Source organism: Sardina pilchardus, chromosome 10 (assembly GCF_963854185.1).
Source record: "Sardina pilchardus chromosome 10, fSarPil1.1, whole genome shotgun sequence".
In the NCBI taxonomy this organism is placed as follows: Eukaryota; Metazoa; Chordata; class Actinopteri; order Clupeiformes; family Clupeidae; genus Sardina; species Sardina pilchardus.
Window position 1 is genome coordinate 3,947,252 of NC_085003.1, and position 56,163 is coordinate 4,003,414.

General features: G+C 39.1%; 1 protein-coding gene across 1 annotated transcript; it reads right to left on the reverse strand.

Annotated features, from left to right (window-relative positions):
* Positions 1-894: 894 nt before the first annotated feature.
* On the reverse strand, positions 895-42,885 carry ferry3 (FERRY endosomal RAB5 effector complex subunit 3). The gene is made up of 14 exons (XM_062547152.1): positions 42,729-42,885; positions 42,002-42,259; positions 41,120-41,265; positions 39,527-39,708; positions 37,808-37,907; positions 37,587-37,708; positions 34,476-34,582; positions 24,382-24,579; positions 23,217-23,345; positions 18,750-18,821; positions 13,796-13,998; positions 3,372-3,429; positions 2,141-2,208; positions 895-1,891 (listed from the first exon to the last, which is right to left on the reverse strand). Exons 2-14 carry the CDS (start codon positions 42,177-42,179, stop codon positions 1,799-1,801), a joined length of 1,656 nt encoding a protein of 551 aa, XP_062403136.1. The 5' UTR covers positions 42,180-42,259; positions 42,729-42,885; the 3' UTR covers positions 895-1,798.
* Positions 42,886-56,163: the final 13,278 nt, after the last annotated feature.

Consider the following 56,163-nt stretch of genomic DNA (forward strand, 5'->3'; position numbering starts at 1 on the left):
ACACCTGACCCTTCACGGGCTCCGTAAGATACTGAGGGAGAACACTGTGAAATGTACATATAACCCCGGTTTCGATGGCCTTTGAACCCACTGTGTTAACTGAGGTTAAGGGCTAAAAACCACCAACCAACGATCCGGTGGTCTCCAACTTTTTCATATCTCTTGATAGAAAATTTGAGACTTGAAACTCATACATGTTGTTCATCTCTTCAAAGCGGCTTTTTGAGTCATGGATGGTCTCAAAAAAACGCTTTGAAGAGATGAACAACATATATGAGTTTTAAGTCTCTATAAATTTTCTATCAAGAGATATGAAAAAGTTGGAGACCACCGGATCGGACGGCAACTCGAACGGCAACTCTCGCTGCAGCCTAGCCAAGTTAACTTCCCACTTCTCAAACTGACTATTATTCAAACTTCATGACTACATTCGTTTTAAAAATGAATGGGCTTATTTAAGATGTGGGATAGGCTATGATAATGCATTCCTCCAGTTACTCTCACTGGTAACTTTGTTAACTTATCCAATGTCTAGTTCACGACTGTAAACAAATCAGTCATCCGCGCTGCAGCCTAGCCAAGTTAACTTCCCACTTCTCAAACTGACTATTATTCAAACTTCATGACTAGTTGTTTTAAAAAATGAATGGGCTTATTTAAGATGTGGGATTACACCGTCTCCCTTTGCCCTGTATACAATCTTAATGCACCACATACATACAATTCCGGTAGCTTATTTGGCTAGCAAAGTCTGGCAACACTGGCTAGGACGCCATCACACATGCTACACAACCTCTTGTGTAGGCCATGGTTCTTGGACTGGACTATTGCAATGCAATATTGGCTACCTACCTGCAAGTGTAGTAAGGCCATTACAGATTAAAAATGCAGCAGTGTGTTCTGAACTTTAATCAGTCAAAGACGACATTAGTTATTAGTTCATCCATTTGTTACTTTTAGTATCCAGAATTAAATTCAAACAGAGAATTTCTCATTAGGAGACACAGCACTCAAATACTACTCCATAGAAGTGTATGAGGTTAGTTTGTAACACAAATATGGTAGTAGTCTGTACATACAGTTAGGCACATACGTATTTGAAGAACCCATGCTAAAGTTGACTACATTTGCATTGACTAAGTTTGATTGGTATTGAGCTCAATGAGCATCAAACCAGCTAATAGGTTAACTGAAAAAAACACCATGCCAATCCCTAGGTTTGGTGAAGGGTATGTGATAATCTGAGGCTATTTTACAAATCTGCCTGCCTCTATGGGAATTTAACATATGGGTGTGAATACTTACGACCCTGGTATTTTAAGGAAGAACATTTATTTATTTACGATACATTATTCATTCACAAATTTTTTTTTTTTACTTAAGGGATTAAGATAAATTTTCTAAACATGATTCCTCTTTTTAGTCAAATTTAACATGGGTTCAAATATTTAAGAGCCTAACTGCATGTTTGGACTAGAAAATCTCTTGCAAGTCCACACTACTAGACACTTTTATTTAAATCGCAGTGAAAAGGGAATAGGGGCATTCAAATCTGTGAATTTGAAAACTTTAATGAGATAAAAAAAAAAAAAATGACAGGAGGCATTACAATTTTGGTTTGATAGGCTAATTTTTCAGCCAGTTGATTTAATCTTTATTTTATATGCTGATAGCAGTTTTATTTGCACCTGACATGGCTGTTTGTTACTTTCCCCAAACTCCAAGTAGGCTTTGAGTAACCTACAAAGTGGTATTGGCTGATAGCCAATGTAGCCAATGTCCAACGCATTTGTTTCAATCAGCGCTTGGAAGTGAGCGTCAAGGTAGAGGAGACACGGAAGATCTGAGGAAGCATATTACTGAGCTGATAGAACATCTCTTCTGAGATACTCTGTGAATGAAGCACAAAGAGAATACATCAGTGGATTTCATACGGAATACATGTAAACAAAATCTACTAATGTCAAATATAGTGTCAGAGGTATTTAGAGGCTTTGTAAAGCTTCTGAAATGATTTCAGTATAGTGCACAGATGTAATACTTCAATCAATGTCACTGCTTAAAAGTTTCAGACAAGGGTTACCAAACTCTATGAATCAGATTGGGCTCTCATTTTGTACATTTAGAAAAAAGATTTTACCTGTGGAACAAGAAACTGGACGGTCCTTGAAATGCCACCATCCCATGAGGCCATCTCCATCATAAAGCCTAACATGTGAAAGAGAGATTCTTGTCATTTTAAAGTAATTCATGATATTATTATTATTAGTGGATAATAATCTGCTTTTCTGTTACCCAAACTCTGCAGAGCCCATTATCCCATCTATACCACAGTTGCCACACTTACATTTAGTATATACAAATATTAAATTTAAAATAATTTCAAAATATTAAACTGGAATTTCAACCTTTCAAACATTAAAAACATTACATTGGTGTTCAGTCTGCATTTTTCTAATTTATGTCTAAACTTTTTTTTTCTTACCATTTGTACACACACACACACACACAGAGAGACAGTACAGTGCATATTTTTTTTTGTTCATAGCTCTCAGAGTCAACATTTTTAAAAAAACTTAAAAATCTAAAGTGGTAGCAAACTGCCTCAGAGTGTCTGAAAGGCCTCAGACCCGGAAGTGTTAATAAATCTGAACAAATTAAGAAGTGCCCCTGAGTAGACTTAACAGAAGAATATTGCCCACTGAGGTTCATGAAACATCATTTTCCCCCCACTGTTATGTCTGGCGTTTAAGTGTTTGTGCTTCAGCAGGGTGATGTGTGTAGATAGTGTCCATGGATTAGATGGGAGGTAAGCACCAATAGCTCTTTTTGCAGTCTGTATAGCCCTCTGGAGATTTTCTAAGCAAACTTGGAACTATGTTCTCATTCAGGAAAAGCACTGCGTCATGGGTGGAGTGATTTGCATGCAACACCTGAAAACTGCAATTGTAGAGCTTCGTCTGAATGAGAATATAGTTCCAAGCAAGTATAAGCTTAGAAAATAGTTGTGTTGCATTTTACATTGAAATTTGTACTTATAGTCACAACATGTAAATAGAATGCTTGATTGTCACTTTTGGAAGCTATATTGTAACTGCACACCAGATTGTTGCTATGGTATGCTGCTAATATGACAACTCTCCCACACTGTCTCCAAGCTAACTGTAACATTAAGTTATATGAGAAGTTGAGTGGAGTGAGTAAAGAGTTGATTAAGTGATAAAAAGTGATTTTTGAACACCATTCGTAAATATAGCCCTCTGTCTTCCTGAGTATCGTGTTAATTTTTACGTTCCCAACTGGACAAAGATTCTTTCTACATGCAACAATTTGCACTGCACGGTTTCTCTAATTTCCCTGGTCAGTCTCACCTTTAACACACTTAAACACCAGTTCGGCCCGCTTCAGACACCAGGGTATCGTCATCTCCTGAAAATGAAATTGAAAAGTAATTTTGTAGGGATGCCTTCTCTCATTTTTTCTCTCAAGTCAGTTTTAACTACATTCAATCCCCGGCATCCACTGTTGTGCCCTTGAGCAAGACACTTCCCATTTCTTTGTCTTACCCCTACCCCTTCATCTTACCCTAAGTGGCAACTGGCAAGACATAAAGGTTGGAAATGAGACACCACTAGACAGACATAAGGAGAGCTGGGATGATTGAAACACTTGAAGTAAACATCATTTTCAGAGAGATCATACCACATAGAAAGCTAATATTTTGTAACTAGCAACCTACATCTCTCTTCTGTCAAATAGACTACCATTGCATTTTCAGCTCTCAATAAAACCATTCAGAAATTATATCAACAAAAGTGAAACATGCCTATGTCGGTTTGTACCTCCTAGTCGGGATGAATGATGGGGGATGAATTAGACATGCAGTTTGCTATATAATCATCCCGCAACTTTGATATTTTACAACATCCAAATGATCGTCGCCAGCAGTGCGTTTATGCCCTATACATTAGATCAGGGGTCTCCAACCTTTTTGGGGATGAGGGCTACCGGAAGAACTCGAAATCATATGGAGGGCTACCCATTTGAAGCGAACAGCCCCTCACAACCTTTTATGCAAGGGTTACCCTCCTAAATAGTGGGTGATTTACAATGTCAGATTATTATGTGCTGTAGGCCCATACACCTTTATATATTTTAAACAACTGTATTTTCATCTGATTCTTCAATATTTTAATATCAATATGCAACATCTTGTTCAGTTTGTTAATTTCAAAGTTTGCATGGGGAACCTAATATTTATTTTTTAACAACAACAAAAAAAATTTTTTGTGCAACTAATCATTTAGGTTAGCTACATTTTTAAGGCATTACTCACCATTAAGAATTTTGAGGCTGTTTAAGTTCTGATTTCAGTGGACAACTGTTTTTTTTTTTTTTTTTTTTACATTTCAATAGCAATCACCAACACCACCTTCCCTAACTTATAAAGACGCTTTTTATAGTTATTGCACGTCTCCATGATCTGACAACATGTTGCGCCCGGTAGGTTAATTGGATCATGCCACACGATTTCCAGCGCTACACGGAGGAGAAAAGGCCCGTGCGCTACAGTAAAGCAAACGTTTTTCAGTCCTTCAACAATCATGCACGAACGAATGGGACAAACACGGAATGGGCACAGAACTTTCGCGAAGACATGCTTCCATTTGCTACACCAGACGAGCGAGCTTGATTTTTCTGCATGTGTGCGAGCAGCATGTATGCGCTCCACTTCCGTTGTTGATTGAATGGGAACGGTATTCTGAGCCAATTAGGCTAAAAGTTAACCAGCTAGGCCTACAACTTAAGGTATCACCACCAATATCAAGTTAATGTTAATGTAGTTAAGGCTACAGATTGTTGTCTACATACATTCTTAAAATGGTTCTTGTCTATAGTTAAATGATTAAAAACGTCATAACGGAGGATGTTTTTAGAGCGTGATCTGCAGACGACTTGTGGGCTATTTTTAGAAGGTGCGCTGCGGGCGCCTCATATGCGTCTCGCGGGCTACCTGGTGCCCGCGGGCACCACGTTGGAGACCCCTGCATTAGATGGTAAAAGCGGTTAAAAAGGTCACAGAATTTTGCTGCTGCTGGACTTCCACTGCTGGTTAAATTTCTGGCATGGTATGCTGACAATTCATTGGGTATCAGACATGGTAATATATCAAATGGTGTGCAGAGTAGAGTCCGACAGTTTCACGTTATGGCTTCATAGAAATGCATTGGGAGCCGTGATTTTCCCCCCGCTTTATAAGATAATAGTGATGTAAATTGAAAAAGGACAACCAAACGAAATGTGTTGGATTAGCGCAACACCGATACACAGAATGATGGCTTTCAATCTTGATTATATATTTTTTGTAATTATATTAAATTAGATTAAAGTCTCTCCTCTCAGCTATCCCCTATTTTAAGCAAAGGGTTAGCCTACTCTGTAGCAAACCGTAATGAAACAGCTCCACCACATCTGTGGATTAAGACACACAGTCAACTTAATGTAAGTAAGATAAACAAGGATATAAGTAAGATAAACAAGGATGTTCTCAGCACTGTCAGCATCGTGTGTATAATATGATTGTCATTTTAGAGGAGACTCGTAGATGACTAACGTTAACATAGTTAGCTAACCGCCGCTAACGTTTTGCAATGTAGACTATGTTTCCGTTTATTTGCAGTACCAGTTCCTTACATGACCTAACCCGGTGTCTTTGTATTATGCAGGCAAGTCTATCTAGCACAGCTAGCTAATAAATCAGTGAGTCCCATTCGCCCCGTCTTAAGTTTGTCACGCAACAAACCTAGATATTAATTTGTATTCATGTGTCTCCATGTCGTACTGGTGTTGTTCAACAGATTCTAAATGAAATACAGTTCCGTGACTCTGTAAAAAAGCCTCATGGGTTGTAACTTTTACAGACGGGCATACGGCCTCCATTGAACTCCGGTCTGAACTCCGGTTAGAGACTGACGGACTTCGCAACAATAACTAAGGGGGGCGGGGCTTAGCCAAAGGTGAATTGTGCTTCCCAGATCTGCCTGTATTTCAGACAATAAATTAATATTTTTGAATGTTGTCTCCTGCCACCTTCTTCCCTCAACACCACCTAATCCAGAGGCGCACCTCCCTCAATGTGGGGTGGCCACCTCGGTCCTTCATAGAGAGAAAAGTCCAATGATGCTACCATGTACAAGACAATCCCCTTTTAAAGGTGTATCGGACGGGGCATTTTTCAGTGAATGTTGCAGTCGTCTGCACTCTGCAGACTGCAAACTAGATGATAGCAGCAGTGGAGGATTGAGGAGAGACTTGAAGGTAGAGAAAAAATGTCTACTGTCAGTGTCATTCTCAACTTCTGTCTGAAGGAATGCCTTTTTAGCAAGTGCCACCAGGCTAAAGGAAAATCTTTCTTTCAACATTAAGGAAAGATGCTGTGTTGAAACTGGCTTGTGGTTGTTGTATTCCTCTCCTTCGGTTAACAATACTGCCTGCCCAGCAACACATCTTTGGAATGGTCTCTTTCTTCCATAATCACGATGAGCTTCCATAGAAATTTCAGAACATCAGGTCCTTTATAGACCCAATAAGATGTTCCATTCAGGCCAGAGGAGGCACAATGCACAACCTCCTGCACCTCTTTCCACTTCGACGGGGCCTTGTCCAATGGTGAATGTATCTCTCCAATTGAAGGAATGTCTGAGGGTAACGCAACATCCACATGTCGAAATGTTGCAGATACTCCTCTAAGTCACTTCTTTCAACCATAAATAAAGACTTTAAAGGGATATTGTGTAGGATTGAGAACATTTCATTGAGAAATTCTCCCATCCAGCGGTTATGGATTATATTGCAGCATGTAGAAACTACGGAAGCCATCGCACAACAAAAACATAATGCCTAATTCACACCAAAGATCTGCGACGAGACGAAACTGTTGCGGAGGTGTGAATTAAATGCAAATTTCTTTTACTGTCTATGATTAAACGTTGCACATCGTTACCAGCATTTGCACACCGTTGAAAAGCAATCATTAGGTAGTGGTTGCAAGGTTTTAGAACAGCTCATCACGTCGCGAATCTACCAAGACAATGGCCCTACTTCCAGTCTCCTTGTCAAAACAGACATTTTTCGTTTGACTAGGAGACTTTTGACTTTTCGCTTGTGTGTGATGCCAATAAAACTCACTTTTGGACATGTAATACATTATTTCACTTTGCATGTTACCCGAGCTAGCTAGCACAGTAGCAAGCTAGCACACTAGGCCTACATAGAAAGTTAATGGCAAGGGCTAGGTTTGCTAGCTAGGTATAGGACTGTGGTTAAACGTGTATTGTTGCAAACTAACCTGAAATAACATAAAACAGAAACTTCTCTGTCATTGCTTGTGTGTGATACAAATAAAACACACTTTCGGACACAACAAACCATTTCATTTTAGCCTGTTAACCGACCTGGCTAGCTAATGTTTGCACCGTAATGGGAAGTGATGTTCGCTGGCAAGCGGTTTTGTACACATAAACTTACAAGCTGTTTGCAGCTCCTCGAGTCACGGTAAAATGTCATGTTTGGTGCATACCTAATTTAGATACACCATTATGATGTGGGTGCTTGCGTTTCTTTACGAATCTGCAGTCAAGTGACACAGAGCTATATCGAACCGAGTAGAGTCTGACTAGTTTGGGAGTGGAAAAGGGGCTTTGCACTAAACTAAAGGGCATTGCTGAGACAGTGACAGATCACGATCAAAGTTATTTAGAGTGCTGTTATCCGATATCTTATTATTATTACAGTGCATGAAAATGCACTGTACTGTTATTACAGTGCATGAAAATGCACTGTACTGTTCTTCCTAGGCTTCAACTTCTTATTATTATAGTGCATGAAAATGCACTACACTGTTATTCCAAGTCGTCTTCTTATTATTACAGTGCATGAAAATGCACTGTACTGTTCTTCCTAGACTTCTTTTTTTTCCCCAAGTAGGTTTTTTTTATTGGAGACTTGTTTCACAGATTACAATCAACAAGGTCACATTGGTGTTCTCCAGTTTTTACATTATAACACAAGAACAAGTGTATCAGTTATAGTAACAATACATTGAATACATAATGTAATTCAGCACACTTAAACCCCTGAGCACATCCCACCCACCCAAATCCCACCCACCCAGGTGAGGAAGGAAAATAAAACAAAAGAAATAAAAAACTAAAACAAACAAACAAAACAAAAACAAAGAGGGGAGTCGTCTGCTTATATATCAATAGAAAAAGGGTCAGGGAGAGGGGAGGAACATTAAGTAAATTAAGTTTACTTTGCCTGCTGCCAGAAGCGGCAACGCACCTGCAGTTAAATTGTCTGAGCAGTCACAGCCACACAAGTTAAAATTACGATATACACGGTAGAGGACTGTATCGTACGATAGACATTTTTCTGTCGTACAACGATATATACCGTAGTATCGCACAGCACTACCCCGAACCGTGACATGCCATCCGCACGGTTCGGAGCATTTTTCAAAAAACGTGCCACCCCTACTGATTTGACATGGAACTACACTCTCATCTGGCGTATTAATCAAGGCAAGTTGCAAACGTACCATGAGCGCAGTGATATCACGCACTACTTCCTGCTCGTTGCCTATGGGGACTATTTTCAGATATCACTGCACCCATAGTACGTTTGCAACTTCCCTTGATTATTACACCAGATTACGCCAAAAATAAATTGACATTGTTTTATTTTTGTTTTTTATTCCATTGTTATTGTTATTGTAATTGATTGAATGGCTTTATTGTTGAACTACTATTCTCCTATTTAGTCATTGTTTTATTTTCATTGGATTGCTTATATTGACACTATTTATTGTTAAGTAGCTATTCTCTTTAGTCAACGCTATAGTATGATCAACTGCTAAATTTAATTACTTTGTTGTTTTGTTTACGTTGCTTTGGACAAAAGCGTCTGCTAAGCACCACCACCATAACCATAACCATAATGGGTCCGAACGAGTGCGGTGTGAAAAGCGTTACAATTTTTTAACTTGTTTGACAGGCAACAGACGGTTCCTATCAGACGGAAGTTAGCGTTGCTATGGTACTGATAATTTATCTATTATAATATCATATTAACATGCTTTTAAACGATAAAGTGTATAACGGAAGTCATCGAAAAGGAACGTGCATGATCCATAGTGGTGCACAAGCCCATATTGTGAAAAATAAACAATTAGTTAAAAAATAAAATAACACTATTGTACATTTTACTCCCAAACTTGAAATGCCGACACTTTCAATGGTCTAGTATGACATCAAATGGGGGAGCATTGCGTATTACAGAGCTGATTTCAAGTGCAAGTGTGAAGTCGGTGTTAGGATGGAAATCTGAGATTTAAAGCAGAATTTAGATTTTCCCGAACATAACAGAAGCTGTTTATTAGATTTCAAAACAGCTTGTGTGTGTGTGTGTGTGTGTGTGTGTGTGTGTGTGTGTGTGTGTGTGTGTGTGTTTGTGTGTGCGCGCATCAGGGTGGGAATTTCGTCATTTTAGGGGCAAGGCCATTTGGCCTTCACCTTCTTTTTCTTTTTAGGGGCACCAAGGCCACATGATAGGGCACAAAGGCCACTGAATAAATTTCGATGGTTTTACATTTCAGGGTTATCTCGACACAAATACATAGACCCGCTAGCCGCTGTAGGCTTTGAGAAACACTAACGCAGCCTCAAACTTCTTTAAGTTGAGGCCCAATCATGGCAGACTTTGGGGTCATAGGGCCCACACATACCTCACCCCACCCCCCATCAAATCATCATTATGATTATCATATCACAATTATGCTATATTGTTAGACATGCACTTTCACTTCAAAGCAGTCAATGTTTGTGCCAAAATTGTTTACAAAAAGTCCCCTGCACATCAGGGGTCTGCTTCTTTTGCATGTTTGCATGAGAGATACTTCTGAAAACAAACAGCAAATATGGGTGCTATTGTTTTGGGATGTTTCCCTCATGCAAGCATCATAAGCCGTTTTCATACAGGTTTCTGCACATTCTGCGATAATTACCTGCCGCATTTCTGACGATACCGGACATTCAGACATGACGCATAGGGTATGCTATTTGCTGAAAGTAGAAGTCTGTGAACATTGCGAAAATACACCGCTGTCTGAAAACGGCTACACTCACTGGTAGGCAAATGGAGAAATAAAATGATATGGTTTATAATGAAATTTCATTTGAATGCCTGAATGTAAGAAAACACAATAGGCCTAGTACCAACTTTTGTCTATGGTAAACGGCCGTGCAGATAGGCATATTCTGGAGATCTTTAAATGAAAGACTAAGGCTACAATCTTCTGACCATGTTATATTCAAATTTGACTACCGGTAAACAATACTCAATGCTAAACAATGTTTGCCCTGTTTGTATGGAAGTTGCCACGTTGCTCTATTAAATGTTGTTAAATAATTAAATAGCCTTCCGACAGGTTGAAGCAAAGCTTTCCCAGTCAGCACAAATAGAGACAAATACGTCTCCAAGACGCCTGGAAAAGATCTGAACAGCTTAATTACATCGCGTTCCATTTCGAACGTCTTATTTTGATCTTACAAACAGCGGCGGCATCTCACTGAGAATGCGTGTCGTAGTTCTAGATCTTTATCATATTTAATACCTTTATCCACGATATTCCGCAGTCAACAATGGGGGTCGCCATGACACCGAAACGGTTTTCTATTTCCGGCGAAGCTGCATTGTATCTGTTTTAACGTGACTGTTTACGGTGCTTAACATATCATAACGCATATAAAAGTAAACTTTTCTATTTTATATCGGTTATATATGATGTCGTGTATACATGCTGAGGGCAGAATTGTCAACATTTCGAAAGAAATCTAAGTTGAGGCATAATCTAGTTAGCTATGGAGAACGCACATGTTAACCGAATGAACGGAAGTTGAAAACAGTATCGTAACCATCGCAACGATACATATTTCCGGGTTAAGGAATAAGGTGGATAAGATCTTTGTAAGACGTTAGGGAGATGGATGTCCTATTATGACGTATTGATGAGCATCTGGGATACGGCTGCTAAACGCTGTTTGAAGATCTTAGCAAGACGTATCAGATACGTCTGCCAGATGAGCAAACGCTCTCTAGAAAAGGGGTCTTCAACCTTTTTCAGCTCAAGGACCCCTTGGCTGTGAGAGGGACTAAGCACGGACCCCCACACCTCAAATCCTGTCTATCATTTGGACAGTCAGTCATGAGTGCCTAGCCTACTATACATGCACGCACGTGCACATTCTAAACAGAAGTTATTATTAACAAGGGGGTAACTAGGCCTAGCCTACTGCTTTATACAACTCGTTTCTGATATTTCTTAACATAGTGTTGCATAAATTCGCCCTATAATAGAATGAATGTCACAAGGGTTTACTAAGGTGGATATGTTCAGCTAAATACAGGCAAAGCTTCATTAGCTCAAACTGATAGACAGAAAGCCTGTTACTCTTGTGTAAATACTACTGTCTTACAGAAGGAAACAAAAACACATGAGATTATCGTTATCATTTTATTGTGATGGTAGCCTATGAAATCGCGGAGAACGTCGGATGAATCAATTCGCGCATGACACCTTGACGCGCAAAGACAAAAAAAAAAAAAAAGCAAAACATCACACAGAACAAATAATCAGAACAAATAATCAAATCAGTCCCGACATTGAGCAAACGAATCAAACAGTCGGAACGTAATTTATATCACGGAATGAAAAGAACGAGTTTGCTTATGGTCCGATGCTGCTGAAAACGAAGGTATTTTTAAACTAAAACGCACGGGAGAAAAAGTGTTCTTTAAGCGCGATGATCCAACTCAATTTAGTAGGCTAGGCATATTTGAGTTGGATCAAGTATGTACGAGTCTTTTCTTGTGTTTCTGCGTTTACTGGCTATTCATGGAAGCCGTGTTGGCATCCTCTATCCGAACCTACATGGCTCTTCCCCGGGGAGTTAAACAACCGATCCATCATTCTTATTTGATTGCTAATGTGTTTTGGCATAGGTTGTCAAAAAGTTACACAGGGAGGATCACATGAATGTGTTATTTCAAGCGAATTTCTTTTTATATAAAACCAATTTTATTTTTTGGAGGAGAAAAAAAAATGCTTCAGACAAAATATTTTCGCGGATCCCCTGCAGTACCTCCGCGGACCCCCGGTTGAAGACCCCTGCTCTAGAATACATCTTACAGCCGTCCAGCAGACCTTTCGAACACATCTGCAAGACGCCTTGCAGACGTTCTTGTGCTTACTGGGTTGACACTAACGTTATCGAGTAGTTTCAATTTCTGTCACACAAACGCGCACACGCATGCATTCAATGAAAGCTCATCATACCACCACTTAATTGTATGGCTCTATGTTTAATCACATCGAATTAGCTAGCATTTCCTCCTGATTGCAGAAATGTTTGCTTTCTTTTTCTGTCGGTCCACGATTGCGTGATCAATTCTGCAGAAAATTATCAGGTGAAGCACCGGACCTAATTTCACTCTAATAGCAAAGAGCGTTCCGTATCAGTTCAATACGGAACAAGACTTTTATGTGTCAAATACGGGACGATTCCCGTACACTGATACAAACAATATGTTGGCCCTATGTGACGTGTGAAAGGAAGGATATAGAGCAGTGCTGTCAAAAATATTGCGTTATTAACGCGTTAACTCAAAACATTTTAACAGCGTTATTTTTGTTATCGCAAGATTAACGCAGTTTTTCCATAAACTGCTGTGGCCACGTTAGAAAAACTACAGGACCTGGCTGTAAACCAGAGGCAAAACAGTAAGCGCGCCCCACAATGCCATTGAACATAGACAGATGTCTATGATTGTTTAGATGTCCAGCGGAAGACATTAAAATGGACGCTGCTAACAAACTAATGAATGGAAAGTTTAGTTTGAAAACATTGCCAGGGTCAGTTGATAAGAGCAAAGTTATCTGCATGTAGGCTACTGTCAATGTGAAGTGTGTGTTTGTGTGCGACATCCCTCTGGCTCTTCTCTCCCCTTCCTGCTACTGTAACGTTAGGCTAACGTTATCTGTCTTGTGCCTGCGTGCCTACGCGTGTGTGTGTGTGTGGGCGCGCGTACATGCACATTTGGTGTGTGTGTGTGTGTGTGTGTGTGTGTGTGTGTGTGTGTGTGTGTGTGTGTGTGTGTGTGTGAGTGAGTGTGTGTGCATTCGTGCACATTCAGTATGTGTGTGTGAGAGAAGAACTATGTTTGAATTAGGCTTGAATTAGGCTACAACAATGAAGAGCTTTTTTATGTTATTGCAGTATCTGAACTTCTAGGAGGAGAGAAGTTTGGGTAACACTTTACTTGACAGGTTCATTCAGAACACATTCATAACAGCTGTCATGAACTGCACATGAAGCATTCATGACTGATTCATGAAACGTGACTCAACATTCATACCAACACTTTCATGAATGTGGAAGACAAAACGACGAAAACTTGTCAAAATAAAAGTCCAATCGCGATTAATTTTTTTTAATCGATTGACAGCACTAATATAGAGTTGGGGTGAAAACTCCAAAGGAAGATGGCTCTATACTAAGGAAATGGCTCTAAGCTTTGCACAATGGCAAAATACTAGACCACACGATTATGAATTTCCTTTTGTTAATGTACCAGGCTATATGCCTATGAAACTTTATAACCTGTTCATAACCTTGCTTTTCCATGGACAATCAAAAAAACTAGTGACCTCATGTGACCATACAAAGCAAAGTCTCACCTCTGACATATCATGGACCAGTAGAAGGGGAATTGTGATGGTGGTGATGTCATGGGTACAGCAGACCTTGAGAATATTCCGCAGTCCCATAATGGCGGGATCACGGGCTGTGATGTTCCCAGAGCGCACGTTGTCATCCACACACAAGTGGAACACACCATGCACCTCAGACAGGTTGGAATGTCGAGTGATGTAGAATTCACCTGTGGGAAAAGGTCAAGTCAGCTCTCATTTATTTCTACAGCACAGTTAAAGCAACAGAGGCTGACCCAATGTGCTTTAGAGTTCAGACTAATACACAGATTTCCCGTTTACAAAACTAGATGCGTGCACAATCGAGGGGCAGAAGACGCCGGATGGCCAGTCATAACGTTATAAAGTTAACCTAATAACCAGCTGCTGTAAGCTACAATCGGCATTATTTGTATGCCACTGTTGTCTAAATGATGATAACATCTCATTTCTGAGTTTATTTCAGAGTTTGTTGTTCGTTTTCATTATTTATATAATTAAGCAATAAGCCCCGAGAGGCCGTGGGTTATACTGTATAATCGAACAGCTAAGGGGCGTTGTTAGGCATGACGCGAAGCGGAGTGCCTAAAACCCCCTTAGCTGTTCGATTATACAGTATAACCCACGGACTCGAGTGGCTTATTGCTTTTCTAAAATGGTTACTACGTCGATCTAGCAAGATTTCATTAAACGAAGGCACAGCAACGACAATGTAATGATGTATTGATAGATAATCTTTCTTCCGCCAAGAAATATATTCCCCCCATATGAATGGTTGCCATGCAACAAGAAGACGCAGCCACTCTAAGTTTTGTGCTAGTTTTGTGGTAGCGCATTACTATAGAACGAAATGCGGTCAAGGTGTGAGTTTATCGTGATATTTACAACGGCATCGAACGCGATTCAGCCAATCACAATCAAGGACCGGAACTATCCGTTTTAGAACATCGTCTTTTTGGCGGTTTTGGTGGTTTCTGGGAAATAAATGCATTACTTTACATTCCTGAACATTCTCTAACCATCGTCATTTCGAATAGTGCTGTTTTCGGCACTAAAATTCATTTTAATCTTTTCACGGAGAGCAGCTGCTTAATGCTGTTCACGGTGCCTTCTGCCCCTTGCGTGCGCGTGCATGTTTTCGAGAAATCTATGTATAATTTTGCAATACAAGCAAATATGAATAAAATTAATAAGGAGTAGATGTTAATGACACAACTGAAAGAAAACCACAACATAAAATAAAAGTGGATAGGGAAGTAAAGGAATATATTAATACCTTCAATGAAATATACTACTACATACAACTCTAATATGGAAGACACACTAAGCAACACACTAACACTCAAATAAATGTTCACAGGAAATGGAGATAATTAATTAAAGGTTGGGTACGGAATTCGCAAAACGGCAGGCAGATTTTGAATATATACAGCTGAAGTCCCTCCCTCCATGGACGCACATTCATGCACGAGCGAGAATTCAGATGCGCGAGAGTGAGCAGGCTAAATGAAATGCCAGTCTGGCGTCCACAGCACTATGAGCTAGTCTCCATACAATCAATCGCTCATCAACTTCTCCAATTACATTCTCTATTCACCTCCAAAGGATTGTAGGTAATAGTTCCACAAATCAGACAAGGTTGATTTTATAGCCTACATTATGGTAAAAGCACCAATTAGGCTACCAGCCCTTTCGTTCGGAAATTCTAAAACAATGATGCATTTTAATAACCTGACTTTCGCCAGATCCTGTAGTTCGCTGTCTGCTTCACACAAGGATCTGGGACTTCTCGATAGGAGATGTATTTCTGAAGGCAGGTCCTTGTAAAACATCCTCGCATGTGATTTGATAAACCACTTGCCTGTTATCTTGAATGACGTGCTAGGCTTCTTCAAGCTCTTGCCAAACCCGGTCGGAAGAAGAGTAAAAACATCCTTGCCACCAATAAATGTCTTCAAAACTATTCTCTGTTAATCTTTTAAAGAATGAATACTCGATAGATTCGACAAAACGGTTGAAATAGCAGAATCAATGTCAGCACAAGACTCCTCGCTGCGTGCCGCCATTGTTATTTGAATCAAACACTCGCTTCGGTGCTCCTGATTGGTTGCTCATTTTTTGATCACTGGCACAGGGGTTTGGATTGCCCTCGCGTCCAGACCCTTGTGTGGAGCTCAGCGAAACGCCTTTGGTGGAGCATGGCGGAACTACAAGGGTCTGGCGAGAGTCAAGCTAGCATTTTAATACACCAAAATAACATTTGATATAACTTACATTTTTCAGTAGCCATAGGTGTGTATATTTGAACAGAATCTGGTTTGGTTCTTACCAGGGCGTTTATGTCCTGAAATATCCGAGTTTAGTGCTGGCCCGTTGGTTCGCCTATTCCACTGTAGCTCCAAGCGGTTAAGTTTCGGTTTCATGTTTACAACACTCTTCGAGTCACGGTAAAATGTAATTTTTGCTACATAGCTTATTTATTGCGTGGGTGATTGAGTTTCCGTAGGTATCCGCTGCCTTAGTTTGTATAGAAATGAAGTGACACATACAATAAGAGGGGAACATATGGGACGTGCAGCAGGCATAGGCAGCAGCCCTAGTTGGTTTCGTTTCAGCACTGACTCGCGGTCACCAGCTTTCGTGCTATGTGTGCACGAAAGGGTCGCGCGCGCGCGCGGGGGGGGGGGGGGGGAGGAGGAAGAGGAGTAAGACCGTTAGATTGACGAGCGAGCTGTGCAATGATGGTATAGGGTAAAGAATACTATTGGCTGGAGTTTTTCGAGCCCTGCCCGTTCCGCAGATGATGACGTGTTTAATTTCCATTTCAGTGCTTCCAACTCAGTGGCTTTAAGTGGGTTAGGAATAGGATTTCAAGTGATTTTGCAAAAATGGCCAAAAAAGCTAATTCCATACCCTACCTTTAAAGGTATTTTTCAGTACATTGCTTAGGTGTGAGACAGACGTTGGAGGGCCAAATATACATTTATGTCTTCTTTTATATACACAGTACAGTTGTGCTCATAAGTTTATGAACCCATACTAAAGTTAAAAAGAGGAATAAAATCTTTTGGAAATTGATCTTAAATTGTCAAAGACGGCCAGCAAAATCATCGGCGCCCCACTCCCCTCCCTAGGAGAGATCTACGAGCAGCGATGTGCCCGTAGGGCCACCAGCATCATTAAGGACCCATACCACCCCTCTCACCATCTTTTCACCCTCCTGCCATCTGGGAAAAGATACAGGGGCCTCCCCTCCAGAACAAGCAGAATGCTCAACAGCTTCTTCCCACAAGCACTGAAGATAGCGAACAGCTTATGCCCTCTTCCATTGCCACCCTAAGAACTATGGACTGTCCTTGCACACTGCACTTTATGGCATAGAACTGTACCTGCACTTTAGCCAGCAACAGCAGCCTCCTCTCTGTGATGTTGTAGTGTGTCTGATGTTGTAGTGTCTTAAATGTTCTTTTAAGATATTTTTTAATTCATTTTTAACCCTATTTTATGTGTATAGACTCTGAGGTTCTTTTATGTGTGTACTGACCAAATGCTAAGGGGGACGGTATCTCATTTTCTGTGTGTACAGGTGTGCATGAGAGAATGACAATAAATTTAATCTTGAATCTTGAATCTTGATCTTAATGCCTTAAATAAAAAAATAATCTTTGTGAATGAATAATGGACCGTAAATAAATATATGTTCTCCCTTAAAGGTGCACTATGAGATCCTGAATGATGTTACTTCTGTTGATATTCCACGTAAACAAACAAAACACTACTTTCCAATGCATACTTCCCAACCCGTATGCGCATGCTCACTAACCCCCAACCCCTCCCCTAAACATATTGTTGGTGTTTGGCTGAAATATGGTTTGTTATGTTTTGGTACACAGCTTGTGCCCTAGTGATTGTTTGACGTTTTACAGCCCCTGTGTTGTCTCCAGAGACCTGGATGTTTTCACAATGTATTCAGGGAGCAGGCAGCAAGCTGATCAAAGGGAGATGGCTATGATTTGAGACAATATTGCTCTAAAAACCATCCAAGATCTCATAGTGCACCTTTAAAATACAGGGGGGCAAGTATAAGCACTCCTATGATAAATTCCCATAGAGGCAGGCAGATTTTTATTTTCAAAGGCCAGTTATTTCATGGATCCAGGCCAGGATACTATGCATCCTGATAAAGTTCCCTTGGCCTTGAAAATTAAAATAGATTATTTTTAAAATGTCTTTTTCTTTTTTTAGTCAACTTTAGCATGGGTTAATAAACGTATGAGCACAGCTCTAGATAGATAGATAGATGTCATGGGAGCTCAACACTAATATTAAGATCAGCAAAGCCCACCAGCGACTTTCTGCGGCAGCTCAAAAAGTTTAGAGTCAGCCGAGTTGCCATGACCCACTTCTATAGGTCAACTATTGAAAGCGTGCTCACTTTTTCCATGCTTCAGTCACACAACCGCTCAGGACAAAACTAGGCTGGAAAGAGTAGTACGCAGGTTTACCAAGCCTAAGATAGATATTGATCCTCTCGGAAATTCATCTTGCACCATATGATGGACAGACAACAAACAACAACAGGACCACTAAACCCTCCCATAACCCCACACAAAAACAATACAACACAACACCAAGTACCTTGACATTATATAAAAAAGTAAAGTGCAATATCATCAGTGGAATTTTAATATAATACCAGATTGCAGAGAGAATCAAATCATTTTCCCTTCCTAATTTATTCAACAATGTAATACTGGATTCGGTCATGGTCAGAGAATTTAACTGTGAACTCAATGAAATGATTATATCTTTTGTGAACTGGCATGCTAATTATGCTCTCAAAAAATCCAAAGTTGCAAAACAGGCATGTGTCAAAGAATATAGAGGCTGCTGCTTAACAAACACGGCACAACAAAACAGATAACCAGACCGACAGACATACCTGGTAAGATATTTGCAGGATTTCTGTCAACATTCTTGTTCTTATCCTCAGCTCCACTTGTTCTTGGCAGTTCTGTTGTGCACACAGAGATGTGTCAAACACACTATCCAATATTAAAGACCTGACCTAAAAAATATGTTGTTCGATGATGATATTGAGAATAGTTGCACAATAGTTCACTAGTTGTTAGTAACCCCAATTGTTGGCATCAAATTCAAAATTATGTTTTAATATATTATACTGTATATTTTCATAAAATAACATATTTCTCATTCAACATTTGAACATGTTGTGTTTTTCTCTGCATGCAGACGGCAAAGACAGAGCTGTATTTTCTAGCTGGTCACCATTATTTTCATTTTTTATTTCCGAGAGTCAACCCAAGCTATGTTTATAAGCCAATAGGTACAGTATGCTTCCAATTGGTGGTGTTAATTAAACATGAATGAGGCCACATTTATGAATGTGAAATAATTATTTTGTAAACAACCAACTGAAAACGTTACACACTGTACCTGGGTCATTCTCTAATTCAGGGTACATTCCATGTCAGCAAAAAAGCAAAATAGCGCTGTCCTTTCTCAGTGGAACATTAAATGTCTCAATATAGTATATTAATTCAGTGTTACATATCTGTTATCTGCAGAGCTTAAACATTAACTGTTTTTGAGTTTTTTAAATAAAAAACAGGTTTTTACTTGAGAGTTGGTCAACTATGTTACGGACAAACAGGGTGTTACAAAAAACATTAAATTCAGTCTTGCACTTGAAATGAAATGCAATTTAGAAGGCTCTTGAGTCTATTTCTGCTACACATACAATAGTTATTTTAAATTATTTTTAGAACCAACCTTTTTTTAAAGATGAATATGCAATGCATGTATAACCGTCCTTATGGACGAGGATATTTTTCATTATAAATCTCCATTTAAGCTATCTTTCATCATTCAAAAATATGTTATAGTAAAGTCCAACCTATTCAAATAAGTAGAATGCTTAAAAATGTAAGAAACATCAATATTGGCTGTTTTAACTTTAAAAATCAAAGTGTAACCTAGGTGACAATGAAAATCACACGGTTGACATTATAACTTAGTTGACTGGACATACAGTATTCTTAACCATGGACAACATTTTATTCATGAGACAGAATTTAATTACCAAAGTTCCTTTTGGTGAAAACCTCTTATTTTAAATGCTAAATTATTAAACAATATACATAATTCCACAGAGAATACATTGAAATGCACACTAACAAAACTTTAATTTCACAAAGACTTGTGACATAAAATCATCCTTTTTGTATTCAAAAATCTGAAATGAGTTAAGTAAAATAATATATCTATATAAAATGTGTGTATATTTAAAGGTCCAGTCGATATAAATGACATAGAAACAATTAATTATCACAATATTCCATAGATCACTGATGTAACTTAGTTGACAGATAGTTGAGCTCCGGTGTAACTTAGTTGAAAAATAGAGCTGACCGTAACTTAGTTGACCGTAACTTAGTTGACAATTTCCATATTTCTTCCCCATAACAGAAATGGTGGACCTAGCCTAGCTAACCACATGTCATTTTTTAGAGCAGGTTAATGGAAGAATTCAACACAAAATGGAATTATAATGAATAAAACTTTTTAAGTCATGATAATGTACATAACATAGTTGATGGTTAATAATACGGGCGTTGACAATATGCTTTTCTACATCAAATATTCAAAAAACTGAGAGGAGACACGCCATGGTGTGTTTGAAATGACCACCGCAGAGGAAAATGACATCACATGGTGCTGGTCACATGGTCTTGGGACAAACCATTTTTGAGTTACCGGGGGAGGTTTTGTTTGTAACATAGTTGACCAACATTTTGTGGACATAAATAAATTATATTATTTTAAGTATTTAAATACATAATTTACATTTTAAACTATTATTTTCCTTTAATATTAAGACTTTTGAAAAAGATTGCACAAATAATGTATTTATTTCAATGGTTTTAATGGATGTTTTTGGACCCTCAACGTTCTCACATTGAAATCGGACATGGACAAAACTGTACATTTAGGGCTATAATGACACATTTTAAGCAAAATGAAGAATATATCTCACATATTGTCTATGTGATGTTATTTCATGAAGCAAGTATACAAACAAAATGTTATTTGTTTGAAGAAATTTGATTGTATAAGTATATTTAACATCAGTGGACATGCAGTGTACCCTAAATTATAGAATCACCCACCTACGTATGTGAAAAACAGTGCTTTTAGGTGGGAAAACCCGCCAAATTGATAGCATGTCAATGTCAGACACACACCTGTAAACAAATCAAAAAGGGAGACGCAACACACGTAGGTGGTAACGAACGCAGGGATGTCAAACAAAACTTCTTCAGTGTGCTAGAAAAACTGCAATGTGAAACCATTAGCTAACCGGATCAGAAATGTGTTCAATGTAACTAAAAATTAATGTTGGTTCGGACCTTGGTTAGAACTTTTAGGTATGAAAATGGAGATGGATCTAGGAGATGGAGACAAATTATCAAGAGTGATTTATTTTTGTGGAGAGAATGTGCAGGACTGAGCCGCAGTCATATTAAATAATAGTCCGTATACACACAAAAAGTTATCTACAAAAAAAAAATGGAACTGCAAAAAGTCCCTCCAGTGCAACGTCCCTTAATGCAGCTCCAGATTGTAGATTTAGTCTTGTCATGTGTAATAAGCGCTTGACACATTAACAAATGGCATTAGAAAGATAAGAAATGTGTAACCTAGCTTTCATAAAGTCTGCAAGTTTTTTTTTATTGAAAAATGCTTTGCCTCGTTTCCCCCCACTGTTCTAGCCATTGGCTGTATATTGTGTGTTCCATTTGAACATGGTGACGGCTTGTGACAAATAGAACACAGCGTTAGTTAAGGCAGATCACAGAGTCTCTCTAGCTTCCCTGGATGGCCCAGCTGACTGTCAATCTAACAGCTCAGCTGATCGGCAGCTGAGTGCCAGCCAACCAGGCCTTGCTTTCATTGGCGGAGATCATTCAGACCGCTGATTTAAACTGCCTTTGCCAATCTGCTGCCAGTGGCTTTTTTTGCAATTCTGACAACCACCTCCTCCCATTAACCCCCTTACACTTCTGACTTATCAATGTCTTGTCATTGATGTTTGTTCTGTTCTGAACCCCATGGGGTTTATTGTTGCTCTCCCTACCTTGGGCTTTCCATATTTGAACATGAAAGGGCAGGGGCCCCCCAGAACAGAGCATACCAGCAAAACGCATTTCATGCAATTGTAAATAATTTTCTTGACTGAAACAGCAATTTGTGAAATGATGTAACTTTTAAGTCATCAGAACTCACAGTGGAGGTCCTTTGATTTGTGTGAAACTGCTTCTGGACAACTTAGGGGGGCGTGTTGTTGTGTAATTTTGTGTAACTTCTTGTTTATGGAGAGCCCTTTGTACAAATGGAAAGCATGAATACTGTGGACAAAGTGTCCCTGACGTCATCCATAGGTTTACAGAAGAGAAGGTGTGAAGCTCCAGAGGAAACATGGGCATGTTTGTTATGCTATTTGATGTAAGCAGACTTACAGGCTGACAGACAACTGATAAATCACACCAGACATGATTGTGTGTTACGATAGCTTCACTAATGGATGGTAAAATGTCTATTTCTTGCTAACTTCAAAAAAATCTAGGCGATATAATGTCTGACAAATGATGTTTACACACCTAACTCTGTGGTAAGTGACATAATTACTCCAACATGATTGTTTATGCTTCTCTAGTTTCAAACTTTCAGCCCATATTGAATGGGCTGTTAAATTGAATCTGCCTTTTAAATAGAGGAACTACAAAACACCTCACAGTTGTCATGAACAGGGAAAATATTTTCTGAGCCCAAAAAAGTTTGTGGTACCAGGCTGTAAGTATATCAATTTCATCTGTAAAGTTGGACATTTTAACTGGGGGAAAACAGTATTGGGACGTATAGTACATTTTACTCCTCTTGACAAGGGTGCCAATCATTATGGAGGTTGCTGTATATACTAACGTTAATGTTTACAAAGTATGGCTTCAAATATGAACCAAATAGAGACATGTTGGTTTAAAAACAGTCTTAATTTTGTAATCCTGTACAGTCTTGTGGAGTCTTGTAATGCACGCTGATTAATGGGGCACTACCACTGGGAAAAAAGTCAGGTATGGTCTGAAGATTCAAACATTTACCAACTATAATCAATTTATCACATACAACACATACACATAATTAAATTGGTTTAGGTTTTCATGCTACAGTACACAAAGCTCTATTGAGGTTTGGTTTGCTCTGAGGGTAAACTGAGAGCCACTGCTTCTTAGAAGCTAGCTGACTGATTGACCACTTGCAGCCTATTTAGTTGTGACACATTTGACATAGTCCATAGATAATGTGGAGCTACTGTATGGTTGTTACTCACCTGGCTGTTGTCTTTGCTTACTACTTTGTTGTGCTCGTGCATACAACACCACTTGCTGTATCAATTCCAACTGTTCCTCCAGACGTGGAAAATGGAAGTCTGTGCACTCCATGGACACAGTTGCGAAATCTGAAATCAAATCCAATGCAAAAAATGTGGGTAAAGGAGGTTAATGGCCTAACAAAATACCTTAGACAAGCTTTATACAGAATGTCTCAGAGAAATACAGCTGAGACACATGCTAGCTTATAGATAATTACCTCCGCCAAGGAGGTTATGTTTTCATCGGGGACCGGCGTCTGTCTGTCTGTCTGTCTGTCTGTCTGTCTGTCTGTCTGTCTGTCTGTCTGTCTGTCTGTTTTTTAGCAAGATAACTAAAAAAGTAATGGATGGATTTCAGGGAAGGTCAGAAATGACCCAAGGAAGAAACGATTACATTTTGGGAGTGATCCGTATCACCGTAGGGATTCTGCAGGCGTATGTTTTTTGCTTAGCGGTTTAATGGCATGGCATGGCCACGTGGTGGCGATCTGAATAGTTTTTTTTTTTTTTTATCCCACCACCACCTCTTCGGGGGACATCTTTTTTTTTTTTTTTTTTTTTTAGTTACAGCTTTTTTGTTTCAAGGGGGGTTCATACATCAAATAGGAAACAAAACAAAAAAACAAAAACAAAACAACAACAGCAACAACAAACTGTTGGACATATGGGACAGGCTGACACGAGACAGACAATAGACAAAACACAGCGATAGACAAGAGACAAGACACATTGACAGACGAGAGACAAAGACAGGAGACTAGGGACAAGAAGTGTTTGTGCAGTGCTTGGACAGGGTGGATATGTAATTACTGTTGGTGATGCTGTTGTTAATCAGAAGGGATATACGTGGTTACAGATTATGTTAGTTGGGTTTGGTAAAGGTTATAAATGGTTTCCATATTTCTTGAAGAGATCTGAATAGTTTAGGTTCAAATGTATGACAACCTTGGAAGAACAATACAGGCGGAGGTCTACGCTCTCTGAGTGCTTTTCTAGTTATATAGATGTGGCTGTACCATCAACAAACTGTAACCCTAATTCTGTGTAGCATTGGGACAAGAATAAAAAACTTTATACTCAATAAAAACTTTATACATCAATTAAATTGTTAAGGTTCACAAACCTCTCTTGATGCCGCTGTAGGAGTTAACTCTGTTATCTACCAACAGTACAAGGCCACAGAGTGAGGAGGAGTACAGAGAGAGGGCAGTCTGTAGTCGGCGCAATTTTACTCCACTGCTACCATGCCGACGGTGCTTACAGAGTTCCAGCACATCGCCCCGCACCAGACGTAAGTTATGCATGGTCTTCAGCTGAGCTCCTGATCACAAAGACAATAACACATCACATAGTATAACAATCAAAAATGCATAGTTCTGTCTTTGAGGGAAAGGACCCATTCCCATTCATATTTAAAGAGAAACTATGCAGGATTGGCAATTTCATCTCTGGTTTCGGTTTCGCTTTTCGTTTTCACTCGTTTAATGCTTGCATATTTCTCTGCAGAGCTTCCCCTATAGCTTTAGCGTGTGTATATTTATACATAGGCTGTATATATATATATATATATATATATATATATATATATAAATTGCAAGCGTGGTTCTTCTTGTTCCTTACACGTCTCACACTTCCAGATGTAAAAAAGGAGCGATCCCCTCCTGGACAAACTGCAAGGCTGCAATAGCCGATAGGGACACTGGGGGCGGGAGGAAATATTAGCCTACTGTTTTCGATACAACTGGTCAGTCAAGCAAAACAACGATTTCTAAGCGATTTTATGACTATGTTTAAAGGGATAATCCGGAGTGAAATGCACTTTAGATCAATTTTTCGGACTATTGGGAGTACATACGTTGAGTTGACACCAAAATCATGTCATTCGGATGTATTTTGAGAAAGTTCGAGTTCACCGTTTTTAGCCAAAACTCGTTAGCCTGTAAGTGACCGGGGCAGGTCCTTTCGCCACTACAAAACGCTATTTTTATACCTCTTCTACTGTTCCAAACAACGCTACACTTACGTGGTAGTGAGTAGAGGGTCCCTAAAGCCAAACCGAAGTATCCTCACGTCTTTATGTGGTCGGATAGAGAGTCCAGAATGAATTTAATCGAGTCAGTACCTTTCCGGAAATGTTAGTAAAGTGTTGTTGAAGCGTTGCGCAGCTGCCGCTGCGACATTTCCGGAAGGTACTGACTCGATTAAATTCATTCTGGACTCTTTAACAAGGTGTGCATTAACTTAAGTTATCTCCCTCAACAATGGAATTCTCTTCTCTGATTGGCTGATGGGGTGGCCATTAACTTCGTATAACCTGCTACCTTCAAAGTAGTTCCAATGTGTTGCATGTATCACACTTGAATATTAATTCGCCAAACTCGTTGCGAAGTTTAAATGAAGTGTCACGTTGCATCTAAGCTGAAATACAGACGTGCAGAACATAGTAGCATTGTAGCATATGACGGAGGTGGATTGTAGCTAGTTGGATGCCATGTAGGCTATAAAAGTAGCGATATTTCAAAGTTAACGTTCATCAGAATGCCCGCTTGACAACGAGAGAGATAGAACTAACGACTGGCTTTTGGCCATAGCAACCAGCCATTTAGAACTAACGACTGGCCTTTGGCCATAGCAACGATCCATTTAGAACTAGTAACGGCAGTTTTGTCCTGCAAGTAGAAAGTTGATATGTGGCGGAAAGTAGTTCCACAATCAAGACAGTTTTAGGAAATTAACACTACACAAGTGGCAACGGTGGAATAAATATACAGGTGATGAATACAAACGGGAGATAAGCGGGATAACGGCCTTCGAGGTCGACCGGTTCGATGGAAATAATGGCACGGCGGAGCTTCGCACGTCGCCGGAGTTCTAGACCTCCGCCATTATTTTCATCTAACCGGTCACCTCGTCGGCCATTATCCCTTTAAAAAATCCTGAATTTGACCCAGCGTGTATAGCTGGTCGACACAGCAGACCGTAGTGGGCGGTTGAGAACCTTGAAACCTTGATCATTGAATTCAAGTAGGAGGGAGCAGATCCAGTTAGTGTGAGCAGTGCTTGAAGTGGGAAAAAATAAGTGCAGGAACTCTGATTTTCTGACATTTGTGCGGTGAAAAAAAATCAAGTCTTTAGGATGTGTTGGTTCAAAAACTATTTCAATTTAATCATTCTTTCAAGCAATAACCTATAGGCCTAGGCTACTTTTTTCTAATTCACAAGTGGAATACTGAAAAACCATTAAAACAACATGAACCAGACCAGTGTGATAGCCTACTTGTAGGCCTAACAATAGACTGGGCTAAAGGCCCAAGAACCTTAAAGCAACATCAAAGAGTTTTTTGTACCTTAATATAATGTTTCCAAAATTATTTCAGCAGTTCATCAACTCATAACAGGGTGAACAGCACTTCTGCATTCCCTTTGCGGCCCTCTATCAGCTATAACCGCACTATAACTTTACCAGATCGGGTAGCGTACCTGTGGTTTGATGAAATGAGATATCAGAAACCACAAATTTGACTTGCTTTGATGTCGTATGATACATCATACCGTCATAAAATCATGCAACATGCTCTACCTTGTCTGTGGACATCATTATTTGGTGGATAAACAAATAGCGTGCGTGCAAAAGAGGAAAAGTGCTTTAGTGTTGAACCTTTTATTTGGGCTAAAGGCCCAGACGAAGAAAACTGTGAAATAGGTTGTAGCCTACTTGTTACATTAATTTAATTAACAATATAAACAACTGGCCAAGAACAGAGATTCAAGGTCAAAAGTCAGAACAAGAGAGTAAGTGTGACTGTAAGTGTTATTTCTATTGCTATTTTGGGTCCTGAAATGGCATATCAAGCATCTGCCATGGCTATATGACAAATGACAAAATGCAGACTTTTGATGTGATTTCAATTTGACATTCTATACGAATTCTATTGGAATCAGTAGGATCTCTGTTTATTTTGATATGTAGTTTGCCATAGGGCAGGTGCGAAAATTTGAGATATTTCACAGAGAAGAATGGGTATGACGCAGAACTGGATGTGACATTCATATTTGTATGCAATTGCAATTTTCAACACTAATTATCTCGCGAACCGTTCATCATAGAAATGAGCGGATAGCGCCATTGGAAAGGTCAAATTCTGCAGTTTCATTTGATATGCCTGTTATTTCTGTGCGAAACATTGCGCAGCAATATGACAGAAGAAAGGGTGCGACCGCGGCCGCATGGTGCGTCTCTCGAAGAAGGCAGAGAGGGCAGAGAGGCCGGCGGTCCAATGGTAATCTTCTCGCGGCTCGGCACCGGTCCGCGACCCATAGATCGGGAACTGTCGTGGCTCTTGGGGTAGTCTTTCATCGGTCTTCTGATATTTAAGCATTATCGCACGAGTGGGAGTGGTGTTGTTGGCCAATATCGCCACGGCTGTGGTTTGCCGCAGGCACGAAGCCGAAGACTGAGTGCCGTAGGTAACTACAGCCGTGGCGATATTGGCCAACAACACCACGACCACAAGTGCGATAATGCTTTTATACAACAGTTCCATTGCCAACAAAAAAAGATACCCGAGTGCATTTTTAGGAAGGATAATTATTATTTGCCATCGTTTTATTTAGCCCAGTTCCTCCGCTATGCGAAGTAGGCCTAGCTCAGAACGCTTGTGGTTGCTATGCAACTGCTAAGTCAAAGAACATGTAATGCCGTCTCTGGTTAAATCAAAGCGAAAAATCAACCGTCGCGGAGTGATTGTTAGCTGTGAAGAGTCACCAGTGGTGATATCGGTTAATATCACCACTGATAGAACACGTCTCGTCCAATCAGACATTGCTAAATCGTTCGACCGGACCTAACTGTTGTATAATATCTATTATCTCAGGCCATTGTCGCTGCGTCGGATCAGTTTCAGTAAGTACCGCAACGCAGAAAAAAGTGGCGGAACCCAAAAGACGAAAATACAGAAGTTCCGGAACTGCGTTCCGCTGCGTTCTGGCCCACTTCAAGCACTGAGTGTGAGAGTAAACTGAGAGATTTAAATTTAATTCTGGCCACTATAGGGAGCCAGTGGAGAGTAACTAAGAGAGGAGTCATATGTGTCCTCTTTGGCTGATTGAAGCGGCAGCATTCTGTAGCGATCTTAATACATTAAGCAGGTAGGCCAGCTTAGCTAACAGTGAATTATAATAGTCCAGCTTGAAGAGAACCATGGCCTGAACAAGAAGCTGTGTGGAATCTTGCGTCAGATAAGGTCTGATCTTCCTAATGTTGTAAGGAAGTGGTGTAGATAGAGATAAGCAGTGGCCCTAATACTGATCCCTGAGGCACTCCTGTAGTGAGGTCATAGGATTCATACAGTATGTTAAGTACATTGGTATGCTATTTAATTCAAGGAATAACAATGATACATTTCATTTAAAATCGCCATTCATGACACCCAAATTTAGAGCATATAGGCAAGTTACCTAAATTTCCCTTGAGATTAATTGTCTCTAGCTGTTGTAACTATGTTGTAAAACTGTTGTCATAGAAACAAGCAAAGCAATCCCATCTATTCACCTCAATCTGCCACGACCATTTTAGAATAATCTTTTCTGTCTTGTGCCTCTGTGCTCAATGTTCCAGTCGGCTAGTTCCGGCTAGTTTGCTTCGCTGGGATAACACGACAGAAGAAGATGGAGAGGATAACTTGGAAAGAAACAAAAATACAATCAGGAGGTCAGATGGCAAGATTGCATTTCGCCACCCAATTCTATTCACCTCTATGGAGTAGGTAGATGCTGTGTGGCGCCGGCCTCCCATATCGCATGGAGATATATTTTGAGTGGCCATTCTCAGCACAGTATGTCAATAACTGTCATAATGATTTCTTATAAAGTGCTTTCTTTATTTAAACCCAGTGTATTATCTGATTTTATACGACAGTTACGTCCAGTCGAACGATTTAGCAATATCTGATTAGACGAGACGGGTTCTATCAGTGGTGATATTAAGCAATCTGGTGACTCTTCACAGCTAATAGTCACTCCGCCAATGTATCCAGAGACGGTTGATTCTTTGTTTTGATTTAACCAGTTTTAGCAGTTGCATAGCAACCACACACATTCTGAGCTAGGCCTACTTCGCATAGCGGAGGAACTGGGCTAAAAAAAAACAATGGCAAATAATAAATTATCCTTCCTAGAAATGCACTCTGGTATCTTTTTTTGTTGGCAATGGAACTGTTGTATAAAAGCGTTGTCGCACTCGTGGTCGTGGTGTTGTTGGCCTATATCGCCACGGCTGTGGTTACCTATGGCACTCAGTCTTCGGCTTTGTGCCTACGGCGAACCACAGCCGTGGCAATATAGGCCAACAACACCACTCCCACTCGTGCTATAATGCTTAAATTTACTGTCTAAAATGCCAAATGTATTACAGAAAAGTCCTAACTTGCAAATCCCCCCATTTGCATGTGGAATAAGGTGAATATGGACACAGGACCTTGGTCACCTGACATTGTACGATTTATAGGAAAACCTTTTTCAGGTTAATTATTAATCAATTCAAACAGGAGGTTCAGCAGACACAACCATTTTTAGTTGCATGTGAAACTAGTTTACTTCTGTGTTGTGGAAAATCTGTTTCTCTGGTGCAATTTAAGTAACGACATTCAACATTTCACTGCACAGAGCACAACGAATATGATTTGAGCTTGATTCTGTTGAACTTGCACAGTGAGCATGCACAGTGTCCAGAGACATACCTAAGTGGATTGTAAAGCTTTCTTCCAGTTGCCTTTGCTCCTCAAATAGACAAGAGCCAGATTCAGGGGCGTCTGTTAATTGGCTGGTTTGTACCTTAATCTTTAAATGAAGTGTCACGTTGCATCTAAGCTGAAATACAGACGTGCAGAACATAGTAGCATTGTAGCATATGACGGAGGTGGATTGTAGCTAGTTGGATGCCATGTAGGCTATAAAAGTAGCGATATTTCAAAGTTAACGTTCATCAGAATGCCCGCTTGACAACGAGAGAGATAGAACTAACGACTGGCTTTTGGCCATAGCAACCAGCCATTTAGAACTAACGACTGGCCTTTGGCCATAGCAACGATCCATTTAGAACTAGTAACGGCAGTTTTGTCCTGCAAGTAGAAAGTTGATATGTGGCGGAAAGTAGTTCCACAATCAAGACAGTTTTAGCGATGTAAACGTTTACATTGTAATAGGAAATTAACACTACACAAGTGGCAACGGTGGAATAAATATACAGGTGATGAATACAAACGGGAGATAAGCGGGATAACGGCCTTCGAGGTCGACCGGTTCGATGGAAATAATGGCACGGCGGAGCTTCGCACGTCGCCGGAGTTCTAGACCTCCACCTAGCCATTATTTTCATCTAACCGGTCACCTCGTCGGCCATTATCCCTTTAAAAAATCCTGAATTTGACCCAGCGTGTATAGCTGGTCGACACAGCAGACCGTAGTGGGCGGTTGAGAACCTTGAAACCTTGATCATTGAATTCAAGTAGGAGGGAGCAGATCCAGTTAGTGTGAGCAGTGCTTGAAGTGGGAAAAAATAAGTGCAGGAACTCTGATTTTCTGACATTTGTGCGGTGAAAAAAAATCAAGTCTTTAGGATGTGTTGGTTCAAAAACTATTTCAATTTAATCATTCTTTCAAGCAATAACCTATAGGCCTAGGCTACTTTTTTCTAATTCACAAGTGGAATACTGAAAAACCATTAAAACAACATGAACCAGACCAGTGTGATAGCCTACTTGTAGGCCTAACAATAGACTGGGCTAAAGGCCCAAGAACCTTAAAGCAACATCAAAGAGTTTTTTGTACCTTAATATAATGTTTCCAAAATTATTTCAGCAGTTCATCAACTCATAACAGGGTGAACAGCACTTCTGCATTCCCTTTGCGGCCCTCTATCAGCTATAACCGCACTATAACTTTACCAGATCGGGTAGCGTACCTGTGGTTTGATGAAATGAGATATCAGAAACCACAAATTTGACTTGCTTTGATGTCGTATGATACATCATACCGTCATAAAATCATGCAACATGCTCTACCTTGTCTGTGGACATCATTATTTGGTGGATAAACAAATAGCGTGCGTGCAAAAGAGGAAAAGTGCTTTAGTGTTGAACCTTTTATTTGGGCTAAAGGCCCAGACGAAGAAAACTGTGAAATAGGTTGTAGCCTACTTGTTACATTAATTTAATTAACAATATAAACAACTGGCCAAGAACAGAGATTCAAGGTCAAAAGTCAGAACAAGAGAGTAAGTGTGACTGTAAGTGTTATTTCTATTGCTATTTTGGGTCCTGAAATGGCATATCAAGCATCTGCCATGGCTATATGACAAATGACAAAATGCAGACTTTTGATGTGATTTCAATTTGACATTCTATACGAATTCTATTGGAATCAGTAGGATCTCTGTTTATTTTGATATGTAGTTTGCCATAGGGCAGGTGCGAAAATTTGAGATATTTCACAGAGAAGAATGGGTATGACGCAGAACTGGATGTGACATTCATATTTGTATGCAATTGCAATTTTCAACACTAATTATCTCGCGAACCGTTCATCATAGAAATGAGCGGATAGCGCCATTGGAAAGGTCAAATTCTGCAGTTTCATTTGATATGCCTGTTATTTCTGTGCGAAACATTGCGCAGCAATATGACAGAAGAAAGGGTGCGACCGCGGCCGCATGGTGCGTCTCTCGAAGAAGGCAGAGAGGGCAGAGAGGCCGGCGGTCCAATGGTAATCTTCTCGCGGCTCGGCACCGGTCCGCGACCCATAGATCGGGAACTGTCGTGGCTCTTGGGGTAGTCTTTCATCGGTCTTCTGATATTTAAGCATTATCGCACGAGTGGGAGTGGTGTTGTTGGCCAATATCGCCACGGCTGTGGTTTGCCGCAGGCACGAAGCCGAAGACTGAGTGCCGTAGGTAACTACAGCCGTGGCGATATTGGCCAACAACACCACGACCACAAGTGCGATAATGCTTTTATACAACAGTTCCATTGCCAACAAAAAAAGATACCCGAGTGCATTTTTAGGAAGGATAATTATTATTTGCCATCGTTTTATTTAGCCCAGTTCCTCCGCTATGCGAAGTAGGCCTAGCTCAGAACGCTTGTGGTTGCTATGCAACTGCTAAGTCAAAGAACATGTAATGCCGTCTCTGGTTAAATCAAAGCGAAAAATCAACCGTCGCGGAGTGATTGTTAGCTGTGAAGAGTCACCAGTGGTGATATCGGTTAATATCACCACTGATAGAACACGTCTCGTCCAATCAGACATTGCTAAATCGTTCGACCGGACCTAACTGTTGTATAATATCTATTATCTCAGGCCATTGTCGCTGCGTCGGATCAGTTTCAGTAAGTACCGCAACGCAGAAAAAAGTGGCGGAACCCAAAAGACGAAAATACAGAAGTTCCGGAACTGCGTTCCGCTGCGTTCTGGCCCACTTCAAGCACTGAGTGTGAGAGTAAACTGAGAGATTTAAATTTAATTCTGGCCACTATAGGGAGCCAGTGGAGAGTAACTAAGAGAGGAGTCATATGTGTCCTCTTTGGCTGATTGAAGCGGCAGCATTCTGTAGCGATCTTAATACATTAAGCAGGTAGGCCAGCTTAGCTAACAGTGAATTATAATAGTCCAGCTTGAAGAGAACCATGGCCTGAACAAGAAGCTGTGTGGAATCTTGCGTCAGATAAGGTCTGATCTTCCTAATGTTGTAAGGAAGTGGTGTAGATAGAGATAAGCAGTGGCCCTAATACTGATCCCTGAGGCACTCCTGTAGTGAGGTCATAGGATTCATACAGTATGTTAAGTACATTGGTATGCTATTTAATTCAAGGAATAACAATGATACATTTCATTTAAAATCGCCATTCATGACACCCAAATTTAGAGCATATAGGCAAGTTACCTAAATTTCCCTTGAGATTAATTGTCTCTAGCTGTTGTAACTATGTTGTAAAACTGTTGTCATAGAAACAAGCAAAGCAATCCCATCTATTCACCTCAATCTGCCACGACCATTTTAGAATAATCTTTTCTGTCTTGTGCCTCTGTGCTCAATGTTCCAGTCGGCTAGTTCCGGCTAGTTTGCTTCGCTGGGATAACACGACAGAAGAAGATGGAGAGGATAACTTGGAAAGAAACAAAAATACAATCAGGAGGTCAGATGGCAAGATTGCATTTCGCCACCCAATTCTATTCACCTCTATGGAGTAGGTAGATGCTGTGTGGCGCCGGCCTCCCATATCGCATGGAGATATATTTTGAGTGGCCATTCTCAGCACAGTATGTCAATAACTGTCATAATGATTTCTTATAAAGTGCTTTCTTTATTTAAACCCAGTGTATTATCTGATTTTATACGACAGTTACGTCCAGTCGAACGATTTAGCAATATCTGATTAGACGAGACGGGTTCTATCAGTGGTGATATTAAGCAATCTGGTGACTCTTCACAGCTAATAGTCACTCCGCCAATGTATCCAGAGACGGTTGATTCTTTGTTTTGATTTAACCAGTTTTAGCAGTTGCATAGCAACCACACACATTCTGAGCTAGGCCTACTTCGCATAGCGGAGGAACTGGGCTAAAAAAAAACAATGGCAAATAATAAATTATCCTTCCTAGAAATGCACTCTGGTATCTTTTTTTGTTGGCAATGGAACTGTTGTATAAAAGCGTTGTCGCACTCGTGGTCGTGGTGTTGTTGGCCTATATCGCCACGGCTGTGGTTACCTATGGCACTCAGTCTTCGGCTTTGTGCCTACGGCGAACCACAGCCGTGGCAATATAGGCCAACAACACCACTCCCACTCGTGCTATAATGCTTAAATTTACTGTCTAAAATGCCAAATGTATTACAGAAAAGTCCTAACTTGCAAATCCCCCCATTTGCATGTGGAATAAGGTGAATATGGACACAGGACCTTGGTCACCTGACATTGTACGATTTATAGGAAAACCTTTTTCAGGTTAATTATTAATCAATTCAAACAGGAGGTTCAGCAGACACAACCATTTTTAGTTGCATGTGAAACTAGTTTACTTCTGTGTTGTGGAAAATCTGTTTCTCTGGTGCAATTTAAGTAACGACATTCAACATTTCACTGCACAGAGCACAACGAATATGATTTGAGCTTGATTCTGTTGAACTTGCACAGTGAGCATGCACAGTGTCCAGAGACATACCTAAGTGGATTGTAAAGCTTTCTTCCAGTTGCCTTTGCTCCTCAAATAGACAAGAGCCAGATTCAGGGGCGTCTGTTAATTGGCTGGTTTGTACCTTAATCTCCTCACTGAAAAAAAGAGAATTTTAAAGGATCTACATTACTTTTTAAACGTATAGCACAACACAAAATGTGTAACAGACCTGCCAACCTGGAAGAATTTTTTTTTTGAGTAGCACCTTGAGGAAAAATTCATGTCTGCCTTTTCTCATGCAGCCAAAAACACACATTGCCATACACGCAGGATACAGTTTGGATAGTGACTCGTCTTTAATATTAGATATCTATCTACAGAAAATTTGATGTATAATGTTGACAATGTGTTTTAGGTCAGGGATAATGTATAATGTATGTAACACTGGTCGCAAAGTGGAGGGGTCTTGTTTCGCCCTGAAGGTACTTATTTTCCCGATAATGACCTGCGTTCTATACTAGAGCTGGTTCGGTTAGTCGACATAGTCGACGTATTCGACTTAAGAAATTAGTCGATGTGAATAATTTGCGTTGATGCGTCACCGTTTTTTTTGCTTGGCAACGTTTTACTAGCTGTCTTCACTTTCAATGAAATTCCATTGCTATGCGGAGTGATATGAAAGACCTGAATTAGAAGCACAAACTCCATTGTCATTGACAGCGGTCATTATTCTTTATTTTTAAAGAAATAATGACTGGTAGAACTAGAACTTTGGGAAATCCCATTCAAGTCAAAGGAGCGTTGCATTGTGAAGGGCCATATAATAAGTACGGGATAATGGATGACACGCCGTGCGGTTATTCAAAGTTAATGCACGTTCTAGACGGTGATACGGCCCGACGGTGATACGGCCCGACTAGAAAAGTGCATTAACTTTGAATAACCGTACGGCGTGAAGTCCATTATCCCGCTTATTCCACTGTTGCCACTTACGTTGTGTTCGTTTCTGGTGCTAATGTATTTGTTTTAATCGCTAGAACGGTATTGTTTGTAGAACTACTTTTCCCAGACACATTTCAACTAATTTCTCAAACTGCGGTTACTAGTTCTAAATGGATGGTTGCTATGGCCAAAAGCCAGTCGTTAGTTCTAATCTCCCGTTGTCAAGCTGGCATATCCCAGGAGTCTGATGAACGTTAACTTTGAAAGATTGCTATTTTTCTTAGCCTACTGCCACCTAAACTAGCTAAATGACACCTCTGTCATATGCTAAACGTTACTATGATCTGAACGTCTGTATTTTACTGCTTGTATGTAACGTGACAGTGCATTTAAACTTCACAACGAGTTTGGCGAATTAATATTCAAGTGTGATACGGCCAACAAATTGGAACTACTTCATAGCCGTGCGTATATCTAAATTTGCACCCCCTTATAGAACGCAGGACAATGGGGAATTCAACCAAGCAGTGGAATAAAGTCTAATAATCCTCCTGACCTATGAAAACACCTTCAGTATGTTGATGGAGACTGATGTGGATGTTGTCCATTTTCTTATGTGGTCTCTATTCTGTGGCTGTGCTGTAGTGGTAGAATAAGGGGTGAGTAAACTATGAATTCTGCGATCACGGTAAAGTGGACTGCGCCATGCATTATCACATTTTCAAAAAAGGCATGCAAAATGTGTTTGATGATGATGGTGGAGGTTAGAGTGTTGATGAGTGTGCATATTGTGAATGTGGATAATAAACTGTGATTTTGTAATGTTAAAAGTTGCAATTGGTGAATGAACTTGCTTTTAGCCTCCACTACAACCCTGTCTCTATTCAATCATGTCTGGTCTATTATTACCTTTTAAATCCATTATTAATCGATATTACTTTTGTAAAGAGATACATCCATTCCACCATGTTATGCCAGCATATTTAAAGAGACCCTATGCAACTTTCTGCAGGAGACGATCGCTCTTTTTACATCTGGAAGTCTGAGACGAAGAACCACGCTTGCAATTTATATATTTAAATATAGCCTATACATGTATAAATATACACACTAAAGCTGTCGGGGAAGCTCTGCAGAGAAAATGCAAGCATAAAACGAGCGAAAACGAAACCGAAAACGAGTGGGAGAACGAAAACGAAAACGAAATCGCCAATCCTGCATAGTTCCTCTTTAATTCGTCTCAATACAGGCTACAGTTGACCTGGGTGCCAGGTATTTCATTGCCTTAGATTTCGCTATCGCTTCATAAATCAAATTTACTTACTTTCAAGACATTGACAGTGCAATAATTTTTTTTTTTTTTTTTTTTAACAGAAAACAATGTTAAGACATTTGTGAAGAGGTTGATGGTTCAGGATGGAATTTGAGCATGACGACGTCAGGTTAGACTACAGTAGATAACAGATCGTTTTTTGTTGTTGTTGTTGTTGTTTTTAAAATATATATATATTCAATGTTAAATTATTACCTGCTGAGTCTTTCTACCATTTGTGAGACTGTAATGATTACATTATCCCAAATAAAGCGATGACTGCGCAATTTTCTCCTAGAAACCTATGATTAGCACGAGAACACATAATGCTCCAAAGAAAAAAAAATATTGGAACACATCACTGAGCATCTAAAACTATCTAGCCTTGGTCCACTTTGAGACTCGTAGTTATGACTGCATTTGACAAAAGGTCGGCACTCCCTGATCAGTTTTTAGGTATGAAAACTTTAACCATCAGTAACACATGGAAAATATAATGCTAACTGAAATAACTGGTGAACCAGTGATAACCGTCCAAGACAACATCAAACTATTAGGCCTGGTTGAATTAACAATCACACTCAGTGGAGAATTTTTTGTTTTGTAAAACGCCTGAAGGGGGAACGTACAATTTATGAGTCAACACTGGCTAAACTCACCTCATCAAGACATTCATTCAATCCACCATTGGCTGAAGAAAAAAATGCATAAAGGGAGGCCACTATGCTTTGCCTTTCATTCTCATTTCTCACTTTCTTTCCGCATTCGAAATGGATTTGCGGGAGATTCTAATTAGCGTATTGTACCATTACTTTGATGTGAAAATGAGTGGTTGCTACTCAAAATGAGTACAGGTTGGCAGGTCTGAATTGTAATAATGCACTTAAAAAGTAAGAGGGTATTACTTAATTTCACTGTTGTTAGGGTTTTTCAGATCATGATGGAGTCTGATCACCCACTCCTGGTATTCATGTTTTTGAATGCCTGTAACCTGCTTTAATTCAGTGGCCCACTTACTCTCCAGTACCTGATCATAATCAAAGTAGAGAGAACACTGCTACAGTTTTCAACGGCAGATAACAATGAATGATAACAGTCCTTTGTTCATCTGTGAAATATGTCCTACCTGCTGAGCGTCAAAATGCTGAGAGGCCACTGAATTGACATCATGATCACTGAATGTCTTCCCCAGCTCCTGCATCACAGTTTCCATTTCAGCCGCTTGCCTGAGATTGAAAAGGACATAGAGGGCCAGATGTACTAAGACAGCGCTAATACCGAGTTTTCGTATGCGCAGAATGCGAACGCTGTGCTTCACTATATTGCGTGGAATTTACTAAGCTGTCGCTTCATTATGTTAACAGTGCCCGTCCCCGCCCCCTCTACAACGCCAATTGCGTGTGCAGAGCTGAACCACAAGCGCAGTTGAATATTGCAACATTAAAAAGAATCAAAGTTTAGCGATCTTACATGATACAAAGATGTCAATGAGCAGCGACAGATAGAGTAGGCCTAGTAGTTCTACAAGTCCACTTAAATACTTTAACTATTTACTGCACGTAGACTAGGGCTATGACTTAATATAGTCTAACAGATTGAGAAGTGTGGGCTATGTCATGAAAGAGACAATACGATATTAGAGAGGCAAACGAATGTTAAGGTTGCTTTTGACATAGTGCAATGAAGAAAATTGATGCTCTTAATACTGATTCAGCTGTCTCTAAAAGTTTTTCTAAGAGAAGCAGTCAACCGCAATTTGGATTACACCTGCTTTTAGGAATAATTAATCAATCGCTATTAGCACCTCTCCTCCCCTGTATTTGCGCGTTACACCCATTTTCTGCTGATCCGCCCAGGAATTAATATTTATGACACAGAAAAGCGCAAATAGCCATTCTCAGCTCCCACGGCAGGCAGTCTGCGCGTTTCTCTCATTGCGGCCTGTTTGTACATATCCTCCCCATGTTTATACGTGCACGTTACGCCTGAAATGGATGCAAAACGTTAGTACATCTGGCCCAGAGTATCTTGTTATGCCCTTAACATTTTGTCAAATTTTGCAGTCACAAACAATTCATTATACTCTAACTGAACCCTTACAAACGTAATATTTTCATCTGTCAAACATTGCAGAATTTTCACGTGAGCAAATTCAACTTTCAGGGTGGGACTTGGTGACCTTCTGATATGTACAATAAAACAAGGGGCTACATTACAATTCTGGAGGAAAAGATCAGACAGTGTGTCCCAAGAGACCTACTCCAAAAGATGTCATTGGACCATGAAACCACATAATGATCCAAAAAATACAGTCAAACAAGGCAAGAAATGGTTAACAAAGAACAATATCAACATATTAGTGTGGCCCAGCTAGAGTCCAGACCTCAATACGTTAAGGACAGCGAAGAATGATGCCAAAGAATCGTTCCTGCTTCAAAACCCAGATTCCTGCTAAAAAGATGCGGTCAAGAACCATCGTGGAAACATGGAGAGGCTTGGTAAGTATTATTAGAAAAAATAATAAAAGCTGTGAATGCAAATAAAGAGGTTTCCACTGATTATTTAAAAAGGGCATGAATAATTTTGGACAAGCCATTTTTCATAAAAATGTAAAAAACAAACAACAGAACAAAACATATTGGTCAAGAGAAAAATCAACATTAAATCAATATTTACCAGGCTATGAATAATTTTGTTCTTAACTGTACAGCTGCTATATGATGATTGGAGGAATGCCAAAGTGGCTGGACCTCTTTTTGACTGACTAGGTTTTAAAATGATAAGACGTGACATGACATTTCCTGTAGGCTACACTCAAGTGTGTTTCATTTGTTGATCTACCAACCTCTCTTGTAATTTCTTGATCTCCATGTCCCTCTCACTGATGAGTTCAGAAATGCTAACATAATAATTGTGCTCCAAGTTGAGCAGGGTATCGGAGGCAGGTGAGTGAATCAGTTCATGGTATACGTCTGCAAACTCCCCATCCCAACTTGGCTCTTCTGGATGTGAATGTTCCAGAGTGGTCTGGAAGGACACAAGAAGCAGACAAACCATCATCATGTAGCTGGACGACTATTCATAATAATGGCTACTAGTGTTACACTACTGTATGTTAATCAGATTTCAGGATTTAAAAAGTATTCAACCCATTAAAATCGCCACCATTTCCTACAATACTAACACTAATTATATAATAATAATAATGCCCTTCAATCTAACGAAAACCATAGCATTTCACTAACAAGTACTGTATATGCATAATAAGATTGTAGAGCTTGAGAACACTGAAAAATATTTGCCATTATATGTTCTTTGTCCTGTATATCTTTTCAAAGCCTCTTTGTTTGCAACCAAGCCATAGTTGGCCTTAGACATATGAACATTCTAATCAGCGTTTCCACACAACCAAACATATATTTTCGCTCCACAAAATCTTGCTTCAGAGGCATGGTTGTGGAAACAGTTAAGCCGTTTGTCTATAGTGGGATAGTACAGCACTCTTCACACTTATTGGCTCCCCTGGCAAAGTTGGGTGAGGTAGCCTACATAGAAATAAGAAAAATCCAACCTTGAAGGGAAGCACATTTATTCTTTATTTATCAAAAACACATGCACTTTAATTATTGGTACCCATGTATTTAAAGCTGCTGTCGGCAAGTCTTCAAAATTCCGAGTCTGAAGTCGGAAAATTCAAACTGATACAACTTTCAGGTCCCTTCCCCAACCTCTACCAAGCTCCAAACCACCCCCAAACCCCTCCCCCTCTGGAGACGAGGTTGTGCACGTGAGCAGAGTAACAGCCAGGGGGTCAAGGCCAGAGCCCATTTAGGGAGAGCCGGTCCACTCCCTATTAACTCCATTGTACCTGCAGTTCCTGTTGCAGTTGCAGGGCGATCACGAGCAAGTGCAAAACAATGGGGGTCTATGGGGCTAGACAGTTAAATTGGTCTATTGCACCGTGTGCACAAGCTGTGATTGACAGGTAGTGATTCCTCCCCCCTAACGTGATTGCTTAAACAAAACAGGGAGCGCTCGATTTTTGCAAGCACAATTACAGGCTTCAGAGGGAGCCAGAGAATTCATGTTTTTCCTAAACAGCCTATTTAATATTCTACTTCCAGAATCCCATGACAGTTCAAGCTAATATGGCTAAAAAACAATGCTGCCAACGGCAGCTTTAATGCTTTGAGTCTCCCCTTGTCAAAAACAGCTCTTCATCTTCTCCTTTGATGAAGTTGTTAGAGTTGTAGGATACAGTACAATCTCTTTAAACTGTCCAGATTCCTAGGTCCTCTCTGGTGCGTTTGCCCCTGTGCCTCACCCCACTGGTTTTCTATGGATGCGCATGTGCCAGTGAAATTGCCTTTCTGAAATTTACAGTGCTCCTACCCCCTTTTAAAACTCTATATTTGTTAGGCTTTAATGCTTCACTTACCTCAGAATAGGCCTTGGCCCATGCATTTGTGAGTTCGGTCATGTCCACTTCACCATTCAACAAATTCTGAAGGGCTTGATCAGAAATCCTGTCATAATCTTGATTGGTTTCTCTCTCAATGAAGTTGGAAAGACTAGACTTCAAGTCTATTGAGAAGGTATGTTACAAGTTACTTCACATTAATCAGGTATCACTACAAATGGTATCTTCTAAACCAAAAGGCTTTTGGAAGGGTGTTTTCACATGTAGTGCCTTTAAAAAAAAAAAAAACTGAACCCAATCCATTAAAAGGGGACCCGGAAGTGGATCAAAACAAAAGGGACTCAGATAGTTTTGTATTCACATTGTTGCTCTGGGTTAGTTGTGTATTTTCATCATTCATTCATTATCAGGTTGAAATAATTATCATAATAACCCATTATCCATGTAGTGATTTTGTTTAATAAATATTTGTTTTCTCAAATATTATAATACATTTTCAGAATGAATGATGAGCTATTGCAAAGATTCTCTTGAACTGTCAGTTAACACGCCAGCCAATCACACTTTCTAATTCAGTGGTAGGCCTGCCCCACCTGGTTACTGTTGATATGTCCAACTTTAGCCAGCCTACAATGCATAATGTGAAAGAGGACCCAGGGCAATTTGTGTTTGCAATGCACAGATGATGCGAACCATGCTGCGGAGTTCAAAGCTAACCATGCCAAGACTACCTCCCGAGGTGGTCTCAGTGCGGTTCGCTTTAGAGGTGTCTGAGCTCGGTTGGCATGATCACATATGCACAAAAATGCGGAGGCATCAATCTGAATTTGTTTGAAAGGCTGAAAGGGAGAGTGAAAACACCCGAATTCTTATATGAAAATACAAATTGGGAAGATTTACCATTCTCAACAAAGCAGGGGATTTTATGTAGCAGCATGATTCTTCCGTGGAGGTCATTTATATTTTCTTGGACTGGGAACTGCAGTGGAGTTTTCAAAACACATTGCTGCCTTCCTGCCTTGAACTCAAACATAAATTCCTTTTCCGCAATATTTACTTTTCCTTTATTCCTCTTCATGTTCCCTCTTCTGCAATGGATGGATGCTTCTTCTGAATATTACAACTGCTAGTTAAAGCTTAGTATCCGTCATTCAATACCTAAAAAGGGACACACAAACAGTACGACAACATTTCCCACACAGAAATTAGAAAAATATAGAAAATATAAGGAATTTATAAGAGAATTGATAAAGAATCGAATGCCCAAATACAGTCTCCCTCTTAAACTGCTTGGACCACACTCATTGTTGTTATAGCCTATTTCTTATCATTTAGTAGGCCTAGTAGGCCTATAGTAGGTTATTCTCATAGGCTATTGCACTTTCTGCTTTTTTGCACTTCTGGTTAGACGCAAACAAACCAACAACATACCTGTTACCGCCCACAAATAAAGTAAAATATCCACGAATGTCCGTGTGTTCGTGTGAAAGAAATGCCACGACCTAATAACCTCACTAGCTAAGTAGATATCACAAGTTAATGGGTTCAATATTGCTGTCATATTACCGACTATGAGTAAATACCATAGACAGTAAACACAGCCTAATACGTTAAGGCTGTTACGTACCTGTAGCCTAAGTCCTTCTGACTCCACCTTTTGTCCACTTCCACCTTGATATTTACAAACAAAGACGACACGTTCAATAGGTTGATAATTGAACCTGCTGATATTAATAATAGGCTACACACAGGGAGAAAACAAATTCATTGCACCAATCGGAAACTGTCGCTGCTTCCGGTCACGATTTCTGTAAGGGAGAACTGAAGTGTCAAAGTAGAAGCCAAATCGTTGTATTAAAAGGACAATGCCTTGCTCACAGTGTATCAACCTAAAGTCCGGTGTAGGCCCATTATCTTTGCTATAATGATCTATCCTAACGATAAAGCTATTGCCTCTAGTGCGAGATTTCATCTAACAATTTATTATAGTGGCACGAGCGTTACAAGGTTTGCAGCACACTTCCTGTTTTCATTTCTGGATGGGAGACGGTAAACAAATCAAAATAAAAGCCCAATAATCACTACTCGCGGCAGCATAATACCAATAGATATATGGTTTATTCTGTCTCTTGACATCTTTTTAAAGACATTTCTCCTGTATTGGTGCACATTAGTCCACTTTTACAATCTATATAACAATCAAACATAGGCTAGATAAAAAAATTGAAAAAAAATTGGGCTGTCAATCATTAAAATTTGTAATCTAATTAGGCTACTCTGAGATAATTAATCTAAATTCATATATCATATATCATTCTTGCTGTGAAAGTATTTTAAATATTTCAATTCAAATTAATCATTGAATAATCAGCATTAGTGACATTACAGTTTTTCTCAAATGCTAAAACACAAAAGCCAATCCTCTAAACCAAATGACCAGTTGCCTAAACACATTTACTACATCTAGCCTCAATTTTTCAATACCATAAACACATTTCACATGAAGACACAATTCACAAAACACAATCCTCCGTTCTCATAAATCTAAGCACATTTTTCCTTGCTAAAACACATGTTGCAAAACATATTCTCAAATGAAAGCTCATGTGATGCAAAATGCTTGCCACAGTCAGCAATAACTGAACACAATGAACACACCTGGCGTCATTCATTAAACACAATGACTCAAAAATGAAGACACTTGTTGCTAATGCGCACAGTGACTGTGGTGTGTGTGTGTGTGTGTGGTGTGAATGAAGAAAATAAAAGAACTTCACACCCCGATCACATTTTCTGTTGTGCACTGTTGTGTGCAATAGATTCAGTTTTTTAGCATTGAGTTGTGTTACAGTAGTGTACTTGGAGAATTTTCTGTACTCTTCATATGAAACTTACTGCAAGGCTGGGGTTATACTTGTTGTTAGACCAAGCGTAAGCGTATGCGCCCGTGTGCGACCTTCTGTGTCCTGTGTACAGACTCACTGCAGCATTATGCACCCAACTGGAGGTCTTCACTAGGGGGAGACTATAGTAACCTAATATCAGATGTGGATGTGGCCATGTGCCATTGTTTACGCTCATGATTGCCCCCAGCTTCGATGTCGATAATGCATCTTGCAGTCACCTTTTTTTGGAGTGATCGCCCCCTACTTTCTTATCAGTATTGCATGCGTGCACGACCGATGCACCAAACGACCGCAAAATACGCGAGGCAGCCATGATACCTGCCTTACTGTAACAAATCATGTTGTTGTATTTACAGTAATTGTGTGTTTCAGGTAATAAAAATGCAGTTTTGTTTTTATTGAGTAAAGATAAATTACTGTAACTAAACATAACTCAATACAATTTCACTGAGATTACTTGATTTTTTTTTTTTTTTTTAAATATATTTATGAAAATTCATCAGTAAAATGGTGGATATAGCGTTTTGGAAAATAACTCTTCAAATGCCTAATCCTCTGCAGAGATCTAAGAAGATCCGTTACTCTAAAGTTTTTAAAATTGGCATGCATTGGCAGTTATGAAACAAAGAACCTTCTCACAAATTGAGCATTGTGTTTTCAATTGTTTTGCTTTAGTGTGTAATGATGTTTATAGTGTTTACATTTTTGAAAGCTTCGAGCTGCTCTTTTGGTGTGAAAGTTTGAGTTTTGAAGTGAGAAGGTGTGGTTGTGCTTATTTAGCTTTAGAAAAGGGTATTGTGTTTAGACATTGGGGAACATGGAGGAAACGTTTGTGAAATGTGTTTTAGCATTTGAGAAAAACTGTAAAGCAACACTAAAGCACTTTTCTCCTCTGTCGAACGCACGCTATGTCTATCCAGCAAATAACGATGTCCACAAACAAGCAGTATTGCCACAGTTACTTTGAACAAGTAATCCGATTACTGATTACTGACTACTCCTTTAAAAGTAACTTAGTTACTTTACTGATTACTTGATTTCAAAAGTAACTAAGTTAGATTACTTAGTTACTTTTTAAACTAAGCGCCCCCCCCCCCCCCCCCCCCCCCCATCAACAATAGATGCAACAACCTTCAAAAAGTAATTTCAGGGAGTTATCTAAAAATACTTTAACCTACTGAGGTACCGAAATAGCCTACAGATGAATATGTTTGTTCAATAATGTCTAGTCAGTATACTAAATAAGGAAGGGCTATAGATAGAAACTGTGGTAGGCTAATAAAATATGAAGATTTTGGGCTTTTCGTGTATCCTTCTACTGTAGCCATTTAGAATATGCCAATTAAATTGCACTTGTTAAACTCACCTCGACAAGTCTTTTGCAATCATTTAATCCACCATGGGCGATGCTAAAATCACTGTTACTAACAGTGCAGTGCGCAAGACTATCATTAGCCATTTTTTTACTCTTATGAGACAAGAGTACACTTTCGTGTTGTCTGGAGTTAGATGCGGTCTAAATGTTACTTTTTGGGGGGCACTGACTGACGCTATATTGAACTGATTAATTTAGTTCGGGAGAAAAGAGCTAAAAGCCCGCCTACACTGAAAACGTATCGATAATGATATAACGAAACAACCCAGTCAGGGTGCTCTGTTTTGGATGCGGCTCGGGCACAAATAGCACCCTCTCTCTCCCTCTCTCCCTCTCCGTTGCGCGTGCGTCAAGGAGGCGCTATGCGAACTCGGGATGTTTGGCTAGATAGGCCTAGCACATTGTCGCCAACACAGATTGTACAACGTACCTTAATGTTGTCATGTGTAGATGACTCAAACTCAAAATATGCCTACTGACTGTATTTTCATATAGGAAACGCGCCTCTCTCCTCCCTGCATTGCTGTTTGCGTTTGTGTCGCTGCGTGGAGCCTACACATGAGTTGTCCTCATGCTGAAAACGTAAGCATGGCCTCACGACAAGAAGAAAGCAAAATGAAAATGACAAAAATAGTAACGCACGGAGACTTGATGAGTAACTTTAATCCGATTACTGGTTTGGAAATAGTAGCGCGTTAGATTACTCGTTACCGAAAAAAGTGGTCAAAATACAGTAACGCGTTACTTAGTAACGCGTTACCGGCATCACTGCAAACAAGATAGAGTATGTTGCATGATTTTATGAAAGTACGATGTATTGCGACATCAAAGCAAGTCAAATTTGTAGTTTCTTATCTCTCGCTCCATCGAACTACAGATCCGCTACCCGATCTGGTAAACTTAATAGGGCTATAGCCGAGGGCCGCGAAGCAAAGTGTGCCATTCACCCTGTTACGAGTTGATCAACCACTGAAATGATTTTGGAAAATGCAAAAACATTACAAAAACATTACAAAAAACTCTTTAGTGTTGCTTTGAAGTTCAAAAACCAACTCGGTAACACTTAACTTGACAGGTTCATTCATAACACATTCACAACAGCTGTCATGAACTGCACAATCATTCATGACTGATTCATGAAACATGACTCAACAAGAATATCAACACTTTCATGAATGTGGAAGACAAAACGACGAAAACTTGTCAAAATAACGCCCTTTATGGTTACTAACTAGAACGGCTCCGGGTCAAAGGTCGTACGCAAGTGATTAAAGGTGAACTATGCAAGATTTTTAGCTTAACTTGCCTGAACTAAAACAGAACAAACTAAAACAGAAAGATTGAGGCACTCCTAGTAAAAAGCCTTTGATCAAAAATATGAGGAGTGCCTCAATTTTTCATTTTTTTCATTAAGGAATATGTGATATAATTGGGGGCATTAGCAGCACATGCTGTGTTCATGTTATGGTAATGCTGAATTAGAGCAGCCTATGATCAATTTAAGCACTGTATAGGGCTATTCTAAGTCATATTGCTGCATTTTGTAGTCCAACAGTAATGGCTAGCAACAAGTAACTACACTAAGCAGTAAAAGAAAATATTCTTCGGATGAATCCATTATGTGTACAGCATTTAGTCTTCACAGAGATAAACAAGCCAGGCCTGAGGTGGCAGGTGGTGGTTCATAGGGAATTTTCCTATCCATTTAATTGAGTAAGTACACCAGCTGCTTCTCTCTTTCCCTCATCTCCAGCTCATGACAGGACTTCCTTACAGGTTCTCAGAACTAGACGTTAAGCAGCTGCGCTAACCTTTCAGTGATGTACTAGTTACCATCTCACACAGAGTTGCTTTGATCTGAGCATCTATCTCCTGAGCTGACTGGAATAAAAGAGTCACATTTCCTGGAGCATTTTTCCTGAAAACAAGGTAGAGTGGAAACCAATTGACTATTATGGTAGGGTTGTTAAAACACTAAATATGTTGTTCGTTTTCAGTAATTTGGAAATGTTAGTCTTTTTGTCTGGAAAAGATTGTTGCTGACATAGCAAACAGTCATATGTTTCAGATCTGTTCTGAGTAGTAGCGCCCAGAGAAAGCAAATTGAATATTTCCAGACTAAGAAAAATTATAATGTTACACATAAATGTACTGGTACATATTTTCCCTTTATTGTTTATTTTCATGACAATTTTACTCCAAAGAACATATATTTCAGTGAAAATGTATATGATGCACAGGAACATTCAAAAACATATTTCTCTCAATTTTGTCAAAAATGATTTGGATCAACACGGCCGTTGATTGCCTGTTTATTTCAAAACATTTCGAAAAGCGTATATTTTCTGTTAAAGTGTTGATACAAAATATAAGCTTGAGGACCCTCTCGAAAATGACATGCCACATCTCAAGAGGCGTTCCTCTTTAAATATATAAATAAATAGATGAATAAATAAATACAACATTTGATACAGTATATTCTTTGCATGTGTTTAATCAAGACACCTGAGGATGATTTCCTCTGGCTTGCATTCCTCATCAAAATTGCTGACACACAATTTACAGGACCTTCTGTTCTTATTTACATTTGGCCTACACAAAGGTTGTTCAATCTTGATGTTTTTGGATGTTTTTTCTCTAATGGGACATAAGACTAAATAAATGTACAATTTGCAAAAGTAGGAACGGAACAAGAATCTATCTTATGCTGCTTTGAATGTTATAGACTCCAAAAAACTCTATGAGCTAGCAGCCATCTGCTACAGGGACTTTAATCGCTCCATATGGTGTCTGTGACTGAAGCTGACACACTGACCTCTGATAGCAAATCACCTTAGGAATCCTGTCTGGTTTAAGTAAGGCTAATGATACATTTGAATGTAATCTCTACAATGTGTGATATTTCAATACAATTTATTTTCCCCTTTCTGTAGAATTGGATGCCCTTCCACCTTAACACATCCACCACATTAACAGCATGCAGCAGACACCAACCCACTATACTCAGGTAAAAAAAGACTATTTCAGATAAAGTTCTCCTCTGTGCTTATAAGGAACTGTTAGCTGTTCTGGTCCTATTCCTTGTGTTTATTATATATTTCATCAAACTGTTTCTTAGATGACCACAGTAAGCCTATATTCAACAGAATCCTGATTAATGCAGATTAGCTGATGTTTTAATCCAAAGCCATTTACAACCGGTGGAAATTAAATATTGAAAATGTATATATTCACCAGCCACTGGTAGATTTTTGGTCAAATTCACCAGTCACTTAATATTTAATATTGTGGATTTAGGCTGTTTAATTCTTTCTATTCCTTAATGTAATCTCAAATTACACTGGCCTTTGCCAGTTAAAGTCTCACTGAATACTTCACTGTTTCAAAAAGAATGTCTAAACATCTGAAATATGATATTTCATATGCACATCTGAAATATTATGTCTCATATTCCATGTCTAAGGATAGAATAAATGAAAATGACATATACAAATAATGAGACAAATGAGAAAATAAAAGAATGAGATAACTAATGCAATTCCAAGGAATTAGCAGTGCATGAAAATGCAAAAAATGTATAAATAGATAATGAAGATATGGTTACTAAGGTGTTGCTAGGGTAGACATGGTGGTTGCAGAGATTAATGAAAGTTGATATTGTGAAGGTAGACAGTTTAAAAAGAGTTTAAAAAGAGTAGGAGTTCAAATAACACTTGTGTTTTATTCTCCACTGTCGATAAGTTAACAAATCCTCCCTCACAATTAGCGCCCGAACTTCTCTCAACTAGTAAATGCAATGAGTTTTCATCTTTTTTAAAAGGTAAAATTGACAAAATCAGACTCAACATATCTGCTACATTACAAATTCAACACCTGGAACTTCCAGCTACAAATAGAGGGAAGCTTAACTTGATGTAGAGTTCAACTTGATAGACCACGAAACACTTGAAAAAATGGTACAGAATCTCAGCTCCTCCGCATGTGGCTTAGACACTCTGCCTACAAATTTCTTCAAAACTGTTTTTCACCTTATAGCCTCAGATGTCCTTCACATTGTAAATACATCACTGCTGTCTGGCACTTTTCTAAAGTCATTAAAAACAGCTGTTGTAAAGCCACTGCTCAAGAAGAATAATTACAGGCCCATATCCAATCTACCTTTTATGGGCAAAATTATTGAAAAGGTAGTCTTTAATCAACTAACCACCTTCTAACATCAAATGGGTATTTTGATTACTTTCAGTTTGGTTGTCGGGCAAATCACAACACTGAAACAGCTCTCATTAAGGTTTTCAATGACATACGTCTCAACACAGATTCTGGTAAAACATCAGTCCTAGTGCTACTGGACCTTAGCGCAGCATTTGACACTGTTGATCACAATATTTTACTACACAGACTAGAACACTGGGTTGGATTTACAGGCATAGTTATCAACTGGCTCAAATCATATCTACAAGAGAGGAGCTTCTTTGTTGCCAACGGCAACTGTCAACACCAACATCCTTGACTTGTGGTGTTCCCCAGGGGTCGATCTTGGGGCCACTATTATTCCAGCTCTATATGCTCCCACTTGGACAAATCATCCAAAATAATTTGATTTCATATCATAGCTATACAGATGACACACAAATCTACTTAGCTCTGTTGCCGATGGTCCCCTTGATTCTCTATGTCTCTATGTGTATAGAACAAATCAACACTTGGATGGCTCAAAATTTTCTTCAGCTGAACAAAGAAAAGACTGAAGTAATTATATTTGCTAAAAAGAAGGAAAGAATTAAGGTTGCCACTCTCCTTGACACAAAAGGATTGAAAGCAAAGGATACTGTTAAAAATCTCAGTGTATTACAGTTTTTCTCAAATGCTAAAACACATTTCACAAACGTTTCCTCCATGTTCCCCAATGTCTAAACACAATACCCTTTTCTAAAGCTACATAAGCACAACCACACCTTCTCACTTCAACTTTCACTCCAAAAGAGCAGCTCGAAGCTTTCAAAAATGTAAACACTATAAACATCATTACACACTACAGCAAAACAATTGAAAACACAATACTCAATTTGTGAGAAGGTTCTTTGTTTCATAACTGCCAATGCATATTTTTAAAAACTTTAGAGTAACGGATCTTCTTAGATCTCTGCAGAGGATTAAGCATTTGAAGAGTTCTTTTCCAGAACGCTATATCCACCATTTTACTAATGAATTTTCATAAATATATTTTTTACATTTTGTTTTTCAAGTAATCTCAGTGAAACTGTATTGGGTTATGTTACAGTAATTTATCTTTACTCAATAAAAACAACACAACTGCATTTTTATTACCTGAAACACACAATTACTGTAAATACAGTAACATGATTTGTTACAGTACAGTAATGTCTATAAAATGGATTTATAGAGTTTTGGAAAAGAGCTCTTCATTTAGAGTTGTGAGTTTCAGAGTACAGACAATTCTCCAAGAACACTACTGTAACACAACTCACATCAGGGTGTGAAGTTCTTTTATTTTGTTCATTCACGCCACACACACACACCACAGTCACTGTGCGCATTAGCAACAAGTGTCTTCATTTTTGAGTCGTTGTGTGTAATGAATGACGCTAGGTGTGTTCATTGTGTTTAGTTATTGCTGATTGTGGCAAGCATTTTGCATCACATGAGCTTTCATTTGAGAATATGTTTTGCAACGTGTGTTTTAGCAAGGAAAAATGTGCTTAGATTTATGAGATTGGAGGATTGTGTTTTGTGAATTGTGTCTTCCTGTGAAATGTGTTTATGGTATTGAAAAATTGTGGCTAGATTTAGTAAATGTGTTTAAACAACTGGTAATTTGGTTTAGAGGATTGGCTTTTGTGTTTTAGCATGTAATCAACAGTGATCTAAATTTCAACAGCCACATGAAAATGAATCAGCTTTTTATCACCTCAAAAATATTGCCAAACTGAGAGGGCTAATGTCAAAACATGACTTAGAAAAACTCATTCATGCATTTATCTCTATCAGGGTTGATTATTGCAATGGACTTTTCACAGGCCTTCCTAAAAAGACTATCAAACAGCTTCAGATGATTCAAAATGCAGCAGCTAGGGTTCTCACAGAAACAAAAAGAACTGAGCACATTACTCCAACTCTTAAATGTTTGCACTGGCTTCCAGTAAGTCACAGAATTGACTTTAAAACACTACTGCTTGTTGATAAATCAGTAAATGGAGCAGGACCTAAATACCTATCAGACATGTTTCAGCAGTACACACCTTCTCGTCCTCTCAGGTCTCAGGAGAAAAACCTCCAAGAGCATTAGCTCAAAATAGGGTCAAACCCGGAACAAATTAGTAACAAGCTGAATTTTTCAGGATATGTTCAGAATACCTTTAGGAATAACATACTAAAAGTCCCCGTGAATCCCCCTTGTGCTCTCTGAGATATTCAAGATGGCGTCCAAAATGGCCGGTATTTGGAGATTTTTCCGCATCTCAGGCTTAAAACCTAATACAAATGCAATTAAAAGGTCAAAATATATGTTTTTTAGGGTAAGTAAGTCAAGTTCATCATTAATTTCTTGAATGGAGACATTTCATAATAATACAGTTACCTCCATAAGTATTGGAACACATGCTAAAGTTGACTGTATAAAATCGTCTTTTGGAAATTGATCTTAATGCCTTAAATGGAAAAAAATGAGGATATATCCAACCTTTAAGGACATCAATTTTGTTTGTGAATAAGTATCATAATGGTTTTATTTCAGCTATTAGCTGGTTTCATTCTCATTGAGCTCAATGCAATTCAAACCAGCTAGGCTAACTGAAATAAAACCATGCTAATCTCTTGGTATGGTGAAGGGTATGTGATGATGTGGGGTTATTTTAATTCCAAAGGCCAAGGGGACTTTATCAGGGTGGATAGTGTCCTGGATGGAACCATGAAATATGTTTTCTCATACAAGGAATCCAAATTCACCATTGACACACTGCTAAAATTAAAGTTAACCCAGATTAAGATCATTAATGTGACAATGACACAAAATGTACATACAAATTTGATAGTCGACATGATTGTGAGATGGAACATAACGTAACCGTGCCTTGCGAAGAGTGACCAAAGCTGCGAAATCAACGCAAGCAATTGACTTTGAATGGAGACGAGCGACTAAAGCAACAAAAGCGACCAGGGGCAAAATTTGGGTGACTAGAGCGCTCTAAAAAAGTTAAAAGTAGGGATGTAATGATACATTCAATCCACGATACGATAGGCTACACGATATTAAGGTCACGATACAATACAATTTTATATCTTATTGTTATTATTATTATTATCATTATAAGCTATATAAAATAGCAGATTATCTTAAATTTTCTAACAAAAATTGAGTTAAGAGAATTGAAATTGAAGGTTAAAATCTCTCACGTCATGAGCAACTTCATAATTATTATGTAGCAGCTGCATTTTACAGCTACAAAAGCGATCTTGCAACTTTGGTAGCTCTTGGTGTGAATGCACAGTTAGACAAACAATCAGATAACAATTTTCCCTCTATAACCTTTGTAATATAATAACACATAATATTATATACAGTGCCTATAGAAAGTCATCATACCCTTTTGAAATAGCTACTTTTTTTGTCTTACAGCCTGAAATCAAAACCTATTTTAAAAACAATCTTATTCAGTTTTATTCACAAATTTAGCTGTAAAACATCAAAATAATGAAAAAAAAGTCAACAGTTCTGAAAATTAATAAAAAAATAAAAACTACAATAACAGGGTTGGAAAAGTCATCATACCCCTGACTTAATACTTTGTATAGCTTCCTTTTGCTTTCATTACAGCCCTCAATCTGTTTGGATATGTCTCTATTATAGCTTTGCACACCGAGATTGGGGAATATTTGCCCAATCTTCCGTGCAAAATGGTTCAAATTCAGTCAAATTCTGTAGGGAATGGCGATGGACTGCTCTCTTCAAGTCAATCCACAGATTTTCTATAGAATTTAAGTCAGGGCTCTGACTTTGCCACTCAAGGATATTCACCATCCTATCCTTAAGCCACTACTTTGTTCTTTTGGCAGTATGTTTAGGATCATTGCCGTGTTGGAAGGCGAATGACCTGCCCATATTCAGCTGTCTAGCATGGGGGCTGCAGGTTTTCCTCAATCATTTGGGTGTACTTGGCAGCATCCATTTTCCCTCCTATCCTGACCAATTGCCCAGTCCCCACTGAAGAGAAACATCCCCACAACATAATGTTGCCCCCACCATGCTTCACACTAGGTATGGTGTGTTTTGGGTGTGTTTGGGTGTGTAAACTGTGTTTGGTAAGCGCCTGGAGCTCAGTCCAAAAAGTTCAATCTTAGTCTCCAAAAAGTTCAATCTTAGTCTCTTCTGACCATAAAAGCTTTTTCCACATGGTAGCAGAATATTCCAGATGTGTTTTTGCACTGAACCCCAAGCGCAATGTTTGGTGAAAACCAAACACAGTACACCACCCAAAACACACCATACCTAGTGTGAAGCATGGTTGGGGCAACATTATGTTGTGGGGATGTTTCTCTTCAGCAGGGACTGGGCAATTGGTCAGGATAGAAGGGAAAATGGATGCTGCCAAGTACACCCAAATGATTGAGGAAAACCTGCAGCCCCCATGCTAGACAGCTGAATATGGGCAGGTCATTCGCCTTCCAACACGACAATGATCCTAAACATACTGCCAAAAGAACAAAGCAGTGGCTTAAGGATAGGATGGTGAATATCCTTGAGTGGCAAAGTCAGAGCCCTGACTTAAATCCTATAGAAAATCTGTGGATTGACTTGAAGAGAGCAGTCCATTACCGTTTCTTACAGAAGTTGACTGGATTTTAACAATTCTGCACGGAAGATTGGGCAAATATTCCCTAATCTAGGTGTGCAACGCTATAATAGACATATCCAAACAGATTGATGGCTGTAATGAAAGTAAAAGGAAGCTCTACAAAGTATTAAGTCAGGGGTATGATGACTTTTCCAACCCTGTTATTGTAGTTTTTATTTTTTTATTAATTTTCAGAACGGTTTACTTTTTTTTCATTATTTTGATGTTGTACAGCTACATTTGTAAATAAAACTGGAAAAGATTGTTTTTAAAATGGGTTTTGATTTCAGGCTGTAAGACAAAAAAAGTAACTATTTCAAAAGGGTATGATGACTTTCTATAGGCACTGTATATAATGCTGACCTCATATAGCATATAATATTATACTTGTACATAACGTCCTAAACATCAAGTTATAAAGCCATTTCATAAACATACAGTATACGAGAGGTATTCATTATGCAAATAATTACTTTTTTAGTCATTTCAATCCTTGATTGTAATTTCTTCTTGGAAACCTACACACATTTACAGTACTGTGAACATTCTTAAATGTGAACTTGTGAAGTCCTGAGCTCAGTAAGAGTTCACATGAATTGTCACGGTCACAGTCTATAGATATTAGATTTTTGACATCAGAGTCATTCAGCGACAGCGACGGAGTCATGCATTATCTGTAAGGAGTTATGCACGGATTATGTGCAAGTTGGATGCAAAGGAAGGCCAACTCTGTCATCTTTACTAGATGATGAAGAAACTGAAGAATCAAGACCAGTTTCTGATGATGAGGATGATGACTGAAGTGATGTACAGTCCCCTCCGACCATAAGTATTGGAACACCTGCTAAGTTGACTATATAAAATCATCTTTTGAAAATTGATCTCAATGCCTTAAATGAAAAAAACAGGAAATATCTTTCTGAATGAATAATGTATCGTAAATAAATAAATGTTTTCCTTAAAATACAAGGGTCATAAGTATTGGAACGCCTATGTTAACCCTATGTGTTAAAATTCCCATAGAGGCAGGACGATCTTTTATTCATTTATTTATTTTTAAATAAATGGATCCATCCAGGACACTATGCACCCTGATAAAGAACCCTTGGTCTTTGTAATTAAAATAACCCCACATCATCACATACTGACCATACCAAGAGATTAGAATGGTTTTATTTCAGTTAGCCTATTAGCTGGTTTGAATTGCATTGAGCTCAATGAGAATGAAACCAGCTAATAGGCTAACTGAAATAAAAAAGCATTATGATATATACTTATTCACAAACAAAATTGATGTCCTTAAAGGTTGGATATTTCCTCATTTTTTCCATTGAAGGCATTAAGATCAATTTCCAAAAGACGATTACGGTCAACTTTAGCATGTGTTCCAATACGGAGGTAACTGTATTATTATAAAATGTCTCCATTCAATAAACTAATGATGAAATTGACTTACTTGCCCTATAAAACATATATTTTGACCTTTTAATTGCATTTGCATTAGGTTTTAAGCCTGAAATACGGAAAATATCTCCAAATTATGGCCAATTACGGCCATTTTGGACGCCATCTTGAATATCTCAGAGAGCACAAGGGGGATTCACGGGGACTTTTAGTATGTTATTCCTAAAGGTATTCTGAACATATCCTGAAAAATTCAGCTTGTTACTAATTTGTTCCGGGTTTGACCCTATTTCTACTGGACTATATCTGCTGTTAGAACTAAACATGGCGAAGCATCTTTTGGCTGCTATGTGGCTCAGCTCTGGAACCAACTTTCTGATGACATTAAAAAGGCCCCAACTGCAGCCTGTTTTAAATCTAGACTTAGGACCAAATTGTTCTCAGATGCTTTCTGCTAACTGTCTTTTAATTATTCCACCTTGAGTCTTTTATGTTAATTATTCTTTATTGTATGAAATGTGCTAT

Excerpts from the sequence above, each read along its gene's own strand:
- ferry3 (XM_062547152.1), bottom strand. The coding sequence starts at position 42,179 with ATGAAGAGGAATAAAGGAAAAGTAAATATTGCGGAAAAGGAATTTATG. Across the intron at positions 39,709-41,119 it reads GGGCCAAGGCCTATTCTGAG|ACCACTCTGGAACATTCACA; the intron begins GTAAGTGAAGCA and ends GTGTCCTTCCAG. Across the intron at positions 37,709-37,807 it reads AGCATTTTGACGCTCAGCAG|GTACTGGAGAGTAAGTGGGC; the intron begins GTAGGACATATT and ends GATTATGATCAG.